The sequence below is a fragment of the Gymnoscopelus braueri genome (genome assembly GCF_963280865.1).
Source record: "Gymnoscopelus braueri genome assembly, chromosome: 1".
In the NCBI taxonomy this organism is placed as follows: domain Eukaryota; kingdom Metazoa; phylum Chordata; class Actinopteri; order Myctophiformes; family Myctophidae; genus Gymnoscopelus; species Gymnoscopelus braueri.
Window position 1 is genome coordinate 21,036,822 of NC_137603.1, and position 67,661 is coordinate 21,104,482.

Sequence of the window (67,661 nt, forward strand, 5' to 3'; positions counted from 1 at the left end):
GACTGAATGTATACTAGCTTGCTCCACAAGCTGGTAAAAAGCATCTTAGCTAGCATCTTGTGTCTGTCCTTCTCTCCTCTGTCTCCCCTCTGTCTTTGCTGTTGGACTTTGTCCTCTGACACACTGACAGAGACTGTTGGAGGCTCTCCTCTGATCACTTCACACTGTCAGAGACTGTTGAACTCTGTCCTCTGATCACTTCCCACTGACAGAGACTTGTGTCTCCCACAACATTCTGCCCATTAGGCAGCTACTATATGCTGGGACCCGCTGTCTGCTTTGTGATAAGGCACACACGCACGCACGCACGCACGCACGCACGCGCATCCCTGTGTGGATTACATGAGCTGGTTGTGCACCATACTCCTGTCATTGACTGGGGGATACAAGCTGCATCTCTGCGTCTCATAGTATTATTTTTTTTGTCTTGAGAAGATGCACAGTGTGAATGGAGTGTGAACGCGCATGGAGACACACTTGCATACTAGGGACACACAATCCTACATTCAGTACTCCATGGCACGCACGCTCACACTCAGGCACGCACACACACAGGCACGCACACATACACACACACACACACACACACACACATACACACACACACACACACACAGTCACTCACTCAAACCTACCAACACACACTAAAGCAATACGCCACAAGAGGCCGTTGTTTACCGTGGATATTAGAACAGCTAGCCGTTCCAAAATCACTTTAAAATCAAGTAAACCACATCTGTATTGCTTTTCTAAAAACAGTTACCAAATGTAAACATGAATCAATTTCAACAAGAAAACCTGCCTACACAAAGAAGGAAGTTGCAATGCAAAGGCATGGAAGGTACTGAATACGTGTTGCAATATCTGCCTTGTTTTAAAGTGGTTTGTAAAATATTGCACACGCACATGACCAGTGGAGGACAAAGTACTCAACCCCTGTACTTTTTGTTTTGCCTACTTGAGTCAGAGTTTAGATAATCCTGGTCAAATTACTAAACTACAAGTGAAAGTTCTCTTTTTAATATCAGTGCATGGCTGTATTGAAATGTAGACATTTTCCCCAAAATGTATAAAAGTATATAGGCCTAATAGTGAAAATGGCAGATCTACAAGCTCACAACTCGCTCAGAACATGTCGTGATGTGAAGTGTTGGAGCTTGTCGATCTGCTATTTCCGCAACATTTGAAGTAGGGCTTAAGTGGTCAATAATGTACCTTTTCCTTTCCTAGAAATGTATTGTGGTCAAAAGTGCAATATTTGTCTTTGAAATGAAAGTCAGTGAAAGTCATAAGTGTCCTATACAAATACTCAAGTACAGATGCTCAAAAAACATACAGTACTTAACTACAGTAGGCCGTCTCAAGTAAATGTACTGTTTGTTACTGTCCACTACTGCACAGCACTCTTCTTATACCCTGCTATAGAAAAAACTGAATTGTGAATAGCTTCTCAATGGAACGGTGAAATATTACAAACAAGATGTTGCTTGAGGTGTGTTTATCAAGTATTTTACAACAGGACTCAGCCAATCACAATCAAGGACTGGAACTGTTTGGAATGGAATGGAATTAGGACTACAAAGTAAATCATCCATGCAAATTTAACTCTGGACCCAAAGAGACAATTTGGTTCCATTTTGACACTTTAAATGAGCACATGGTATTTTAATGTGTGCTGGAGACTCCAGTAGTAATGTTTATTTGTCCCATATAACAACACTTTCTTTTAAAGACCTGGTGAAATGGCCTTTTGGTCATTTTATTTTGAAGTTTCAGTCTGAAACGGCGTCTCAACCAGATGGCATTTTCATGTTCCTGTTATAAAATAGTTGCCTTTTTGTTTTTGAGCAATGTGAAGCCAACAGGGAGAAGTGCAGTAGCAGATGTAGAAGTAGCCTACTTGATTTTTAAGCAAGCCGTCTCAACCAATCAGAAGGTCGACCGTGCCCTCAGGCTATGGAACGCTGCAGTGTTTGTGTAGCCTGTCGCTCATGCAGCCCAAGGGAGAGAGAGAGAGGCCAGTGTGAACATAGATATATATAAAGGCTAGATGACTCACCCGCGCTGCTGGCCAATGGAGTACAACGTTGCCACATGGCGGCCATCTTGGGACGGTCATTCATAACATTATGTCTATGGGGCATATACTTTGAAATAACCATAGCGTGCTCAATTTTCATCCAATTTTCAAACGGTTTGGTGTTTTGTAAACACCAAAGATGTAGTTATGACACTGCATACTTATAATTAAGTATGTAGTATCAAAACTACATCTTTGGTGTTTACAAAACACCAAACCGTTTGAAAATCGGATGAAAATTGAGCACGCTATGGTTATTTCAAAGTATATGCCCCATAGACATAATGTTATGAATGACCGTCGCAAGATGGCCGCGGTTGAGCTACGCTTGCAACGCCCCCTTGAGCCATCTAGCCTTTATATATATCTATGAGTGTGAAGCATGTTTGTTACTACGTTGCTTATTTCTAACCTAAAATGTTTTCTGATACATATTTTGGTGTGCTGATTAAGTTTAAAATTAGTCGTACAACGTATGGACGTCATCTTGAATGAGATTCAAAACGGAGTAGCTCTTTAATTAAAATCACACAGGTGAAATCAAGTTACATTTTATTCATAAGGGTCTGCCATATCATTATGCAGTATGTTTTAGTTTGATAGGAAGTAGTTTAGACTTTTATGGACTTTTGATAATAAAGAATACACAATATGATTAAAAAAATTATATTGACATCTATTATAGGTATATCCATATTATGACCACGGGTATATGCTCTAAAAGTGCTATAAAGACGAATTGCGCAACTTAATTTTCTTGGTGTGAGTATATAGCTACATTTCCACTCTGAAACGGATTCAATTTTATTGTCTCCAAAACTTGACATTGATTAATGAGTTGCATGGTATGCCCTATGATGAAACACATTAATCAAGGTACTTTTTTTTCCTTCTTTTTTTTTGTGAGAAGAAATCACGGTTTTACTGGAAGTATCAGTACAAAAAGGCTTCCTTTGCGCTGTACCTCATTTTAGCTGTCAGGAAGGCCTATCTCCCACTGCAGGAGTGCTGATAGGGCTCAGGGTGTGTTAGGGTTATTCTGAAGAGCCTCTGTGCTCAATAGCATGATGAGAGCTGATGATAAAACCAAGAGAACCATATCTCACCCTCATTTTGCTGTGCTCCTCTGTCCAGAAGCTGACACCATGGGCTCAGATAGAATAGGCATACTGCGGTGGGAGCCTGTCAGGGCTTCCAAACCTGCCACATAAAAAAGGATTTATCATTGTCAGAGCCACCAAAGACGGGTCATTTCTCACTGGGGATGTTTCCTGGCTGGCAGTTCATAAAATGAAATGTCAGTTTCGGCATGACATTTACTTAAAAGTCAAGAGTATTTGGGGAAAGGGGACATATCAGTCTTCTCATCACAGGCAAACAAAAAGATAGTGGAGACATGCCATTTCCAAGAGTGCTTGGTTTAAAAATTTGCTAATCCTCTTTTTCAGCACCTCCTCCTTTACACTCTTGGTGCTGTATATTTTTTGGTTAAAACAAACATTTTTGTTTTTGTATTCTAAAAATGTAATTGATTGATTGATTGAATACTTTATTAGTCAAAACAGCTATCTAATCTATCTACTTTGGGATGCTTCACACGAAAAGACACTGTTCCATTGTCTTCACAATGCTGCTTTCATATGGATTAGAACTTATCATACTGGCTCAGGTCCAAGCGTTGCCAGCTAGTGTAGGCTAATGTTGCAGCTCTGCTCCTACAGTGTCCTTATACTGCAGGTTAAATGCTTGTGGGAAACAGGATTTTAGTCTTTATACCATAGTAGGTTGTAGCCATAGATATTATTGTATGACACAGAAACACATCTTCACACGATACAGTTTTTGACATCCAAAACATTTTACGTCTCATCCCGAGGTACAGAATTGTATATATACAAGTGACAAGTGTGTGTGTGTGTGTGTGTATGTGTGTGTGTGTGTGTGTGTATATATATATATATATATATATATATATATACTAGTGGTTCGGCCCTCACATCTAGAGCTCGCACCACCGATCCGACTGATATGCCCAAATTGCCCATATATGGAGATCTCTGTATCTGTCAGTCCATGTCCCTTTTATGGCCACATATGGAGATCCCTGATGTCATCAGTATATGCACATATATGGGCATGCTGATATGCCCATATATGGAGATCGCTGTATCTGTCAGTCCGTGTCCCTTTTATTCCCATATGGAGATCCCTGATGTCACCATATATGAGAGAGAGAGAGAGAGAGAGAGAGAGAGAGAGAGAGAGAGAGAGAGAGAGAGAGAGAGAGAGAGAGAGAGAGAGAGAGAGAGAGAGAGAGAGAGAGAGAGAGAGAGAGAGAGAGAGATGTCTATCCCTCTCCACAGTGAGAGTTAGCAGCACGGTTTTAATTTCCAGGGGGGAGGGGAGGTCTCGCCCTGATAACCAGGGCTTTCCCTTCGGCTAGACTGTAAAAGGTCATGGCTTGACTCAATGCTTTACATGCCCACGTAAATCCACCCTGGAGCACAACGCCAGCTAGCCCACTAATTAATCCGGTCTGCCTTGCAACTACCAGCAGAGCACTTTAACAGCACAGGTCAGTGGCTGTGGTGGAAGGTTCAGTGCATCTCAAATGGTCTGGGTGCTGAAGCATGAACGCACAGCGACACAAGCAAAGGAAGTGAGTTTACAGAGGTGTGTGCTGGCTGTAGTCTTGTGCATACTGAGCTTGCTGTTCAATTGCAAGTGCAGATCAAACTTCCTGATTCATTTCACTACAGTCAATGTGGTTTATACTGTACCAATGTTTATTTCTCAGAATTCAGAGATAACTGTTTTCCTGTTAAGTTCTGATTAGTCCACTGGCAGCAGGTGTATGATAAAAGAAAAAGGAAAAAAAGAAAACATTGCATTCTTATTAGTTTTTCACAATGCTCGTAAAGCTAAAAAGAATATGGAAATATAGTGCACAATGCGATTAATATATAGCCACATACATCCAATAGATTCCTACAGAATCAAACGCACCAAGGCATGCTTTGGGAAATGTTTTGCAGTAATGTTAAGTAGCCTGAGTTAATGAGCAAATAATGCCAGGCTGCTGGTCCTTTAAGTCTTTCTAAAATGTATATGACTTACAATGTAAGTCCTATAACTACTACTACTATAAACATACATGTAAATAGGGTTAATCTTTTGATGATACATGTTGAGCCCTATTTACATGAAGTGTCTTTATTAATGCAGCGTCATGTTCAATTACTGATCATCACATCTACCTAGGCCATATGCTGTGTCTTAGCTAGAGAAAATCAATTAAGTATAAAGCAAGAGCCAATTGCTCAGGGCTTAAATGTTCAGAGAGTTGATGGTGTCATTGATTAGAATGTGGAAACAACACAAGTCTATTTAGTTATTATATTACACAAGGTACTGGGTTATGCAGTCACATATCTTCATGTCATATCTTTGTTGAAACGGGTAATGTTGAATTAGTCTGAATGTAAATAAATGTTTTAGCTCAGGTCGGGCATAAAGTGCTTCTGTGTGAGAAATACACGGGGTGACTCATAAATTCAGGTGAAATATTTCTCCCAGGTGTGAGTTGCTGTGAAGGACTATTAGTATCACAGGAGGCCGCCTCGAAAACCTTGTCATAATAAGGATAGGCTATGCTGTTACACCAACCATGGCGTGCTGCAGGTGGTACATTTGTGTGTCAAATTTTCTAGACCTTATCGATTGCTCTCTCACTCTAACACCTGGGGTAGCTCTATAAGAGGACATAAAAAGTGTTTGGGAAAGAAAATGTGTCCTCCAAGAGTAATTATCGTTACAATTTTGGTTCTTTAAACTCTTTCTGAGAACCCCTGCATCACTTAATTTCCGTCTTTTCACAGTTTCCAGCAAGGGTTACAAAGCCAGTGGTTCTCAAAGTGGGATCCGGAGACCCCTTGCGGTTGCGGTCCTCGAGGGGGTTCCAGGGGGTCCCCAGCAAAATGTGTTAATACTAGAGGCACCAACCTACTCAGGAACGATGCAAGTAGAAAATACATGCCCAACCGGTTATGCCTGTTGTACAAAAGGCTCAACCATTAACTCAGAGGTCAGAGTGACCTCCTTAAGAGTCACTCACCAACGAGCACCAGGTGCGTTTAATTGACTGATTAGATGTCAGCACAGGTGTAGTGTAATTTGTTTGTGAGCTCAGTACAGCTCAGGTCTACAAAGAGTGTGCGTCTCTGACCACGTCACGTGTGAGTAGTGTTTCATGGTGTTATTATGTTTGGTTGAATTATGTTCCACTACAGTTGAGTTATGTTATATTATTGATGACCAAATGCTGTATTGATAATGATTCTGTATGTTTTGTTATTTCTTATGTAGAACCACACACTGAACAACCTGTAACTGTGCCTGTGCATTTCATCAGTAAAAGAACCTAAAAGGAACTTTATGCCTCCCGTGTTGTAAATGACATTCCATATTGTTGGCTACATAGCCCGAATCAAACCTTCACTACAACTGTTGTACCCATTGTCAGAGTACCCATTGTACCTGTCTGTCTGTTTGTGTCCCTTTTATACCCATATATTAGAGTTCCATGTCAGCTTTGCTCAGATATGGAGTCCAGGCCAGTCTACAAACGCACGCACGCACACAAGCACGCATCATTTACCCATCCATCCATCCATCCATTGACCTAAACCTAATACAGTTTTTATCTCTTCAACCTTGTCTCTCTTGTAGCTTGTAGATCGGCTACAGTATTTTAAGGAACATTTTGAAAGAGAATTGAAAGTCTGATGTCCAAGTCTGATGACCAATGAAAAGTATTAACAAGCGCATATGACAACTAAACTGGATCCTTTGGAACACAGATTAGTTTTTCTCCCATTTCCTGAAAAGAAAACAGCTTTGGTCATAAGGTTTCTACCACACAGTGACGATGTGTTTCTCATGTGTCTATGTCGTGTACAGGAATGTGTTTCTGTACATGTGTGTCTATGTGTACAGGTATTTGTTTCTATACGTGTGTGTCATCTATCTACGACATTATACAGCCCTGGGTGCCTGGCCTTCAATGTGAAAGCATTATGGTGAGTTCCAGCCTCCTGCTGAATGCAGGTGGGATACAGGACCTACTTATTACAGGCCAGATGCACCTGTAATCCATCACTGTCTCTCCCTGCCCTCACTGCACTGTGGCGGATGTCTGGAGCCCAGCCCATCAGGGTGCATTTTGTCGCTGTCGGGCAGAAACCTCATATCTAGATATTTTTTACTTTTTATGTTCTTTTCGTAAAATAACGCCCTACTTCACGTCATTCAAGAATATCACGCAAAAGTAGTGAAAATAGCCGATCTACATGCTCATTCTTAAAGTGAAATTTTAAGTGGCTAAGTCTGTCTGTGGATTTTATACATATTGAACCAATGAAAAGTATAAAGAAGAGCTTATGACTTAATAAGTAAGTAGCTACATTGGAGCCATTGAGACGCAGATTCGTTTTTCCTCCCATTTCCTGAAAAGTAACAGCTTTGGACATGCAAGGTTTCCACCCCACAGTGACGATGCTATTAGTCAAAAGCTATTGCTAATGGATAGCATAATGATACTACATTTCTACTGTTACTGTCATGAAATAATAACCTCATATCTGCCGGAAATGTGGAACCTTTGTGTTTGATTCTCAAGTGTATGCCTGAGGTAGTGCTATTTTGAGTCCCCCCACTCAATAAACTGCAGCATTACAGTAAATATGGATCGATCACACCATTATTTAATTTTTAAGTGTATATTACATGCTCAAAGGTTTATAATGAGGGTGTGATTTGTAAAAAAGAAAAGAGGAATACAGAGGGGGAGTAAGCTAAGTTTTATTCATAAGAATAAAGGCATACAAACCTGTAATGGTCTGTAGGAGGACTGAAAACTGTTGAATGAATGAACTGCTTCAGCAGCTTTGATCACTGTTATTCAGAGATAGGATAGCACGCATTATTAGAATACGAGCAGATCAAACGTTTCGTCAGCTCTAAATCATCCCTTTGAAGTCTGCGACACATAAAACATTCGCCAACATACCCTGCAGTTTGCTTTATATTCATTCCGACTGACTGAGGCTGTCAAGCCAAGTGTTTGATTCTTCCCACTCATGCCTGTATTTTTGCATGCGTTTTTCTCTTCAATTGTGGACACTAGACCCGTGCCCGTAGGGCACCGGCCTACTCGGGAATGATGCAAGTGAAACGATGCAAATAGGGAATACATGCCCCACCCTCTTATGCAATACACATTATACCCGTCAAGAGTACCCGCTGTAACCGTCTGTCTGTGTCCTTTTATGCCCATAATATATGGAGATCTCTGTATATGTCTGTCTGTGTCCTTTTAAGTCCATATATGGAGATCTCTATATCTGTCTGTCCGTGTCCCTTTAGTGCGCATATAGGCTATGGAGATCCCTGATGTTCTCAGTTATATGACCATATATGGGCATATGGGGGGGATCGCGGTTCTGGAAAGTCCTTGTACAGTGGGTAAACGTCTGGAGAATGTGTGGAGAATGTCTGAAGAGTGCAAACTGACAGTGGAAAGTGGGCTGACTAAGTAATCAAATGGCAGGTGTGGGGAATTGGACAGGTGTAGGGGATTTGCCAAATTAAGCTTAGGCTGCAGGGAATCAGCCATGACCATGACCATGGCAATCAATTGGCTCATTTGGGCCACAGCCAGAGCCTTTTTTGGCGGATCTGGACAACCACCTATCCGGTAGACTCGACACCAGGCACTGCACTCCCTCGGGTCTTCTGTGACATGTGTGGCGGATTTGAAGTCGGGCGGTTGAACGTTCTCGAGATACGTGGATTACAGACATACATATAGAGATTTGGTGCATTTATAGTGAAAATATGTTGTGTTAGTATTGGGGCTAGACATTTTAAAATGGACGAAAACGCACTGGCATCTTTGACTAGGGGAAATCTGTTGCAGTATAGAACAGGCACAGACAGGATTTAGTGTGTGTGTGTGGGTGTGTCTTTTATTTATGCCCAAATATGGAAGTATGAATTTCGACACAGATTTTGATTGGTCAACCCATCCCATTGGCTTTTCGGCTTGGCCAAGCGACCATATATAGGTGGTAGCGTGCAATTGTACTCTACCTTTTGTCACTCTAGACAATTAGTCTGATAAGACACACATTTCTGACGTCCTGCAGAAGGTCAAAGTGAAGATGACTGACCAGGGCAACAACAACCAGAATATCACGTGCAATCCCTTTGCTGCCCTTTTCAGCTCACCTCCTGACACCACACAGTTTGCATCAGGTCAGAATCCACAACACCTGTCTCCTGAACCGCCATTGGAGGACACTGGGGAGAGCCAGTCAAAGTCAGAGAATTCAATGTTCGACAGCATTGATGACAATGGTGCCACCATGGCCGATATCAGCCGGTCGTTGCGCTCCCGTCAGGAGTTTTGTGAACTGCTCAATATCAACCACATGATCCAGAGGATATTCCTCATCACACTGGACAACAGTGACCCTAGTCTAAGAGCTGGTAATGGGATGCCTCCTCGCTGCGTCTACTTGGAGGAAATGGCAGTAGACCTGAACGGACAGGACTGGCTGGACATGGACAACATAGAACAGGCTCTGTTCAACCGTCTGCTGTTACAAGAGCCAGGAAACCACCTAATTCACATGACCTCCTCCTGCAGTGAGGTCAACCTTTCTATTGACCTCGATGCCGGAGAGCAGTGTGTCATCCCCTACCTGTATGCATGCTACCAGAGGGCTAAGGAGGAGGTGACAAAAGTACCAGAGAAGCTGTTGTCCTATGCTGTGCGCTGTAAGAACCTGACCGTGTCTAACACCCGGACAGTACTGCTCATCCCAGAGATCTACATAAGCCAGAATGTCTACGAACAGCTTCTGGATCTTCTGTTGGAGGGTGTCCATGGAGCACAACGGGAGAACCTGGTAGAGTTTGTGGAAGAGGTCATCACTAGCCTGCTTGCTGACCAGGAAGTGGGCACTTTCAGGGAGGTCATTATACCAGTCCTGGATCATTTTCAGGCACGCATTAAAGACTTGGACCTGTACCAGCTTCTCATCTACTCATACCTAGATGTCCTCATCTACTTCAGCAGACAGAAAGACATCGTTAAGGTGTTGGTAGAGCACATCCAGCCCAAACACCCAACTAAAGGCTTGCAGTTCCAGAATAATCTACTGGGGGTGGTGCTGAGTATCTCCTGCCTGCCAAATACTTCAGGGTTGGTTGAGAGCCATGGGTACTTTCCAAACCCTACTCACTATAGTACCCAAGAAAAAAAGGTTCAGGATGCCAACATACACCAGTTAATGGGCCAGTTACATGACAAACTGCACCAGATCCTGAAAAATTTGCTTCAGCATTCTAGTGAGACGCGCCACCAGCTTCTCTCTTGGTTGGGTGGCTGTCTGCAGGCTAATGCCGGACGAAACAAGATATGGGCCAATCAGATGCCAGAGATCTTTCAGACTTATGCCTCTGACGCCTTCTTCCTAAACTTGGGTGCGGCACTGTTGAAGCTGTGTCAACCCTTCTGCCTGCCGCTTTCGCCCAAGCTTCTCACCTTCAATCCCTCCTACTGTGCCCTCAAAGAGCTCAGTCAAGAAGAGAGGTGCAATCGCAACGTGCATGCTAGAGGTCTAGACAAGGAGACCTGTCTGATACCTGTACCTCCTCAACAGCCTGTGGATTACATCCAGTCTTACAGTCTGCTGACGGAAAATCTCATCTTCACACAACTCACTCTGCGCCTTGGCTTTCACAGACTCCATGAGCAGATGCTGAAGATGAAAAAGTCTATTCACAAGCTCAAGAGTACATGGCAGGAGGCTCAGCAAACAGGCAGCTCAATGTCCGAGCATCTTTTTGGCGAATTAGACCGCCTGATGACTATCTACCTGTCGACTAAGGCCGCTGTAACAGAGCCTGCCATGCTGCAGTGCTGCATGAACCTGCAAGCCTCCTCTGCCGCTCTTATGGTTCAGCTGGGAATGGGGAACCAGGGGCATGAACATTTACCACTGAATTTCCCACTGCTGCCCCTACAGAATAGCATGCTCTGCTATGTGCCAGAGTTCTTCGTGGAGAACATTGGAGATTTCATCATCTTCTTGCGTCGATTCGCTGAGGATGTTCTGGAGTCTTCTGCTGAAAATATAGAACAGATCCTCAACTTCGTTACTGTCTTCATGGGCAATGCGGACAGGATGAAGAACCCCCATTTGCGGGCAAAGCTGGCTGAAGTTCTGGAGGCGGTGATGCCTTACATTGAACCTGTGGCTCACGGTGCTGCTCAGCCAATTACATTCCAGCGAGAAAGAGTCTTCTGCTCCTACCGCCATGCATCCTCCCTGGCCGAGGCCCTAATCACTGTGTTTGTAGATATCGAGTTCACTGGTGACCCACACCAGTTTGAGCAGAAATTTAACTACAGAAGGCCCATGTATGCTATCCTCAAATATATGTGGGGGAAAGACAGCTACAGAGAGAGCATCAAGCATCTGGCTGACTATGCATTTGAGAATCTGGAGGCCACAAACCCTCCGCTCTTCCTGCGATACCTCAACTTGCTAATGAATGATGCCGTCTTCCTACTGGATGAGGCCATTCAGTACTTGAGCAAGATCAAGCTTCTACAACTGGAACGCGATCAAGGGGAGTGGGAGGACTTGGACCCAGATGCCCGCAGAGAGAAGGAGTCCAGCCTGCATCATTTTGGACAGCTTGGACGCTTCCACAATATAATATCTAATGAGACCATCAGCACACTGGCCTTCCTTACCTCAGACATTAAAGACATTTTTGTGCACCCGTTTCTTGCTGAGAGGATCGTCTCCATGCTCAATTACTTCCTGCAGCACCTGGTGGGGCCTAAGATGGGTGCCCTGAAAGTCAAGGACTTCAGTGAATTTGACTTCAAGCCCCAGCAGCTGGTCTCTGACATCTGCACCATCTACCTGAATCTGGGTGATGAGGAGAATTTCTGTGCCATGGTCCCCAAAGACGGACGCTCTTACTCTCCCACCCTCTTCTCTCAGACGGTTAGGGTCCTTAAGAAGATCAACAAGCCTGGAGACATGATTGTGTCCTTTGGGGTCCTTACTGACAAAATCAAGTCCCATGCAGACAGGCAGCAGCAGGAGGAGGAGACCTACTCAGATGCCCCGGATGAGTTTTTGGACCCCATCATGTCCACCCTGATGTTGGACCCAGTTCTGCTCCCCTCCTCCAACGTCACAGTTGAACGCTCAACCATAGCAAGACATCTGCTCAGTGACCAGACTGACCCTTTCAACCGCTGTTCTCTTACCATGGATCAGATAAGGCCAAATGAGGAACTCAAACAGGAGATCTTACAATGGCTGGCTAAGCGTAAGCAAGAGATGTCGCATATGGGACCTAGCAGCTAACCGTAGAAACCTTCTCTGGGAACAATAAATGTTTCCTTTCTTTGCTACTTTTTTTTGCGAATCCATGAGGCGCTTAACTCCGACTCTTCCATATGGCACTAGCCTTTCATGTAGTCCAGGCAAGGGTAGCCTGTAACCCACAGTGTAGTGACAATTTAAAAACCTATGCATCCTCACTCCTCTGCTCCCATGGTGACCAGTCACCAGTGGTAAACAGTGGGGTCATCCGGTCTCTGGCTGGTCTCTCCCTGCAAGCTGTCCTCAATGATCACACTCAGAGCTCTATAGCCAGGACATTGCCAAGCCAACACAACTTTGACCACTGTACTCTGTTAACAGTCAGTGTCCATTCTGCCATTTCTACTGAAAAGTATTTTGAGGACTTGCCACTGAGAAGACGGCAGAACATAAAATATCTTTGATTTGATTTGTCCAAATCAATACAGAATTCACTATGAAACCTAGATGCAGTAGACAACTCTTATAAGAATTCAAACAAACCACATCCAATAATTTAACCTAGTATAGCATTTTGAACTAAAATTATAGTATGTGATGCAAGCATAATGCCTATGTATAAACTTGTGGGCAAACAGTTCTTGATGGAATCTGTGCCTAAAACCAAAAGCCTTGCCAATGGATGATGATCAGGGTTATTTCATAATGTAGGTTATTAAAATAAAATGAATGAGTGTTAAAAATCTCTATGTTCTGATAGCAAGCATTGGTATAGAGTAACAGTTCAGTAACATGGCTCTTTACAGCTCTTTAGTAAACTGAAAATGCGTTTTCAGGTCGGGATACAATTTTTTCGGGAGAAACACACCAGATAAAGCATAAACAAATTGGAAGTGATGACACAAAGAAATAAGAAGACAAGAACAAAAACTAAACAAAACTGGAACACTATACAATTGAAGCTGATAAATGGATAGTCCTCATTGCAAAAAAAATATTTTCTGTTTATTAAAGAGATGGATAAATGGGGAGGTTCTTAGCAATGATTACTATCTGATAGAGCGTTAACCTTTTAACCAAATAATATCACTTACACTACCTTTAAGTTATTATAACTCATTTGTGGCATATGAAAAACTATTGGTAGAATATAATAGGTTGTGAAATCAGAAGGAAAGAGTGCTTTTATGGTTCCTTTGTGCTTAAAATCTATTTAAGTAACATTTTAGATTATATTTAGGATATAGGATTTTAAAATGCAAGAAAGTCATGTGATTGTTGTATAAATGTGCAAAATGTGAAGGAAAGAATGTATTTGGTAGCATGCATTCATAGGATGTATTCCGTTCTTTCCCAATTGCTGTTAGGGGAGGGGAAGTGGCTTCTTTCGCTCTCTGAACTTCCTCAATACAATGATAAGGGAAAGGTATTCGGCAAGGTAACCGGAAGAGTGGGCACAAAAGAAGAGTGGGCACCTAAATGTTAAAATTGCCTATTTTTTCCAAAAAATATTTGAGCTTTGCACAGATCTACCCGAAATTGTGTACCAAAGCCAGTGGTTCTCCAGGGACCCTCAGGGTTCCTTGAGGGGGTTCCAAATGTCTGTAACTCTGAAAGTGTGGTGGGGGTTCTTGAAATTAAAACATGTTTGAGAACCACTGACCTCAGCAAAAACCTCCACATGGAGAGTTTATTCCGGGTCACAGTTACTAGTGTTTGTCAGCAAGCCCTGAGGGAGCTCCTGAAGAGAGGGGTTGATGTCAACCTGCAGTCTTGGGTCATCTATCCCCACGTTCTAACCACTCTGACCTTCAAGACCTTCATGAAAGAGCTGCCTGAACCTCTGTTCGCACACAGAAGATATATGTGCACTGCCCATCTCAGGATAGAGGACATGACTGTTCAATTAGCTGGTCAACAAGACAGCTGTCCCAAACAAGGAGCGCCAGTATTGGCCTTGCAGTTGCTCTTCCTGCTGTTGCCCCAGACCAGTGGTTCTCAAACCTTTTTGTGTCATGCACCCCCAAATTAATATGTATTTGGCTCTGGATCGGAAAATATTTTGTGCCATGGACCCCCCCCCATACAAGATTTGTATTGTTAAAATGATTTTTGTTATTTTTAATGATTTGTACTATTTATTTGAAAATAGCAGATCTGTAAGCTCACAACTCATCACGATGTGACGCGTTGTGAGCTTTGGGCCAATCCATAGATACGCACCTGACCATGACTTGTGCTTCACTCACTCACTCACTCACTCACTCACTCACTCACTCACTCACTCACTCTCAGTCAATTACCCAGGAAACGGAAAGAGAGTGCTGGGAGGAGGCAGGTACCTGGGAGGGAATTCATAAGAATCGTGCACTTGGTGACTACTTTTAGATTTTTGGCATGGTGTTAGGTATGGGCATAAGGTTTTAAAAAACCATCGCAAGCAAGTTGAGATCGCCCCCTAGTGGTCTGTTTGCAATTAATCCAATATTAGATAGGTATGGTTGAAACCCCAAATAATTGATGGAAGAGATTTGTCAATGGATTCTGTTACTATTGGGTATGCTAAATAACATACAGAAAAATTAGGAAAATCGAACTTCTAGAAACGCATAATTTTCAAGTTGGCGTCCACGATGGCTGGCAGGAGCTTAACATGCTTATAAGCGGGGAGGGAATATGTAAAAAATCATAACAATCGTGCACTTGGTGACAAATTTTTGATTTTTGGCATGCTGTTAAGTATGGGCATAAGGTTTTCAAAAACCATCGCAAGCAAGTTGGGATCGCCCCCTAGTGGTTTGTTTGCAATGAATCCAATGTATATTTATTCTATTTATTTCCGTAATTAAAATGGTACCTACTTATCCGACCAATCGCTTACTCTTATACCATTGCCAATTCTGTAACAACGGTATGAAAAGTTTCTGCATCACTAGTCTCATAGCCAGACGATCAGAGATCTATGCATACTGATATGTCTGGTGTTTTGGAGATTAAACCCCCCCACCCCAAAAGACAAAACATAGCATTGCCAAACCAATGAAAAGGGTGATGCTTCATATTGTGATGTCATATGTTTTGTTTTAAAAGCAGTGGGCGTAGGTTTGTTAGCAGCCGTTCTTGCCGATGATCTCTGGTCATCTGGCTATGTGAGACTTCTGTTGCACAGACTAGCCTACCTATAATGCATAGTGGGATCACTTCAGTGTGTTTTTGAACGACGTCTTTGCAATGTCTGGCCAATTTGCTGTACTGAATCAGCACATGTACACTGCAATACACATAGAGGTTCACGGAAATTCAAACACCTACAAAAACAGACAAGGCACACGGTGCATGGTATAAAATGTAAGATGGAACAAATGTTTTTGTAGCACTGAACGATCATTACCGTATGCTCAGGATGAGCCGGTCTCTCCATTGAAGCTGACATGAAAGCTCCCAAACGTCAGGAGGGAAATTGAGGCATAATTGCAGAGTGGAGGAAAAAAGACTCCCTGAATCATTAGTATGGACTCTTTCCCCTCCTCCGTCATGTTCACCTCCTCCGTTTTTGCTTGTCCCGCTGCGCCGGGCGTTTTCAAAGCTGTTAAGACTCGTTTCTGTCAGCTCACCTCCTCTGTGAGCGAGTCAGGAAGCTCTAAACTCTCCCACACCCCCAGCTCCTTTGTAAACTATCCCTAGGGCCTGGCGGTTCAAGAGGAGAACAAAATGCCACACGCACGCACGCATGTATGCAGACAGACACGTGCGTGTGTGTGTGTGTGTCGTGCGTGTGCGTGCGTGCGTGCGCGCGTGCGTGCGTGCGTGTAACCAGAGGTGTGGTTCTGAGGCACAGTGGCTGTTTGATCCCCATCGCTGCTTCAAAGACATGGACCTTTCCACTGGAGGTTAGAAGTGACCACGCAATCACACACACACACACACACACACACACACACACACACACACACACACACACACACACACAGACTTAGTAGATACGGCATATTCACTCCTACTGTCAATCTGTCACTCCATCCACTGTCACTCTGTCACTTCATCCACTGTTACTCTGTCACTCCATCCACTTTCACTCTGTCACTCCATCCACTGTAACTCTGTCACTCCATCCACTTTCACTCTGTCACTCCATCCACTGTCACTCTGTCACTAGCCTCGGAAACCCAGGCTTTTTTTTTTTTTACAAAAGAAAAAAAGCCTGGGGGAGCCATGCAGGAACGATGGTCTTGGACCTTGTTATCTCCTAACCAATCAGAGTGCAGAGGGGCGTCGCTCTAAATTTGGTGACGTCAGCGTGCTCCGTGCACAGGCCGAGGGGGGGAGGGGAGGGGAGGCGGGGACATAGATTGGTGAAGCAATAGGAAGCCACGCACAAATCCGGGCGGCTGTGTTTGGGTCCGCCCTTCAAGACCATGGATTGAGCTCGTAGCCTCAGGCTACTCTGTCACTCAGTCACTCTGCCACTCTGCCACTTCATCCACTGCCACTTTGCCCCTTCATCCACTGTCACTCTGTCACCACTTCATCACACTGTCACCAAAATCACTCTGTCAACACGTCAACTTCATTGTAACAGGTTTACAGGTAAAAAAAAATAAAATGGGTGAACAGTTTTTTTGTACAAGTTCCCATAAATTGTTGTTTTCAGGAAAGGGAAGATTATAGAGACATTATGGAAAGAACAAGCAAACAGGCCAGAACAAAGAAACAGGCCATCACATCACCCAATATAAACACCCTGTCACCCCGTCATCACACCGTGTCACCCAATGTAAACACTCGTCATGAGGAAGTGTTGACAGAGTGTTGGAGTGGTATGTTATTCTGATGAAGTGTTCACCACACTGTCACCCAACTCAAACAGTGTCACACCTATGTCAACTCCCCCTTTCGTCCTCCAACACAGAGGAACACAGTGTTGTGTACCATCTCTCTCTATCCCAGGGTTTCTCAAAGTGGATGCCATGGCACCTATTGTGCCGTGATGGCAGTTCAGGGTTGCCGCGGAACACTGTGATAACAATCACTTATCACTTATAACATTATTTTGTATACGTTTATGTTATTTTCAATCACCTCTAAGCTAAATGAATATGCTCAAGTCCAAAGACGCTGTATATTTTAAGAGATTCAAATCAGAAAATGAAAGCAAGAGTGAACATAATTATTTAAACTGTGTGCGTTCATTAGAATGTTGTGGTCAAAGTCATCCTCTTATAAGAATAAGAATAAGAATAAGAATAAGAAGAATAAGAATAAGAATAAGAAAATACTTATTATAATAAGAATAGTCATTACAATGATACAGGTTAGTTAGTAATTTACATGCTTGCACATGAAAACGAAAATTAGTTTAAGAGAGAGAGAGAGAGAGAGAGAGAGAGAGAGAGAGAGAGAGAGAGAGAAAGAGAGAGAAAGAGAGAGGCTGATGGAGGTGGAGATATGATGGCCTTTAATATAATTTAACACACACCATCCATAAAGTCCTGTCACACTGCAGGGCCTGCTCATTTAGGCTCACACACGCACGCACGCACGCACGCACGCACGCACGCACGCACGCACTCACACAAACTAATGCAAACGCCAATACAAAGACAGGCGTATGCACATACAGACTAATGCAGACACCAATACAAAGACACACACACATGCACACACACTAAATCAGGTGGCATGCTCATTTAAGCCGCTGTTTATTACCATTATCTGGAGATGAGAGGAGATGAGCACAGCATGTCATTGTGTCATCCTGGTCGCAGGTGTTTATCAGCCTGTCGCTTCACAGGACGGCTACCAGGGGGCCTCTCTGTCTCCCCCTCTCTCTCTCTCTCTCTCTCTCGCTCTCTCTCACTTCCTCTCTCTCTCACCCACTCTGCCTCACTATGTCTACAATATCGGTCTCTTTATGTTTATCCCCATTTGATCTAGTCCCACATTCTCCATCTTCTCGTGTTGCTGCCGCAGCGACTACATAACATCCTCAGTTGTGTTTACAGATGGCCATCGCATTATTTTTTCAGATTAGCAACAACGCCATTATTGTTGTTTATTACACGGTTGAATGCTTGATTCTGATTGGTCAATCACTGAATTCAGCGGTGTGTTATTTCTGAATAATGACCACTGACCTCAATAACAGACCTCTGTCTAATGAAAGACTCAGAGCACCTGCTGCGCTGCTTGATTTTGTACCGTATCCAACATGGCAGCCATGTAGACAAATGCACAATGTCATTTACAATTAAACATTGCTCTCAAGATATATATATTTTTTAAATTGAAGCGAGACATAGACAATGCAGTAACCGAAAATGTATCCCATTTGATCAAAACTTCCTGTTGTTTTCCAAGGTGACACGTTGCACTGGACGCACCGTGACCTGGCATAAATTGACTACTTTCATTACCGTAAGCAATTAAATCCTTTGTTTTGTTACTTTTGGGTCAATTTATTGTAATAAGCTTTGCGTCGGATCTAATCATCCTGTCGGGGTTTATTTCTCAACAATGACCTGCTCACCGTAAATGATCCCTTGCTTATTACACAGCTTGGTTGAATGCTTGATTCTGATTGGTCAATTGCTGTCTAATCAAAGGCTCTGAGCACCTGCTCATATCAACCTGCGGGTCAATTTATTAATTTATTTATTAAGTAGCCGTGTAATAAGCGGTGATTAGGCACCCGTCAATTATCCCTTGCTTAATGATCTCAGGGTTACAGTAATCACCCTAATGGTGTGTTTCTAGTACTCAGGCAAAGCATTCTGAGCCTCATTTGAGTCTTTGTGCTTATCAAAATTCAATCACTGCACTCCATTTCACTGAATGGGTTTCCATCATAACTTGTCACAAATATTAACCACATTCTTTAGAAAATTGGCAAAATAAAATGCACTATTTCTCCAGTCAAGTGAGACGTGGATTATTATTGTCTCCGCCAGGCCGAAAGGCATGGCGAGAGAGTATGTTTTCGCCCCTGTCCGTCCGTCCGTCCGTGTGTCCTGTCTGTGTGTTACCAGCTAATCTCTGGCACCGTTGGCCCGGTCGCTCCGAAACTGTGCACACACACTCCCTGGATGCCAATTCAGAACCTCTGCCCCAATTTTTTCACATGGGCCTGTTATAGCGCCACCAGGAGGCCGATTTGTGCAAAACCCTTTTTTTTTTACATTACTCCTACAGATTTTATCCAAACGTCATGCAAATCGGTACACAGTATCTCTATAGTCATGTGTTCAACACAAATCTGTCCGATTTCACATATTCCATCCTCATTGCCTATGGTTGGCTTCCAAAGTTTGCAGGATTGGTCCGTTTTGAACAAAAAGCCTCAAACTATGCACGCAGCTTGCGATTTCCGTGAATTTTCACACGCACATTCCCACTAGGCCGAGGAAGAAATGCCACCCTTTTCACATTGGCCTGTTATAGCGCCACCAGCAGGTCTAATTTAGCAAAACACATTTTTGGAACAAAATGCCTCAAATCATGAATGCAGTGTCTGATTGCCGTGAAAGACCTAAGAATAAATGGCACCCTTTTCACATTGGCCTTTTATAGCGCCACCAGGAGGCCACAATAACGTACCTGACCTGGCGGAGACCTGTGCTCCGAGGAGCACTTTTTCTAGTTAGACATTCATTCTTATTTGACGCCTGCCCCCCCCGATTGTAGATCTGCTCTTTTTCTGTGAGAGAGATTTGGTGTAGAGCCAAAGGAGGGGGCCAGCCAGTATAGACCCCTGGGAGACTACGGTCAACAAACTCTATACAGGCCCGTAGCCCTGGCGTAGCGGTCCAGGCACCTAGGCTCCAAAGTAGCCTGACAGCACGTTGCAGGTTCGAGTCCTGATCTCAACGGCCTTTACTGCATGTCACTCCCCATCTCTCTCCCCATTTCCTGTTAACCTACTATCCTATCGATAAAGTCAGCAATGAGCATTGCTACGTTGGGTCATATGTGGTATACAGTGCAATGTATGCAACCGATGTGGATCTGGATTTAAGTGCAGACTTAAGTAGCTTTAAGTCTGACACTTAAAGCTACACTATGTAACTTTCCTCTTCTACCCCTATTTGAACCCGGTTTCCTGCACAAGTCCTGACGTTTTTACTATCGAGCTAATAGAGCCTGCCTGCTTGCTCAGGGGATACATTGTATCTTGACCATCGGGTCAGACCTTCAGGGTCTGTCACATTGTTGTCTGGATTATCATGCCTGGTGCTGATGTCTGTGGTCTACAAACTAATGTTTTATTCATTAGAATGTGTGGGTGTTCAAAATAAAATACATGTTTTTCTTCACTTTTTTCTCTGATTAATGGATAATATCATGCAAAGTCACCGTAACGCTAATGAAACAGTGCTGAGGAAAAGGCTCCAAGGTGAACAGATTCCCCACTGGTATAAAGGAATGCTGAAGTGAGGCCCCTCCGCTCTCTTTACAGGGTTTTTAAACTTATTTAATGAGATGTTTTAAGTTTGGGAGCGTAACTGAATATCCTCTGGGGTTTGACATTGACTAAATTAGTGAAAAAACTAAATGAGACTGTGCTGGAATGTAACAGCCCCATGGATGAGAGATGAAAAATATTATTAAACTGTCAGAAATAAAGAACACACATTGTTATTGTTTTAAAGGTGTGAATGGAATGGAGGAGACCAGCACATTGTTATTGTTTTGAAGGTGTGAATGGAGAGTACCAGTACATTGTTAATGTTTTAAATGTGAATGGAGGGGACCAGTACATTGTTAATGTTTTAAAGGTGTGAATGGAGGGGACCAGCACATTGTTATTGTTTTAAAGGTGTGAATGGAGGGGACCAGTACATTGTTATTGTTTTAAAGGTGTGAATGGAGGGGACCCGTACATTGTTATTGTTTTAAAGGTGTAAATGGAGGTGACCAGTACATTATTAATGTTTTAAAGGTGTGAATGGAGCTGCTGCTGTTTTCAGCATACAGCACATCCTTTTACAGTAATTTCCCTGTTAGCCACTCCTTTTTATTCAGTGTTCAAATGGAACATGACATAGAGAGAATAGTGTTCCAACTGAGTCTCTCTGGTCGGTGTGTTGTGTTATCAAAGTGCTCCGTTTCTTTCTCAGTAATTCTACTTCTGCCTTCATTGTACACTATCCTGCTAAATGCATGGATACTCATGAACAAAATCTATAATTTGACATTGTGAGAGAGAGAGGGGAGTTATGCAAGACACGACAGGGGTCAGATTTGAACTCAGACCCTTTTGACACTCAAGGAGGAGCAGTGAATTATTAACTCCTATTATTAACTAGTGAGCATGACAGCCAAAAAAGAAAATAATTGGTAGGAGTTAAAATGTTTCAGTTGAACATGATGTTTGTCGAGTGACACAGTTGTGCAACAAAGTATTAATAAGCCTTAACACCCCAGTCTCCCTGAGCAACTCTTCACTTGAGAGGAAGTTTTTGAGAGTGCCAAAGATAAATTGATGCAAATTATAATATATAAATACAATTTATAGCTTGAATGAATCATTCAAATATGACAGCATGTGTTTTTACTGCTAATTGTAATACTGTTCAAGAGTACAAAATAGTCATAGAAATCTTTGCAGAATTTGAGGAAATGTGTAAAGTGTAAATAATCAACATCGCTGAGGGATGACCAGGGTCCCTGAGACCCTACAATCATGTATCCCTAAAGTAGACCTACGCTCCCTTACATCCAACTATATTGACTTTGCTGGTTGCTATTTGATGTGAAGTTTGCATCCAGCCATGACCTCTGCTGTACTGGTTGCTATTTGACCAGCACTCACCAGCACCACTTATAGTAGTAAGTAACTATGAATGTGAATGATGTCTGTCTTAGGCTGACGCACCACCAGTTCAAAAAGATCCTGTTCACATGGTGAGGTGGGTGCAATTTCATCGTGATACAGCAAGGTTTTTTTTTTTATCACATCACATTCAATCCTGTACGGTTATCTGCTCCCTCCATGTGTGGTAATCCTGCCCGGAAACTTGATTTTCGTGGATGGCCTTATCTGTTCTCCTTTGAGGATCTCTGTCTGTGATTCCAGTTATTTTGTTGTAAATATTTATTTTGCAGTATTTTCTTCTTCATCAGACGCACACTGATGATTTGTTTGTGGTGCAGAAAATAAAAATCACTTTTAAATTGGCCATGCCCAAGATTCTCCATTAATATTTCAAAGCTCTTCCTCCCGTTACCAGATGGGCTCCCTCTCCCTAATAAACACAGCTGAATTACATTTAACAGTTTGCAGCTGCAGGTGAGACTCCAGACTCATTGGTGCTCTCTACACATCTGGCACAAGAAGGCTGATCACGTGGGATCACAAACGTTCCCCAGAATATCAGTCTGCACTTCAGCCAATAGGAGACCAGTAATAGTGGGCGGGAGTACTTACCTTGACCGACAAACTGCTTCAGGCAATCACTGTTACAAAACATCTGACGGCATCATTGGTGCGCTTTCCAAATCCAGTCAGAAGGAACAGCGTAAACATCTTTTCTGCTGAGAAACTCTGCAGGCTCTTGTCCTAATTATTATGATTGCGTCTATTCTACAAAGACTGCACTTATAGCTGTATTTATTCTTTCATGCGTTAACGTTACCACTTGTTGTTTTGCAAGCTTCTGTATTCACATCACCAACTGCATTGACCAATCAGGGGCTGCTCTCCACTGTGGTGCAGAACAGCAGTTACAACACTGTTCCTGATCGGCCAGTCATTTTGTGATTTCTCATGAGCCGAAGGCTAAAAGAACATGTGAAAAGTAATTTAAACACCTGCTGACGAGTACTGCATCTTTCCAATGCTGAGACAAAGCTGTTAGTTGACCAATGAAGTCTGTCACACCACACTGACACTGTGCTGTTAGGCTCCCAATGAGAATACTCTCATTCACGTGTGCAGTCACGCACAAACGCACGCATGCACACACACACACACACACACTCACGCACGCGCGCACGCACGCACGCACACGCACACACACACACACACACACACACACACACACACACACACACACACACACACACACACTGTACACAGATATCCCATCATGCTGAGCTTCCCTTGTAAAAAAATCCTGTCAAAGCTTCCCTTATAAAAAAGGCAAAACTAGAAAAAGTGCTCCTCGGAGCACAGGTCTCCGCCAGGTCAGGTAGGTTATTGTGGCCTCCGGGTGGCGCTATAATCGGCCAATGTGAAAAGGGTGCCATTTCTTCTTAGGCCTTTCATGGCAATTGGACACTGCATTCATGATTTGAGGCATTTTGTTCCAGAAATGTGTTTTGCTAAAATAGACCTGCTGGTGGCGCTATAACTGGCCAATGTGAAAAGGGTGGCATTTCTTCCTCGGCCTAGTGGGAATATGCGTGCAGAATGTCACTGAAATTGCATGCTGCGTTCATGATGTGAGGCATTTTGTTGAAAACGAATCAATCCTGCAAACTTTGGAAGGCAATCTTAGGCAATCAGGATGGAATATAGGACATCTGACAAATCCATGTTGATCGAATGACTATAGAGATACTCTGTACCGATTTGTGTGATGTTTGGACAAAATCTGTAGGAGTAGTATAAAAAAATGGGTTTTGCACAAATTGGCCTCCTGGTGGCGCTATAACAGGCCAATCTGAAAAATTCGGGCCAGAGGTTCTGAATTGGCATCCAGGGAGTGTGTGTGTGCGACCGGGCCAACGGTGCCTGAGATTAGCTGCTCACAGACAGATGGACACACGGACACACGGACGGACACTAGGGCTGCAACTAACGATTAATTTCATAATCGATTAATCGGTCGATTATCTTAACGATTAACCGATTAATCGGATTATCGCACTTATTTAGCAATTACCTAATAATTTTTATTTTAGGTTGTTTTAGGCATGTTCTATCTAACAATAAAGAGAATACAGATGAATAATTTATTAAAAAGTACATGTTATACAATACATAAAATGCATAAATACATATCAAAATAAATAAAAGACACCTTATGGTAGCTTTTCTCTTTTTCTGACTGCTTGATTTGATTAAAAAAACACATTTTAGGCTAAAGGGTAACAATACTCTTTTAAATGGATACAGGATAGCTGGGAACTAGGGACATCTGGGCACCTTGATGTAACATACAGTAATTGTAGAAATATTAGACCTTGATTGTCAAATGTTTAAGCATGTTCTAATCCAGGGGTCTGGGACCCCTAGGGGGTCCTCAGAATAACTAAAGGGGGGCAGTCAAATGTTCGTGATAGGATTTATTTATTTTCTGCATTAACCACTTGAACCCTAGCATTCCTATTCTGAGGAGAACTTTAACCAAATATAGCCAATCTGCAGTGAGCTTGTAGATCGGCTATTTTCGGGAAAGAGGTTTGGTGCGAAAAAAGAAAAGACCAAGTACAGAGTGAAAGGTCAGGTTTACTAAGTATTGACAGTTTAAAATACATATTAACATTAATTCAACATCAAAGTGCAACATCTATGAAATCTATGAAAAAGTTTAACCTGCAACACAATTTTATGCAATATGTAGTGGGGGTCCCTGCTTCATCTCTCTCTCAACTAGGGGGTCCTTGGCCTCGAAAACGTTGAAGACCCCTGTTCTAATCATGTATACTTTAAAAACATTTCCAAATATTAAACCTTTTTACATTTTGGAACAAAATAGCCAATTTTACATCGAGGTGCCCAGATGTCCCTAGTGCCCACCTTTCCTGTTACCTTGCAGACCCAGACCCTACAGTAGTTTAATGGGTGTCTATTTACCGACGTCGGCGCGATGGGGACTGGGGACGGGAGCTTTATGATCCTCAGTGCTCGGATCCGGTGTACATATTAACATTAATTCAACATCAAAGTGCAACATCTATGAAATCTATGAAAACGTTTAACCTGCAACACAATTTTATGCAATATGTAGTGGGGGTCCCTGCTTCATCTCTCTCTCAACTAGGGGGTCCTTGGCCTCGAAAACGTTGAAGACCCCTGTTCTAATCATGTATACTTTAAAAACATTTCCAAATATTAAACCTTTTTACATTTTGGAACAAAATAGCCAATTTTACATCGAGGTGCCCAGATGTCCCTAGTGCCCACCTTTCCTGTTACCTTGCAGACCCAGACCCTACAGTAGTTTAATGGGTGTCTATTTACCGACGTCGGCGCGGTGGGGACTGGGGACGGGAGCTTTATGATCCTCAGTGCTCGGATCCGGTGTACAGCCCGCCTACTATCCTTTCATCACGTTTCCACTTCCGGCCTGGCGGCTAGCGAGCTAACAAGCTAACGAGGCCACAACGAGGTGATCTATGCATAATGCAACATGCCTGCTCTTGAAATGCTCCCGCATTACATTGTGGACTTAATCCCATGCCAAGCAAGTGCACAGTAATACTTTTCTATAAGACGTTGTGGGTGAAACAATCTCTGTAAATTGCACCGGGCCGCCGCTTATTTTTTAACTCTATGGGCCACCGTCGTTGTTTTCATTTTGCTTCGCGGTCGTTATTGCGCATGCGTCCATTCATTCCATAGCTTTAGCAGGTTCATTCCATAGCTTTAGCTACGGCTAGCGCTTTACAAAACAGTATATTAAACTGGAAAAATAGCCGCAATTGTAAAAAAATAAACGGCAAAATGCTGCAAATCATGAACACAGCATCCGATTGCGGTGAAACTTTGCATGCACATTCACACTACATTGAGGAAGAAATGTCACCTCCCTTTTAACATTGCCCTATCATAGAGCCACCAGGAGGCCTGATTTTTTTTACATTACTCCAACAAATATTGTCCAAACATCATGCAAATCGGTACACATTATCTCTATAGTCAAGTGATCAAGACGGATCTGTCAGATTTTTCATACTCCATCCTGATTGGCGAATTCTGAACATTGCTGGCCTACAATAACCTACCTGACCTGGCAGAGACCTGTGCTCCGAAGAGCACTTTTTCTAGTTTTCACCTCTTGTCTACAGTACCTCTCTCTCGATGTAGACAAGACCATGGAGCTGAAGAGAGGATAGCAGGGGTCATCAATGTGTCCGTACACGGACAGACGTGTCCGTGGCAAGACTTGTCCATGTCCGCGGCAAATCTAGAGCCAGTATACAGTGGCTGACTTGCCAGTCTCCAGGTTTTCTACAGAATAGGTAGGACACTGATTTAATTAATGCAGAAATACCAGTAGTACACTGGTATACTTCTATACTTTACTTGAGTTTATAGCCTACTCATCACAACTTCAATACATTTAAAACAAGAACTTTTTTTAAATTTATTTTTAATTCTACATTGGACACCTCTTTACTCAAATAAAATCAGAATATAATTGCAAGTCACTCATCATCTTGATATTGAATTATCCACACTGTTCATATTCACAACAGGCACTCTCATCAAGATGCCTGCTGTCCATTGTTGTATGCTGATGTGTAAAATAGGTTTAAAGTGGTTAAACATATTTTGATGCTATTAAGCAATTTTGCCCTTTTTTCCCAAATGCCCTTTGACATTAACACTCTAATAAAGACACTGCCAGACAGGTATTCAAACCTTGTTAAACCAGGTTTAAGAAGGTTTGAATAGGCGGACACGTGCCTAATGACTGGGCCTGGAAAAATCTGTCTGAGACCGAGCTTTTTAAGCTTATGAGTAATGACCGGTGGATGATGTCAATATGACAATTCTTCTCACGTCTCTTGTCTTTAATGCTTTGAAAAGTTCAAAGCCATCACTTCGATTTAGAAAGTGAAGAAAGTGAAGAAGAAAGTAGACAAAGGTGCAGAGTTGGCCATGGAAATAATAACAAGAATACACTTGACATTTAAAGCAATTTTTGAAATGGGTTACAAATTGCTCCATCTACGCCTTATACCTCTCAGCTTTCCTACTTACTATCTTAATAAAATAAAATAAAGTTAAAAGGGATGTGGACTAACCACTCTCCCTCTTTAAAAACACATCATGTGTTCTCCTGGAGCATGTGTATACTCGACTAGTATGCATTAGTACATTTTTTTATTTTTTTATTTATGGTAATATTATTGACCACTCATTTTGTATGTCCTTGGTAAAAATATAGTTTGAGGAAAATGTCCATCACAAGCCCAGGGGTTGATGACCCCTGGAGGATAGAGGCTGAACACGATTGCCATCAACAGGCAGGGCCGGACTGGGACAAAAATTCAGCCCTGGCATTTTGGTCCGAACCAGCCCACCACTCCTCGCACCGTTTTGTCACCGTTTTGCCACTGCTGTAAAGTTTCCCAGCCCAAACATTAACGTAACTAATATATATATATATTTTTTTGGTGGCCCACTGGCCCAGCGGCCCACCGGGCCCGGTATGCAAAATGGCCAGTCCGCCCCTGTCAACAGGTCTACTGTAGAGAGATTCAGCAGCTTAAAGTTCTTCACCTGGGATCTGGGATGAGCGCACTAGACATTTGGTGAAAACACTGCGACACCTCTTTCACCTCAGGTGGCGGAAGAAGTTTGGCATGGAGCCCAAGATACTACAGAGAGCATTCTGATTGAATGCATCACCACCTGGCATGGGAACTGCATTGCCCTCATCCGCAAAAGCGCTACAGAGGGTTGTATGGACAGCCCAGAGCATCAGTGGATGTGAGCTTCCCTCCTTCCCTCATTGAGCTGGGGACGAGGGGCCATTTTTAGAATGTTGTGTTTACAAACTGAAACTGACAAATCTGTTATAGCATTTAATTTTAAATTGTTGTTTTGACTAATGTTCAGAAATAACAGCTACAAAAAGAACCTCAAAATATAGCTGCAAGCAGCGATAAGCGGGGCCAGGGAAAAGAGAGAGAGAGAGAGAGAGAGAGAGAGAGAGAGAGAGAGAGAGAGACGGAATAGATTGAAGAGAGAGACGGAATAGATTGAACAGAGAGAGAGAGAGAGAGACGGAATAGATTGAAGAGAAAGAGAAAGAGAGAGAAACGGAATAGATTGAAGAGAAAGAGAGAGAGAGAGAGAGAAACGGAATAGATTGAAGAGAAAGAGAGAGAGAGAGAGAAACGGAATAGATTGAAGAGAAAGAGAGAGAGAGAGAGAAACGGAATAGATTGAAGAGAAAGAGAGAGAGAGAGAGAAACGGAATAGATTGAAGAGAAAGAGAGAGAGAGAGAGAGAAACAGAATAGATTGAAGAGAAAGAGAGAGAGAGAGAGAGAGAATCGGAATAGATTGAAGAGAAATAGAGAGAGAGAGAGAATCGGAATAGATTGAAGAGAGAGAGAGAGAGAGAGAGAGAGAGAGACTTGGAAACGGAATAGATTGAAGAGAGAGAGAGAGCGAGAGAGACATGGAAACGGAATAGATTGAAGAGAGAGAGAGAGAGCGAGAGAGACATGGAAACGGAATAGATTGAAGAGAGAGAGAGACATGGAAACGGAATAGATTGAAGAGAGAGAGAGAGAGAGACATGGAAACATAATAGACTGAAGAGAGAGAGAGATGGAAGCAGAACGGATTGAATGGACATCTCAGCCTATTGCCATTAACAGGAATCGAACCCTCAACCTTCGGATTGACAGGCTGCAACACTACCTATAGTGCTATAGCTTTGTCTAGGCTGAGGTTGTCTGTTGAAGATAAAATTGAACCAGTGAAAGCAGCCGATCTACAAGCTCAGAAACACGTTGCTATCTGAAAAGTTTTGAGATTGTAGATCGGCTATTTTCAGAATGAAGTATGTCATACATTGAAAAGACATACTCTCAAATAAGCATTTCAGGTTATCTTTAACAATTGCACTTGCATTAATTGACACAAGTAAGACGCGCGAACGCTGGAAGCGAACGCAGATTGACTGAGGCTGCTATATTTTAACCACACTGTAGTAGTGCACTCTGCCGCACTCTGCCGGCTGTATACAGGCAGTGCAGCTGCTGGCATTTCAGCACGGAGTTTCGAGTCACATGGGGGCGCGAGCCAATGAGAGCGTGAACACACGCTGTATACAGGCAGTGCAGCTGCTGGAATTTCAGCACGGAGTTTCGAGTCACATGGGGGCGCGAGCCAATGAGAGCGTGAACACACACGGAAAGACCATAAATAAGGGACAGACACACACACACACAACCCAAGCACGTGATATAGTAAGCTCCACTTGGTCGGAGGCCTCCTTCCGCTTTCGCAACAATCATGTTGTGTGCAATGCAACTTAAATGAAGTCTGCATCAAGTGAGGCTTGAACTGGCAACCTTGAGGTTTTAAGGCACACACTTAAGCGAGAAGCCAGAGAGAGAGAGAGAGAGAGAGAGAGAGAGAGAGAGAGAGAGAGAGAGAGAGAGAGAGAGAGAGAGAGAGAGAGAGAGAGAGAGAGAGAGAGAGAGAGAGAGAGAGAGAGAGAGAGAGAGAGAGAGAGAGAGAGAGAGACGGAATAGATTGAAGAGAGACACGGAATAGATTGAAGAGAGAGAGACACGGAAACGGAATAGATTGAAGAGAGAGAGAGAGACACGGAAACGGAATAGATTGAAGAGAGAGAGAGAGACACGGAAACGGAATAGATTGAAGAGAGAGAGAGATGGAAGCAGAATGGATTGATTGGACATCTCAACCTATTGCCATTAACAAGAATCGAACCATCAACCTTCGAATTGACAGGCTGCAACACTACCTATAGTGCTATAGCTTTGTCCAGGATGAGGTTGTCTGTTGAAGATAAAAGTGAACCAGTGAAAGCAGCCGATCTACAAGCTCAGAAAGAACGTTGCTATCTGAAAGGTTTTGAGATTGTAGATCGGCTATTTTCAGAATGAAGTATGTCATACATACTTCATACCCTCTCAAATAAGCATTTCAGGTTATCTTTATCAATTGCATATGTATTAATTGACACAATTACTGGTAGTGTCTGTTGATATTTATAAGTATTTCCGTCCATTATGAACCAAGCCTCTGTGTCCCGAACTACTCTAGATCACTGGTTCACAAACCATTTACCAATAAAGGCATTTTTGTGTCTCCTCGGAACGAAAACTAGTGAAAGTAGCCGATCTACAAGCTCACAAAACGTTGCTATCTGAAAAGTTGTGAGATTGTAGATCGGCTATTTTCACAATGAAGTTTGTCATACATTGCAAAAACATACTCTCTCCAAGAAGCATTTCATGTTACCTTTAACAGTTGCACATGCATTAATTGAGAGAGAGAGACATGGAAACATAATAGATTGAAGAGAGAGAGAGATGGAAGCAGAATGGATTGATTGGACATCTCAACCTATTGCCATTAACAGGACTCAAACCCTCAACCTTCGGATTGACATGCTGCAACACTACCTATAGTGCTATAGCTTTGACCAGGCTGAGGTTGTCTGTTGAAGATAAAACTGAACCAGTGAAAGCAGCCGATCTACAAGCTCAGAAACACGTTGCTATCTGAAAGGTTTTGAGATTGTAGATCAGCTATTTTCAGAATGAAGTATGTCATACATTGCAAAAACATACCTTCTCAGATAAGCATTTCATGTTATCTTTATCAATTGCATATGTATTCATTAATACAGTCTTGTTGTTTGCAATGCACTTTAAATGAAGTCTCTACCAAGTGAGGCTTGAACCGGCAACCTTGATGTTATGAAACATTCACTTAAGCGGGAAGCCATTAGACCAACAGACCTGATCCAGTGAAAACGGAGGTCAGACAGATGATACCATTTCACGCAAATAACCGAAAAATCCTGGGTTTAAGTGTTTTTCAAACTGCTCAAAATTGCGGACAATCTAAGGGCGGAGAGAGAGACATGGAAACGGAATAGATTGAAGAGAGAGAGACATGGAAACAATAGATTGAAGAGAGAGAAAGATGGAAGCAGAATGGATTGATTGGACGTGTCAACCTATTGCCATTAACCCATTAAGACCTGAGGCGATTCTTTAAAAAAATCTAAATCCTAACAGTTTTTTGAAGAAAATATAAAAAAAAATAATTCACGATTTTTTCAAAAATAGCAGATCTACAAGCTCGTAGCGCGGCACTCGGTGCCGCGCTATGAGCTTGTATATCTGCTATTTTTGAATAGCCAAAGGCATCTAAAGTGACACAGAAGCGCTCCAGGTATCAATGGGTTAACAGGAATCGAACCCTCAACCTTCGGATTGACAGGCTGCAACACTACCTATAGTGCTATAGCTTTGACCAGGCTGAGGTTGTCTGTTGAAGATAAAACTGAACCAGTGAAAGCAGCCGATCTACAAGCTCAGAAACACGTTGCTATCTGAAAAGTTTTGAGATTGTAGATCGGCTATTTTCAGAATGAAGCATTTCATACATTGCAAAAACAGACCTTCTCAGATAAGCATTTCATGTTATCTTTATCAATTGCATATGTATTCATTAATACAGTCTTGTTGTTTGCAATGCACTTTAAATGAAGTCTCCACCAAGTGAGGCTTGAACCGGCAACCTTGATGTTGTGAAACATTCACTTAAGCGGGAAGCCATTGGACCAACAGACCTGATACAGTGAAAACGGAGGTCAGACAGATGATACCATTTCACGCAAATAACTGAAAAATCCTGGGTTTAAGTGTTTTTCAAACTGCTCAAAATTGCGGACAATCTAAGGGCGGAGAGAGAGACATGGAAACGGAATAGATTGAAGAGAGAGAGACATGGAAACAATAGATCGAAGAGAGAGAAGGATGGAAGCAGAATGGATTGATTGGACGTGTCAATCTATTGCCATTAACAGGAATCGAACCCTCGACCTTCGGATTGACGGGCTGCAACATTACCTATAGTGCTATTGTGGTATCTGACCACAGACTTAAAGGTTTCTATTGCTTTTATAGTTGTCAACAACGCCATATTGCAGTTAAGTTTGTTGTCCCAGAGATGAGAATGAATGGTTGTAGAATGAAGGAGTCATCACTAGTTAGTGAGGTTTCGTTGCTTCCAGTTTATTCAGACAGTACAGACAGTATAGAACAGCCAACCATCTCCACAGCCCAACGGCCTGGAGTGGCACACACTACAAGCTTACATTTTAGTATGGTATATATAGCAGTGGTCACATTTTGAATAAGGGGGTGGGGGTCAGCCTCCAAAAGTGAGACCCACCCAGACAAACAATAGATCCCCCTCTGAGTTCCCTGATTCAATTTGCACCTGTATGAAGCAGGGAAGGGGATGGAGACAGACCTCCTGTCTCTCAGGTAGAACAAAAGGCAATGCTGATTGTAACCCCCACTCAGGGCCAACAGCCACCTCTTTGAATACGCTCCCCTGTCTGTAGGCTACCTGTGAAGCAACCATATGGAAATATACAGCAGACCCCCCATGGGAGACTTCAAACGTCTTCCACAAACACGTATATTTCAAAAGAAACACAAAGAATCCGCCCCCCATGAAAAGCGATCGGAACACCAACCAGGAAAAAAAGTTAACATTCAGGAAAACTAAAACAGCAAACAACATCACACAGAACAATGCACATACAAAAACCAAGATTACATAGTACAGCGACACGGTGAATTACATCAAATAGACACCCCCAAAACTAATTAGCGTGCAGGATCCCTCTGTTAGCCTATTAAACTCCACGATAAAACATCACACAGCCCCCACCCAGTGGAAGCCGACAGCCCACAGTCGAATCACGCCCACCAAGCGATAGCACCACCCCCCAAGATCAATGTCCCCCTCGCCCAGTCACCAAAATATACTCAAAGATAGCCTAATTCTTATCCCTAAGTTTTACACCGTACCATCAAGCATATATGACAACTACCACGAAAGTGCCCACACGGAAAAAAGAAGGCAGCGTACCCCCCAATGAAACAATAATCCACAAAGTAAACTCACATTAAACACAGGAGACCAGAAAGTAAAAAAATACCCTCGCACCACTTCCCATGGCAGCCATAGCCCCATAGTTTAACCCACGCTCATCACAAAAACATAACCCCAGGTCCCATATGCGCAGTGTCCCGCTCGATAATGTCTCTCTTGCAGTCTCCCTCAACGTCATCTTCTCACCCAGCCGTGCTCCAGCGCCGTACCCAGATTGTCAACAGATAGCTGCATTTTAACAACAGAGCGCTCCACTTGCGATCGCTGAAGATGTGTTACCACACTCTCCACGAAGAACCCCTTCATCGCAAGTCCTCCACTCTGCCGGCACCCGCTGTCCTCTCCCCACAACATACCCGCCACGAAGAAATTCGACACACCAATTTCTCCGCTCTGCCGTCTGCACCGCAGCGCGCCCTTCTAGCGATCGCAGAAGATATGTTGAGCAGCCAGATGAGTCGTGCAGCCGTCCTAGATCTGGTCATGAAGTCCCCTCCTTGTAGATCTTCGAAAAGTTGTCGTCATGTCGTCCCGATGTCCCGCCGCACGTTCTTTCGACGCCTGGCTCAGTATCCCTGGAGACTTGCGCCTCCAAAAAAACAAACCAACGCTACTGCCGACTTGACGCCATAATGTGGTATCTGACCACAGACTTAAAGGTTTCTATTGCTTTTATAGTTGTCAACAACGCCATATTGCAGTTAAGTTTGTTGTCCCAGAGATGAGAATGAATGGTTGTAGAATGAAGGAGTCATCACTAGTTAGTGAGGTTTCGTTGCTTCCAGTTTATTCAGACAGTACAGACAGTATAGAACAGCCAACCATCTCCACAGCCCAACGGCCTGGAGTGGCACACACTACAAGCTTACATTTTAGTATGGTATATATAGCAGTGGTCACATTTTGAATAAGGGGGTGGGGGTCAGCCTCCAAAAGTGAGACCCACCCAGACAAACAATAGATCCCCCTCTGAGTTCCCTGATTCAATTTGCACCTGTATGAAGCAGGGAAGGGGATGGAGACAGACCTCCTGTCTCTCAGGTAGAACAAAAGGCAATGCTGATTGTAACCCCCACTCAGGGCCAACAGCCACCTCTTTGAATACGCTCCCCTGTCTGTAGGCTACCTGTGAAGCAACCATATGGAAATATACAGCACTATAGCTTTGTCCAGGCTGAGGTTGTCTGTTGAAGATAAAAGTGAACAAGTGAAAGCAGCCGATCTACAAGCTCAGAAACACGTTGCTATCTGAAAAGTTTTGAGATTGTAGATCGGCTATTTTCAGAATGAAGTATGTCATACATTGCAAAAACATACCCTCTCAAATAAGTATTTCAGGTTACGTTTAACAATTGCACATGTATTAATTGACACAATCATGTTGTGTGCAATGCAACTTTAATGAAGTCCACATCAAGTGGGGCTTGAACTGGTAACCTTCAGGTTGTGAGGCACACGTTTAAGGGAGAAGCCATTGGACCAACAGACAAGAACCTGTGAAAAAGGAGATCACACAGATGATACAGTTTCACGCAAATAGCTGAAAAATCCTGGGTTTAAGTGTTTTTCAAACTGCTCAAAATTGCGGACAATCTAAGGGCGGAGCTTACTGGTCAACGTGATACATGTGTTCCTCATGAGTCAAGGCACATGCAGAAGGAGCGAGTGCATTCTCCGGCAGCGGCAACAGCCGCGGAACGTCCGCGGAACTTCCGGTGGAGGAGCGGCAGCTCCCGGCAGTGACTGCCGGCGGTGGAGCATCAGCTGCCGGCGGAGCAGCGGAACTGCCGCGGAAACTGCCGGTGGAGGAGCGGCAGTCGCGGAACTGCCGGTGGAGGAGCGGCAGTCAACTTCTTTTTCCGCCGATAAAGTATAGTTTTGGACCATGACGGAGCCGCGCCGAATCAGCAGACCTTGAGGCCAAGGAGTCGCGCCCGAGCGCCTCCAGGCGCGAGTGCCCGCGACGACCGGCCGATGGTCTGCTATTCGACTAAGCGGCGTCCGAGTTATGTACCGATAGGCACAGAATCGTAAATAATATTAGTGGGGACTGCGTTACACAAACGCAGCACACTCCCAAAGCTGACGCCACCGGCGAAAAAGATTTTCACTTATGGAAAATCTTTTGTATAATTTTTTTGGCATAGGTCCAAAGTTCATGTGTAAAACGTTTCGTGCAGATTACTCAAAAATCCCAGGAGGAGATAGGTTTTAACTGTTTTTCATATAATTCAAAATGGTGGGAGATCTAAAGGTCAGAGGTCAAAAGTCAGAGGGTTAAAGTTGTTCATCATGAGTAGACGTATATGTGTATTGAAGTTTCATGGCTGTAGGTCAAACAGGGCATGAGTTGTACCTGTTCAAAGTTGGCATTTTGCTATAGCGCCACCTTTTGACGAAAGATTGTGAGATTTATTTCTTGATAGTTTTTCATGACCATCTACCATATGGCCGAGTTTCGTAAAAAGCGACAGCACGGTTCAGCCAGAACTGCGAAAAGTGGCAGAAACAGAATACCTACAATAATAAGACAGGTCCAGAGCTGAGCTCTGGTCCCGTAAATACCCATCAGTATATGGGGGGGGGCGCTGTTGAGCGCTGCAGACAGAGGGATTTATGAGGCAGACGTGGGCTGTAGAGCCACTTTATGAGCTGGAAGCAGCCTCTTGTGGGCAGGCAGGCCGCCATGTTTTACTACCAACACTCTCTCTCCTGTTCTAACACATTCTCTGTCTGTCTCCTGAGGGGAACGCTCCACCTGTCATTCAAAGATGACACACTCGCACACACAAACGCACACACAAATTATTTTTCTGAAAAGCACTAAAACTAAATAGACCTCTGTTCAGCTGACAAATTTAAATTGCGGCCACTAATTTAAACCTGTGACCAGTTAGGACAATTACCCTTCTTTATGCTATCATGGCTACATTTTATTCTGTAGCCTGAGGCAGTGAATGAACAACAGTCATAACATATTTTTTACTCCATTTGGTTGGTAGTGTCTCAGTTTTCACCACATGAATATGTTTCCAAACATTATGTCAGAGAGTGTAGTGAAGTGTGACAGAGATGACAGGAGAGAGACCAAAACAGAGGGAAGAGATGTTGCAGTGGTCTATTCAAAACCATGACATACTGTATAATATGACCTCTTTTACATGTAACAGCGATTCTCTGTTAATGTTTTTTTTGTCCGTGGCCAAATATACAGTTTATGAATTTGGAGCTACTGCTCTATTAGATGTAACAATGGTCCTCTTCAAAACCATGACATACTGTAAATAATATGACATGTAACAGTGATCTTCTTGTCAAAACCATGCTGTACTACATGATATATATAAGTCTGCTGAGCTGTCACAATTATTATTATTTATTATCACTGCAAGCTCTCTCCCTGCCGTGACCTGTGCGAGGAAGCACTTGCCAACAGGGTTGTTTCTGTCAAAGTATTTCTCTAAAATCTTTTGTATTTCCATTGTCTATTCTGTTTGGTGGCCGCAATGTTTTTTTGTCTGTATGTCCCCTGAGCTTGTAGATCAGCTATTTTCGGAGTGTGTTGGAGGAGGTGCAAACAGAGATGCTTCTTGAGTGGATTTTCCCCCTTCTTTTTGTTGGCTCATGAACTTTAAAAACAAGGAGGTCCCATCATTCTTCTTTCTTCATTAGACGTGATTATTGCAGGTCCCTGCACTCAGGGGTTGTTATGATATATATTGATATATATTATATATTATGATACAGTATATGGATTGACATTCTCTGACCAGTAAATATGCTGAATCACTCTCATCTACGCATGCAAATATACTGATACACCTGTGACGCCATGGCCATGGTTACTGCGTTATTATCAGGACATTGATGTCTATGCACAATGAGGCTACCAGATGCATCTGTTGTTTTCTAATTATTTTGTTCTTTCCTATGACTCATATCTCCTGGTCACGTAATGTGACCAGTGCTACATGTGTTTAATAAACTTTAGAACTTGTCGTGTGATACTGCCTGATCTTGTTCTCCGAACTCACCACTCCACTGAATCATCACTCACCAGTCACCACCATTAACTAGAGGAAAACTCTTAGGACCACATTGGCACTCAACCTACTAAATTCACAACACTGGTTCAATCATGTTTCCGCAGTGGCTCGTGAAATGCACTGAGATGGTCATGGACAAAATAAAAACTATTATAACAACTATTCTAATAGAACAATAGGGTGCTCTTCATAACATTTTGGAGCCTGAAGTCATGGTCAACATGCAGGTCCCAGTGCAAAGTAATTGGAAACCAATGTTATAGTAGTCTGCTTGGGTCACAAGCCATGGAGGCCCAAAGACACTCCATTACAACTTCTCTCGGGTAATCCATGCATGGGTGTGTTTGTCAAATGAGAGCCATTGTCTTTCTCTAGAGGTGTGTTGTGTTAAGTAGTAAACGTGTGTTCTGTCAGGTGTCGTTAAGGAGCAGAGGGAGTCTGAGGAGAGCTGTCAGGTTCTGGAGTAATGGACGTCTTCTCCACTGATTGCTAACAGGGATGGAGTCAGCACAAACAGAAAATTGGAAGCGACATCTTGATGGAGGTGAACAGGCAGGCACAGCTGGTCACACAAGTGAGAGGGAGGTCTGTGTGCCTCGCATCATGAACGCCGCATGCAATTTCAGTGACATTTTGCACGCATATTCCCACTAGGCCGAGGAAGAAATGCCACCCTTTTCACATTGGCCAGTTACAGCGCCACCAGGAGGTCTAATTTAGCGAAACACATTTTTGAAACAAAATGCCTCAAATCATGAATGCAGTGTCCAATTGCCATGAAAGGCCTAAGAAGAAATGGCACCCTTTTCACATTGGCCTATTAAAGCGCCACCCGGAGGCCACAATAACCTACCTGACCTGGCGGAGACCTGTGCTCCACTTTTTCTAGTTTTACCTTTTTTTACAAGGGAAGCTCAGCAGGATGGGATATCTGTGTACAGTGTGTGTGTGTGTGTGTGTGTGTGTGTGTGTGCGTGTGCGTGTGCGTGTGCGTGTGCGTGTGTGCGTGCGTGCGTGCGTGCGTGTGTGTGTGTGTGAGTGTGTGTGTGAGTGTTTGTGAGTGTGTGGAGGGGGGGTGTCAAAGCAAAACAAGAGGAAAAATAGGGGGAGACTAAATGGAGAGAAAGAGCGTTCCGAGCACAGGTAAAATATGGAGCAATCTTTCTGAAATGTGAACAATGGTATAGTATATATTTGTGATATACTATAGATTATATTATGTGATTAACATAATTCTGATTAAAATAGCAAAGTTATGAGAGGATGGGACAATATAACCACGCACTGAAAAAGGAATCCCATGATGTCCCTCCACCTGCCTTTATCTCCTCACAAACAACCGTGTCAAATATTTGTTGTTTCATCGCTGACAGCGTTATGTCACGTCACAGAGCATCAACACATCCACAGCAAACCTTTCGTAGCCATGGCAAGAACAGCAGCATCAAGGGAATCACTCAGCATCACAACAAGCCACGCAGAGGAATGGCATACACCCAAGCTGACATCAAGAAATGGTTTAGATTTTGAGACCAATTAAAAATGAATTGCTTGAAATGAGCGCTGACCCTCGCCGAATTGGATGCCAGTGATCTCATTAAGCTGGTTTCTTACAGTGGGCCAGCAGGCACCTAGAGAGCGAGCCTCCCTGACACACCGTCAGCGTGGGAGAAAGCCCATGGGGCTGCTGCCCGCAATAGGCTGAGAATTATAGCTCCTTAATATTATGCTGTGATTGTGTGTGTGCGTGTGCGTGTGCGTGTGTGTGTGTGTGTGCGTGTGTGTGCGTGCGTGCGTGTGTATGCGCGCGCGCGTGTGTGTGATGACAGTCGTAGTCAGAGAATATGGAGAGAAAATTCTCGTGTGGACATGGAGAGTTGCGGTTCGGTGCTTTAACCCTTTAAGACCTGAGGCGATTCTTTAAAAAAAATCTAAATCTTAACAGTTTTTGGAAAAAAATCTAAACATTTTTTTTTCACGATTTTTCAAAAATAGCAGATCTACAAGTTCATAGCGCGGCACTCGGTGCCGCGCTATGAGCTTGTATATCTGCTATTTTTGAATAGCCAAAGACATCTAAAGTGACACAGATGCGTTCCAGGTATTAATGGGTTAATAGAAGCCTCAATCAATATCCCTCCTATATTTCCTCTAGATCTCTTCCTTTCTCTCTAACCTCTAACCTCTCTCTCTCTCTCTCTCTCTCTCTCTCTCTCTCTCATACACTCCCAATTCTGTCCATTTCTCTGCCTCTCGTCTTCTCTCTCTGTCTCCAGTGTAGTGTAACTGAACACATCTTAACAAGACTGGTTATTTCCTGGACACATCATAAGATGTGCACACACCTGCTTTGTTTGAGGCACATCAATCCTTAAGCCTACTGTTTTTCATTCTGTACCTTGTCTCCCATCTCCATCATTAAGCCTACTATAATTCATACAGTAACTTGTCAAGCAACTTGTCTCACTCGCCTGAACAATGTGACACATACGTTTGTCTTTTCCTCCCATCAGTGACCTGGGGGAGACCGCTCCACCTCCATCACTGTACCACTGCTGGCGAAACAACTAGCTGCCACACAGTGGTTGGCCTAACGACAAAGTAGCCAATCAAAAACCTCCAGGCTATGAGATGTCAACCCTCTAGGCCAGTGGTAACCAACCTTTTCAAACCTTTTTGATGCCAATTAAACGTATTTCCGTGTGTCCAGAACATTTATGTTGTTCTGGACACCTAAAAAAAAACTTTTACAATTACTTTGATGTGAAATGCTAGTTTGCTAGACTATCTGGTAATAACATCCTGTAGTTCTGTTACATAGGTTCAAACATGGCAAAAAATATATTTTTAAATATTTTCTCTGAATTCCTCTCCTCAAAATATATTTGAAAGTCAATTGAAATCTCAGACGAATGGAAATTGGACTCAACATCATTTTATTATGGCTTTGCGAAAACATATAAATGACCATTTACCAGATCTGTAGAGGGCGCAGTGGAGTAAATAAAATGATTTACATCTCGCGGACATATTTTATTTTCTGCCCAAAAGATGTATTTTACAGAGAAGGTGGGGTGCTGACTGAGAGGCTTCCCACCTCCGAGAATAGACTCAACAACACAAAACAGCCTTTGTTTCGGTGAGTAGAGAAGTGGTTTTGTTTATTTTTACTACAGTTGGAGCCCTCGCAGGGCAGTGGAATTCCTTGACTTTGAGCAGAGCCGAGAGCCTGGCAGGGCGTTAGAGAGAACTCACTAACGCTCTGGACCAGGGCTAGGTGCAACCCTTGGTTCCAGTTGGCCTGATGATCTGCAGTATTAAATGGCACGAACAAACCTCTGAAGTGGAGGGTCATGTCTAGTGTTTCATTAATTAAAATCCCTCCAGTGTTTTCTACATGGTCTAGCCATATACTGTACTACTGTAGGTTTTGACCTAGTCTTGTTTTCTTTAACTCGTTATTTAAATGGTGTTAAAAGAGGATGTCTCACAAGATGGAATGAGCACAATGTTTTTACAACCCTTCAACATGCATTGTCATGATCTGTCTCTTTCTGTTTCTCTATTCCCTCTGGCCACACCCATAGTCTAATCTAGTCACCATTACCTGCACACCTGTTTCAACTTCCTCGTTTAGTCCATTGAATTTATTTCACCCCATTCCCCCTCTATAGTCCAGTGTTTCCCAACCTTTTTTTCTGCCAGGGCCAAAAGATCCCAGGGCACACATATACGGTGTATACATGTATATTTTTTACACCATATATATATATGAACATTACAAAATAGCACATTTGGCCTACAAATATATAGACTTGGGTCAGTGCAATGCATGGAGAAGTCTGATTCACCACTTCTTTGGTACTAAACCATGGGTGGCAGAGCGACGTCTACACAGATGGATTTCCGTCACAATTAATGACTTGCCACTTGATTTTTGAATAGTTTTATTATTATTCTTAAAATTTAAATAGTAATGTAAAGTATACATGATGTGAACATGCATGGTACAGCATTATCATTATCAATTTTATCCTACAACTTCTTGTTTATGTCAAAAAATTACTGGATATACAGGTTTTGTAGCAACTTGTAGAAATATTAGACCTTAATTGTCGAATGTTTAAGTATGTTCTAATCATGTACATACTTTACTTTATTTAAAACATTTTCCAAATATGAATCTTTTAACATTTTGAAAAAAATTACAATTTAACACAGAGGTGCAAAAAAAATAAATAAATAAAATAAATAAGTATATGCAGAATATCTATGGCATATTCAGGTTCATATGTGCATATATAGGAAATATTTGTCTCATATATAGCTTATATATGTCCACATGTATGCCACATATATGGATATATATGTACATAATATGTACATATCCATATATGTACATTGTCCGGGTAGCTCAGTCGGTAGAGCTCTCGCCTTCAGACCACAAGGTCATGGGTTCGATCCCGGGCACCGCCAACTCAGCGCATGAGTAGCACGGCTTGGGTGCGGTAAGTCGTGCGGTAAGTACTGGGAGCTGAGGATAGGTGTGGTGCTCCACCTCAGCAATCCATCTCCCAGGGGTCTAGCGCATAGTAACGGGGACAGACTCCCGCGTGTTACTCGGCTGATACCGACAATAAGCCATCTCCCGACCTACTTACTTATACATGTATTATATGTAAAGACATATATGCAGGCGGCCAATTTCGAATACGTCACATATATGATAAACATATTTGTTGCATATATAAAAACATATGTTCATATATTTCCTTTGTCCCCCCTGCTGGAAAAGGCACAAATCGCCTATGGATCAAAGAATGAGGAAAGTGTGAACTATATGCTGTAATGATGGAAGAATGATGGTTGTTGACTAATGGATCATTTAACTCCAGTCATCGGTCCTCATATGCCCCCATACTGTGATCTCTGCTTCTCCATATCATGGATCCATCCCTCCTTTATTAATGGACACAGCAGTCCAGAGAAATCCATTGCTTAAAGGAATCACATTTGAATCACATTTGAAACCACCTCTGAATGTGTCTCAAGTTGGATTTGTAAAAATCGGATTCCATGTGACTTTTTTCTGTTCAGACTTCATAAAACAAATCGAATTCCAATGTGGATATGGCAAAAATTAGATTTTTGGCTGCCAGTCTAAACAGGGCCTAAGACATAGAGTGCCAACAGGCCCTGACAGCATCACTAGTCCAACAGAACTTGCATGAGACTGTCCAGGTCCGCTGGATGAGTGAGGGCCATTAAAATGGATGAAGGGTATATGTTCCACTATCATTCAGAGAGAGAGACAGAGAGAGAGAGAGAGAGAGAGAGAGAGAGAGAGAGAGAGAGAGAGAGAGAGAGAGAGAGATTCTAAATGACCGTACACCCCGGGATTTCCGCGCCTGGTGCAGAGTATGAAAACATATGAAAATGAAAATAAACATGAAAACAACAGAACCAACAATTCAAATACTTTTTCACACCCCCTCCAAGAATCCCCAACAAATGTATATCTCTTTAAAAATAATTTGCCCAGGGACGGCAGAGAGTTGTCCCACGGTCCGGTCATGGACCGCGGTCCGCCTGTTGAGTACCCCTGACCTATACACTCTCTCTTTCGTGAAGAATATAGACTATCAGCATAAAGACGGCTGTTGTTAACAGTGAAGATTTGCTGGCACTTGAGGAGTGTGGAAGAAAAGTTGTTCTACTCAGCATAAAGACGACTGTTGTTAACAGTGAAGATTTACTGGCACTTAAAGAGTGTCGAAGAAAGGTTGTTCTACTCAGCAGGCGACCAACAGAACGCTACTTGAGAACTGCCCCTGTCATTCAAAGGTCTGTTCCCATCATCTGATGTGCAACGGCAATAGGATTGTATGTGTACAGTATGTGTTTTCATCAACTTTACAGGGCTCTTTGATCGAGTGTTTTAGGCTGTTTCTATTATTTTCACATACTTGAAAAATTTTCACATACTTGAAAAAGACCGAAAGGGTCGAAACGTCGTATCAGCTGTTTGTTGTGAAATAAAACCTGGAGCATCAAAGTGAGTTGCGAGCCATACCTTTGTTCTATTTATTTTCAGCCATCACCTATCTTCCCCTCTCTCTATCTCTTTCTGTCTAGGAGCTCACAACAATTAGTATGCCATATTTAGCTCATAAAGTTCTAAAATAAGAAATTACATCTTGTATGGCTGTATTGGAACATTAAGATTGCCTATGGCATATGCATTTTAGTTAATAAACTTATTTGATTAGAAATAAAACGTGTTTGTCTTCTGTATTGCTGGATGATTTATGACCCTGCCTCAGCCAAGAATTTAAAACCCTTCAGAGTTTATGAGACTGATCTGTATCAAAAACAGGTAAGCTGGTGATATATAATTTCATTGATATTCATAACATTTAATGATGATTAATCACTAAATTACCCCTATCCGCACTACATTGGCAACCCATCTGAAAATGTGTTTTCTGTTAATTAAAGAGCTGGAGAAAGGGAGAGACTGCTGTTACAGAACAAACACTTTGTAGCAATGATTATCTGAAAATAGAACTTTAATTTAAAACAAATAATAGTAATAATACAAAATCCCTTACTTCCATTTGTTTATTGTGGGTTATACTTCAGGGAAAAAAATCCTCCTAAAACTTAGTAAACCTGTCTGTCAGACCGGGTTTTCCTCCTCGCTGCGTTCACCACAACATCTGAACTTGCACAGGGGCAATGATCATTATCATGTGCAGACAACGTGCAACATATTTTTCACCTTTTCCCAAATTCAAGCTGTTTAATAGCCTTTTTCCGAAATTCAGTTGAACTCTATTCAGAGTTTGGCCTATGGGAGCCATGGTTATAGCACCCCAAGCTATGGGATGAATGATCAAACTGCGTATGGCCACTGTTAGAGAGAGAACGCTGCAAACTTATAAAGGACTTTCATTTACCCCATGTCCTTACACATTGTGTTTCATGAGAGGGAGGACGCTTTGGATATCATCTTCATGCCACAAGCACGCAGATTCACTTGCGCAATGTTCGAATCCAGGTGTGACGGGTCCGGCCGTGTGTGTGTGTGTGTGTGTGTGTGTGTGTGTTTTCTGTGGGTTGTGTGTGTGTGTGTGTGTGTGTGTGTGTGTGTGTGTGTGTGTGTGTGTGTGTGTGTGTGTGTGTGTGTGTGTGTTTGTGTGTGTGTGTGTGTGTGTGTGTGTGTGTGTGTGTGTGTGTGTGTGTGTGTGTGTGTGTTGGAACTGTTTATGAGCGGGTGTGTGTTCGTTGTGGGTCCACAACGCGACGAGACGCGAGGTCGCGAGCACGTGGGGGTCCGGCCGCGTGTGTGTGTGTCTGTGTGTGTGTTCGCTGTGGGTTTGCATCGTCATGCCACAAGCACACAGATAGCTCGCAATGTTCGAATCCAGGTGCGACGGGTCCGGCTGTGTGTGTGTGTGTGTGTGTGTGTGTGTGTGTGTGCGTGTGTGTGTGTGTTTGCTGTGGGTTGTGTGTGTGTGTGTGTGTGTGTGTGTGTGTGTGTGTGTGTGTGTGTGTGTGTGTGTGTGTGTGTGTGTGTGTGTGTGTTTGTGTGTGTGTGTGTGTGTGTGTGTGTGTGTGTGTGTGTGTGTGTGTTAGCTGTGGGTTGTGTGTGTTTGTGTGTGTGTGTGTGTGTGTGTGTGTGTGTGTGTGTGTGTGTGTGTGTGTGTGTGTGTGTGTGTGTGTGTGTGTGTGTGTGTGTGTGTGTTGGAACTGTTTATGAGCGGGTGTGTGTTCGCCGTGTGCGTGCGGAAGGGTATTGTCTAGTAATAATAATTGCAGATTATTGGACTATCTACATTTCAGTCATTTTCAGTAACACACAGTGTGTCTGTGTTTGTGTTTGTGTGTGTGTGTGTGTGTGTGTGTGTGTGTGTGTGTGTGTGTGTGTGTGTGTGTGTGTGTGTGTGTGTGTGTGTGTGTGTGTGTGTGTGTGTATGTGTGTGTGTGTGTATGTGTGTGTGTGCGTGCGTGCGTGCGTGTGTGTGTGTGTGTGTATGCATACACATGCACATGCACATGCACATGCACATGCACATGCACATGCACATGCACATGCACATGCACATGCACATGCACATGCACATGCACATGCACATGCACATGCACATGCACATGAACTCGCATGCACTGCATACGCACACATGCACTGTCCAACAGCTGGACCCAGTTAAAGAGATAGGAGGAAGAATTATGTTTGTGTGTTTATTTCTTCACATTGCACGTGTATGTGTGTGCGCAATGCACACTGATGACCTTGGATAGGAGACAAGGTTAGCTGAGCATTATAGTCCAGAATGGTATGAAACGACCATGGTACTGTATGAACCACCGTTGTTAATCTTTGCGATAACCATGAGTTGAAGCTGCCAGTTTGTTACCTTGATGTGTCAAAACACTTGTCTTTTAATCTCTTTTATGTGTATCAGAAAACATGTGGATGGTATGCTCTCAATTTCATGTTACAGTAGGTCAGCACCCTGAGTTGTTCAGTTATAGGTACTTGCGGCGCATGTTCAGATGTTCAGATTTCAGTCCATAGACTGTTAAAAATATGGACAAAGGGAACGGTGACGTCACACATTGGTTTCTACAGACCAGTTTTGAAGCCACCTTTTCAGCCAATTCAAATCCGCCATCTTGGAGCCTTCGGTCCCAAAGACCGCTATTGGCTTCAACCGCAGCGATGGCAGAACCAGTAGAAGCCCTAGGAGCATATCCTACTTTATGATTAATTTAAAGATGAATGGGACCATAATTTAGTTCTAAACACTTATCATGATGATTGAAAAAATACTTTAAACTGGGGTCGCCACAGCGGATCATCTGTTTCCATCATGCTTCTGTTCTCTGCATCTACCTCTGTCACTCCAGCCACCTCCAGGTCCTCTCTCACTGCATCCATAAGCCTCCTCTTTGGCCTTCCTCTTCTCCTCTTGCCTGGCAGCTCCATCTTCAGCATCCTTTTCCCAATGCACTCTTCATTTCTCCTCTGCACATGCCCAAACCATCTCAACCTCGCCTCTCTTGTTTTATCCCCAAACCTTCTAAACTGGGCCGATCCGCTAATGTAGTAATTTCTGATCCTGTCAATCCTTGTCACCCCTAAAGAGAATCAATGCCACGGTTTCCAAGCCGTACAGCATGGCTGGTCTCACTACTGTCTTATACATCTTCTCTCTAACTCTTGCTGGTACCCTTCTGTCGCAAATCAACTCCTGACACTTTCCTCCATCCGTTCTACCCTGCCTGCACTCTCTTCTTCACCTCTCTTCCACACTCCCCATGCATTACTTTGGATAGTTGACCCTAGGTATTTCAACTCCTTCACCTTCTTCACCTCTACTCCTTGCATCCTCACTGTTCCACTGTCCTTTCTCTCGTTCAGACACACACATATTCGTCTTACTCCTGCTGACTTTCACGCCTCTTCTCTCGAGTTTAGTGCATGCCTGCACCTTTCCAGACTCTTCAACCTGTTCCCTCGTCTCACTACATATCACGATGTCGTCTGCGGACATCATAGTCCACGTGCCTCCTTTCTGACTTCATCTGTCAACCTGTCCATTACCGATGCAAACAAGAAAGGGCTCAGAGACGATCCTTGTTGTGGGCCTAACCCCACCTCTAAACCATCCGTCAATCCTACCTTTCCTCACTACTGTTACGCTATCCTCATACATGTCCTGCACCATTTTGACGTACTTCTTTTGCCACTCCTGACTTCCTCATGCAATACCATACAGTGCTTTCTCTCTTGGCACCCTATCATATGTCTAGGTCCACAAAGACACAGTGTAACTCCTTCTGTCCTTCTCTAATACTTCTCCATCAGCACTATCCGGGCGAACAGTGCATCTGTGGTGCTCTTCCTTGGCATAGACCCATACTGCTGCTCGCTAATTGTCACCTCTCTTCTTAGCCCAGCTTCATGAAAATGTTTGCTAAGGTGATAAAATCAAGTGTAAAGTCCGGCCAAAACCTTATTCAGTTGAATGTGTAAATGAGTGTAAATGCTTCTGCAGCCAGCAGGAGGTGAAATAGCGATATCTGCTGGGCCATTGACTCTTTGACTGCCAATGACGATGTTTCTCTTCATATTTTGCTAGGGCTCAGACTGCCAATGACGCTAGATGGCGCTGTTCGCTAACCTATGAGTCACCATTTGACTCCCAGTGACGCAAAGAAGCAGAAAATCATGTGATCGTAAAAAAACCCAGCCACATTCACTTCCATGCACATTCCCTGCCAGAGTTTTTTTTTTTTATTCCCACCCAGTGCCAGCATCTTTTAAGATTTGTTTACCTTTTTAAACAACAAAATATTTTCTGTGATCACCATCCTCACGGTGATCCCCTCATTACACACACAGGAGTCTCGTAGAATCGTGGAAAAAAAATAATGCACCACACAGGATCAGCTGTCAGCTGTCAGATTCTCTCAGAAAGCACTGCAGTCTGCACTAGCATTGTATATTTGACTTACCAATATGATTAGCACTTTCTCCTACCTTTTATTTTAAGTCTTTTATAAGGTGGAAAAAAATCCACATCATCAATTGATGTAACGTGATGTAATGTGATATTCAATGGACAAGGTAGATGGTTCTGTTGTCTGTTTGCAAAATGATTTCCCCACTACTGAGACAGGGGAGCGATGCATTATATTCTTGAGAGCAATGTCAACGTTGGAAAATGCACATGCTGTCTCTCTTTCCGTAGTAGGATATGAGTAGCTCTCGTATTTACATTTTATGAGGAAACGTATGTGACATCTTTGCTCTGTTTTCACAAGAAAATGTTGGTACTTGCTTGTTGTCTCCGCCAGGCCGAAAGGCATGGCGAGAGAGTATGTTTTGCACCCTGTCCGTCCGTCCGTGTGTCCATGTGTCCTTCTGTCTGTGGACAGCTAATCTCCGGTGCCGTTTGCTTGATTGCAGTGAAACTGTGCACACACACACTCCTTGGATGCCAATTCAGAACCTCTGCCCCAAATTTTTCACATGGGCCTGTTATAGCACCACCAGGAGGCCGCTTTTTACAAAACACATTTTTTGACAGTACTCCTACAATTTTTTCCCAAACATTACGCAAATTGATACACAGTATCTCTATAGTCATTAAACCACACGTGTCTTTCAGATTTTTCATATTCTATCTTGATTGGCTAAGAATGTTTTCCAAAGTTTGCAGGAGTGATCCTTTTCAAACAAAATGCCTCAAATCATGAACGCAGCTCAACTCACTAGGCAGAGGAAGAAATGCCACTTGAATTTTTTCAATCAGCCTCATGGTGGCGCTATAACAGGCCGATTCCTGTTTTTACCTATAACTGTACCGATCTGAGTAAAACTTTGTATGTGCACTTCCTAGAGGCCAAGGAAAAACCTTTGCCCTGCATTTTTCACATCTGCCTTTTATAGCGCCACCAGGAGGCCGACTTATGTAAAACACATTTTTGGATAATACTCCTTCAGATTTTATCCAAACATCACGCAAATCGGTACGTAATATCTCTTTAGTCAAGTCATCAAGACGGATCCGTCCAATCCGCATCACATTCCAGCCTGATTGGCGAATTCCGAATATTGCTGGCCCACACTAACCTACCTGACCTGGCGGAGACCTGTGCTCCGAGGAGCACAGGTCTCTGAATTGCTGCTCTACATCATGCTGCTACATGCATGTCCTGCCGCTTGTTTACGTGACTGTTAGCGTCATGTGTGTCACATCACGATGATTTGATCACTTTAAAGATCAAATCATGTGACTGGATAACACAGCTATTTTTTAATTAAAATGAGCCTGTTTTTAACATATTTATACACAATTAAGTGTCTATTCTTGGCTTGATATATTTTGAAATACCGACATTTTGTCAACAAGCATTTGTTTGTAACCACTATTCAGGGGGCCCTCCAACGCTAACACCCAATATTTCAATAATACTCTGTTGACTCCTTATGTGCCCTATACTGTATTTTGTAATAGGAAGGGGGGGGGCAGACAAAGATATAAGATTACTTATCTTACACTCTTAGGTACTCTCACAAGTATGTTTTTTCCCCATAATTTACCTTTATGTATTAATATGATTGCAAATAAATAGATGTCTGGGTTCTGTAGCCTCTAAAATATAACAGAGTCTCTCAGGAAAAAAAAATGAAAAAAAAGTCAGATAGGTTTACTTCCTCATTCCACTGACTGGTTCTTAGCTCAGTTTTGAAAAGAGTGTTGACGTTGCTCCCAGGAAGTTCCTCAATAATGAAATGTGCATTTGCTTCCTTCTGAGTCAATGCAAAGAGACAAGATGCTCATTTAATGGGAGTGGTTTGAGCAGGAGTCTATAAAATCCTGCAGGTAAGCAAAAGATGTAGTGGACGTGTGAGTTGCGGTAGCGGCAAGGGCCCCAAAATGGCTAGCTGGGTTATCAACCATGGACTTGAAACTCTCATAGTGGTATGTACATTTTTACATGCCTAAATTGTACCAAAAACAAAACTTGTTGTAAACATTCAAGTGTGAAATGTCGAAGTTATTTACTGGCAGAATGAATCAATAGGCTTTTGCTATTTAATAAACAATATTTGTGAAGTTAACATTTTATCCTGACTGGACTTGCAGGTTGCCTTTTTTGGCATGAACGTGTACGTATTCATTCAGGTCTACATGCGCTTTGAATTTGGGCATCAGTTTTTCTACACACGTCACCTTCTAGGGGTAGGTTACCCATTGTGTTTCAGCTGCATGAGTCAAAAATTATTATCCAGTGAAATCATTTATTCATGAAGAACTTATCTCAGTTTTAGTCGTGTAAGTGATGGTGGCACATATTTTCAGCTGTCACTGAACACACAGTTATAACTGATGACCCAGAATATAATCCAGTGTGAGGCCACATGTTAATATTCAGTTGTTGTTTTTGTTTTGCTGTCCAGGCTGCACTGCCCATAGCCAGGGGCGCTGCAGGAACCCTCAACTTTAACTGCATGCTGATCCTCTTACCAGTGTGCCGAAACTCGCTGTCTGTGGTCCGCGGCTCCATGCTCCGTGTAAGATGCCTAGTTCTGTCACAATTATTACAATATAGCCTAATCGCAATTATTTGAGATAATCATAATTATTTTTGCATAAGCTTGATAATCATGGTAATAATTTTAATGTTGAAAAATCTTCATACATTTTCAAATATTTTCCAAGAACAGCTGAGAGGTAGGGTAAATGATATTTTGGTAGCACTTTACAATAATGAACATTGAAACATTTATAAAAGTTTATAATCTGTTTATAGATTAACACATCATGAACAGCCTGTTTGTTGACATTCATAAATGATTACTAAAACATTTATAACTATGGTAAAACAAAAAATCATTTATAAGGTATTAGTAAACAGTAAACTATTCATGAATAAGCCAATTGTATACATCTGTAAATTATTATTAAATCACTTGTAACTGAAGATGTATAAGCTATTTGTAGATCTAATCATAGACAAACTATTTCTATACGTTGGTAAATTATTATGAAATAATGTATAATAACATTGTGCAACATTTAAGAATCATTGAAACATTTAAAACACATTAACCCATTATTTATACTCGATTTGTTTCATCATTAAATAATGTAATTTAATGTGTAAGAAATCATTTGGAAATGATTTTCATAGTGGTATATATTGAGTTTTTTCGTGGTTTATATGACATCTCTTAAACATGTATTAAGACTTCATAAATCATTTGTTAAATCTTTGTTGTTATGATTACATATTTTCTAAATGTACAAATTAAATATTTAAAAATTATCTGCAGATTTGGGAAATGTATACCTCCATGTTTTTCATGGTTAACATACAGTATGCTTTGTAAAACATTCCTAAAATATCTATAAATCCTTAGTAGATGTTATTATGTGCCCTAATCTAAAGTGAAGACAGTTCATTATTTACAACTGTCTGCTAATGTGGACTTTCAACTTACCTGTTGCAAACTACCTGGCTTTCATGAGTGCAGACACCAACCAATTACTAGAATTATCTTTCACCAGGCCATACCCCGGCCCCCCAGAGTCAAATTCAGCAGCAGAGGGCGCTGTTTTTTGTTCCTTTTTTTTGACTATGGGTTCCCAGATTGAACATGAACAAAAATTGAGGTATACTTTTCCCAAATGATGTACAAGTAATATTTACTGTGAAATTGTCTATGATTAGTTCTGTATCTACAAATAGCTTATAAATATTATTTAACATCAGTTACAAATGATTTAATAATCATATACAGATGCATACAAATGGCTTGTTCATGAATAGTTTACTACTTACAAATACCTTATAAATAATTTTTAACCATGTCAACAAACTGTTGTTCATGATTTGTTAATAGTCTGAAAACTGCTTATAAACGTTTATAAATGTTTTATAACGGTCATTATTGTAAAGTGCTACCGATATTTTTGGTTAAAATACAAGTTAAATAGCTCTATATTCTGATAGCACTCATTGCTATGGAGTGTCTGTTCAGTAACAGGTGTCTCGTTGTCTTTCCAGCTCTTTGGTAAACAGAAAAGAACATTTCAGGTCTGGATACCAATTTTATCGGGAGACACAGGATACAGAATAATCAAGTGAAATTGGAGTTGATGACACAAAGAAAGGAGCAGACAAAATTGGAACTGTAACACAATAAAGTGTAACCTGATAAATGGGTACTCTTTCCTGATTGGCTGAAAATGTGCGACCTACCTGAAAATATATTTTCCATTTATTAAAACGTTTTGTTATCATTTTCCTTTTTCTGCACCGGTGCCATATGAGACTCCAGCTGGAGAGACAGGGAGACCCCCTGTTACTGAACAAACCCTCTATAGCAATGATTACTATTTGGTGAAACGTTTTGTTTTTATCAAAACATATCACTTACCCTACTTGAAGTGGCAGAGCTACAAGCAAGCGAACGTCGTGTCAGTTCGGATTTTCCATCTGGAGCGAAGATACTGAGGCGGCGGATGTCTTCGTTTGCGTTGTCCGTTCGCCTCGTTCTTGCTGCTCGATGCAGCGTAGCGCCAAGTACCGTCTTTGCATTGACTTTGTACAGCTCGAACAAATATTTTCTCTCTCTGTGGGAACGCACCGTAAGGGAAATTATTCCTATGGGAGACAAATAAAATGAACCTTGACTTTGAAAATTGTAATTGAAAACAAAAAGTTAATAAATATGTAAAATATATAGAACCAGCACACACACACACACACACACACACACACACACACACACACACACACACACACACACACACACACACACACACACACACACACACACACACACACACACACACACACAAATTGATGTATTTCATTATATGTTTTACATTGCTTGTCTCAAACCTTCTGGACCCTTTCAGTATTGTGGCCGATACCGAAGATTGAGGGAACAACTGGACAATAATATCACTTTTCACAAGCTGGTTGCCTATACGATTATATTCTGGACACGTGAGTGTGAACACAAAATGTTACTATACCGGTAGTGTCATAACAGTACATCATAACGATGCTTATAAGAGACATGGTTAGTCTGTTAGTTCTATAAACTGTTCATAGAACTGTTGTTGTCAACAAAATGCTTCAGAGATGAGATTGAGATTTGCTGTAAAAGGCTATTGAATGCATACTGGTGGAGAGAGAGAAATCGCGCGTGCATGTGTGTGTGTGTGTGTGTGTGTGTGTGTGTGTGTGTGTGTGTGTGTGTGTGTGTGTGTGTGTGTTATGCAGACAATTTTTTAAATTTTGTATCTGCAAAATTATTATATTGACAAGGGTGAAGAAGGCAAAGTTTTGTAAAGAAATTATATATTGTACACCTAGAGAACATTTGCCTTACAACTAAACTTGCAAAGAGGCGGCTTTTTAATTTTGATAGAATTTTTGTGAAGGAGGCCGATGCACACCTCAAAGGTTGGCGACAGGTGCGTAAGTCAAAAATTCACAATTTAGGAGGAGATCTCTGATGGTTAAATCAAAGAAGAGGACCCGCTCACTGTCAAAAACGTGTTTTTTCTTTTTACAACGTTGTCGCGCTACAAGTATAGCCTAACATAAGAATACAACTATGGTATCTAATGAAAGAACTGTCTTTATAAAACCTTCTTATTGAGGCTCGACTAATGGTATGTTTCTTTAAGTATGTTTGAAGTTGAATTGGAATGATCAAGTTGAACTCAAATACATTAACCAATATTATTATGTCTCCTCTGTTCTCTGATAGTTGTGCACATAGTTGCCCATTTGTTCAATATAGAGTTCTACAACAACAGCAGACGAGGGGAGGGAGATGAGCTAGCTCTAGCCCTGTCCGCTCTGGAGGACAGCCACAACACCAGCTACATCAACCCGTTCCGCTCCACAACTGGTGTGAGTCAGCAGTTCTTAAACCTTTTCATGTCAACCCCCAAATTAGTATGTGTTTCGCCGCAGACCCCCGTTTGAAAATACTAGAAGTTTGGGCCGCTGCGCGGCCCTCACATCTAGCATGACGTGTCGTCCACTTCGCATCGCAGATCCACCTTACAGCCACCTCACAGTGTGAGAGAGAGTATTTTGTGAAAGTAGTAGCTTATAATTTTCGGACATGGCAACACTGTGGTGAAAAGTAAGCCAAATCGCTTATAAGCAGAGGACATGGCAACGCTGAGCGTTCCGTACAGGCTTGTTTGTTTCTCTCGCTCTCTATCTCTCCGTCTCTCTCTCCCTTCCCCTCTCTGTCTCTGTCCTCCTTTCTCTCTGTCGCGCTCCCCTCTTTCTCTGTCCCCGTGTCTCTCTCCCCTGTCTGTCGAATAAGGTTAGGATTTGGCACCGTTTTAGTGAGGTTACGTTAGCAGGTGAATACCGGCGGATTTGGCCTCCGGGGTGACTGTATTTTGGGGCGAGTGTTTTGATCTGCCTTGTGTTGAGAACAGCCTGATCTCCAGAGATTACCGTAACATTGCACGGAACGAGTGCACTTCATTCCGTGGATAGCCGCCTCGGAACTCCCGAATTGCGTGCATATGTACGGCGAGTCCCACGGTGGGCGTAACCAGTCGCAACCCGGAAAAACCCGGAAGCAGAGCAGTCCCCACAAAAAAAATTACGATTCTGTGCCTATCGGTACATAACTCAAACGGCGCTGAGTAGGCACAGGCGAACGTCCCACCGTTCAGGACGGCAACTCGGTCGCCTTAGCTCCCTCGGTGGTCCTTCACGGGGTGACAGTTCGCCTGTGACTGCGCGCCTCCGAAATGGTTTTGTCACAAAGGGAGCGCCGTACATATGCACGCAATTCGGGAGTTCCGAGGCGGCTATCCACGGAATGAAGTGCACTCGTTCCGTACAATGTTACGGTAATCTCTGGAGATCGGGTTGGTTGAGAAAGACATTATGTCGAGGCGCGAGCCACGCACATGCACGCACACACACATACACACAGCGCGGAGAAGTTATAAAGAGTTCTGATATATAGTGATGATGTGTAGTGAAAGGAATCTACTGTACCTTCACACCATAAATATAAGGTCTAAATAAATCAGAAATAACCAAGGTGCATGGTTCAGGATTCTGTTGAATGAGGAGGAGTTAATACCCTTGAATAAGACTTACTAAACAGGTGATTTACAATTGTTTGAATCAAATTATTTTATTACCCTTTAATCTAAGTTTACAATTATTATGAACCTAAGAAATAATCAGAATGAATTATCAAACAAGCAGGATGATACATTACCAATCATTATGTACATCGCTCTGTGGTTGCGTTATCTTTCCCTGACACATGTGTACCAGTGGAAGGGCGAGACGTCTGCACACCGTTCTCTCCCTGCAGAACATTTTATATTTTTTACACATTATAATATCAAAAGTTATCAGAAGGAGTCGCTAATCGATCCATCGTAGGGGACGGGCTGATGGCCCCCTCCCTCTTGCTGACAGTCTCACGGGCTGTGGTGACCTTGGCTTTCATGCATCGAATCCAGGGCCTATGTATATGGGGGTTAAAAGTGATTAACTCATCTTGACACTATATTAACTAATTTAGCTGGTGACTCAAGGTTCCCTGGGGGTCCCTGGACCCAACTTTGAGAAAGTTATCGTGAAGCTGTCTAGATATTTCTGGACCTGTACCCTCTAAAACTGTTAATATTAATTTTTTTCCTTGCTTCCATCAAGGATGAGTTAGTGTGTGAACCAGCAAACAACAGGCACAATGTTATTCACATCATCTGTTACTCTGCCTTTTTGGCCAGGTTGTTGTGAATGACACAATTGAACTGAAGAGGTTCCCAACCTTTTATGGATCAGGGCCTCCTTGCAAATCTTGAGTGGAATCTCAAGTGTCCGTGGCCCACCCATCTGACCACTTTTACGTGTTAAGTGGTCAGATGAGTCGGCCGTGTGCATTTTCAGAGCATGTTTATTTTAATGATCAAGCAATTGATCGTGTTCCAGATGGATCAATGGAATTAACCTATACTTTAAGTACATTACATTAATGTTCTGTTATCAAAAAAATCTTAGTGTTTTACCAATTATTTGGGGGCCCACTTGCAATATCCTCATGGCCCACCAGGGGCCCCCAGGCCCAGGTTGGAAATTGCTGAGCTATTGACTTGTAACCCTGTTCGACTCCTTGTGGCACAGGATCCACAGCAGGCCCCAACAATTTTTGGCTTCACATCCCTCCCGGGTATCACCGGCATTATCGCCACACTGATACTCGTCCTCGTATTTTCGTCCTCCACCCCGTTCATGAGGCGCACGTACTTCGAAGTGTTCTGGTACACACACCATCTCTTTGTTGTCTTCTTCATCGCCGTCATCCTTCACGGAGTAGGGTAAGGATGAAGGCAGGGATCCATGTTCTGTAGGACATTATATTTTTGTTCTTTGGGGGGATGTCCCCTCATGTGGCTCAATGTATCCCATCCATAGGCGCGTCGTGCGGGCTCAAGCGATGACAGATCCGCCACACAATCACACGATATGCAAGGATCGGATTGAAGACTGGGGACGGGTCCCTGAGTGCCCCATTCCTCAGTTTGCTGGGGGGCAACTCGAGGTGAGTGTTTTGGACATTAAAAAACACTCACCAGTTAAGTTCAGTCAAGTTAAGTCAGAGTTAAAGTAGAACGCCTGATTTTATGTTGTGGCTACTCAACTGAGAATTCTTTCATTATGACATGTTTGTTTGCATAGAATTTGTCACAGAACATGCTTTACTCAACAAACAATTATTTAGATGTAGACGTAAGTCAAATAACCATAACCCATTATGTCCCCCTAATTCATAGACATGGGAGTGGGTGGTCTTTCCCTTGTTTCTTTATTTCTGTGAGCGTCTGATGCGTTTCATCCGCTTCATGCAGCCGGTTCAATACAGGAAGGTACGTTTGTGTAATCACTCATCTGTTGGCCTTCAGGTATAATTTCCGGTTGTGGTAGCATGATCCATGTGCTCTGTGTCTGTCATGCACTCCATCACCAGATCGTGCTGCATCAGTTCAGGTTGCTGGAGTTGCAGATGGTGAAAGATGGCTTCAAGATGCAGGTGGGACAGTACGTCTTCCTCAATTGCCCAGCCATTTCCCAGCTGGAGTGGCACCCATTCACGATGACCTCTGCGCCGGAGGATGACTATTTCAGTGTCCATATGCGTTCCATGGGGGACTGGACTGAGAAACTTATATGTATGATGGAGGAGCTTCCAGAGGGAACTCAGGGACCGAAGTGAGCCCTTTCTCAAGTAGATATTTTTGTTGACCTAATCTGCATGTAGAATTTTCTGTCCAAACTTGGTGCTGTCCATAATGCTGACATTTATTTTTACTATAGTCCAGCTTAGAACTTTACCCATTTGATTCGGTGATATGAATCTTGACTCCACCCAAATGACGCATTTTTGGCATGTAAAATTATTGATACAATGGTTAAAAAAAACAGGCATTGTTTGCAGTTCCTTGTCCATGAACTATGATGTATCCTTCCTTAGAATACGTGTTGATGGTCCATTTGGCACAGCCAGTGAGGATGTGTTTGACTTTGAAGTCTGCATGCTGGTAGGCGCTGGCATCGGAGTAACTCCCTTTGCCTCCATTCTGAGGTCCATCTGGAAAAAATTTCAGATCTCTGACCCCAAGCTGCGCACCAGAAAGGTAACCTACCAGTCTAGCCTGTCTGCCTTTGTCCTTTCATTAAACCTGCACATCCTTTGTTCTGCTTTGACAGATGCTATTCCAGGTCTCATGAATATTCTCAGATTTTTTACACAATTATTTTTGTTATGAAGCAGTGATGTGGAATGCTCTTGCAAGAGTTTGTTGGAAATGCTCACATTTATTTCCTGGTTGCAGATCTTTTTCTACTGGCTGTGCCGGGACACAAATACCTTTGAGTGGTTTTGTGATCTCCTGCATGCCCTGGAGAAGGATATGGAGGCCAGAGGAATGGCAGATTTCCTGACGTACAAACTCCACCTCACTAACTGGGACCAGAGCGTTGTATGTGTCTATATTAACCATTTAAAATATCTAGACATGGTTAACTGGATTCAGTGGCGGAGCGTCGGGGGAGGCCAGGGAGGCGGCCGCCTCCGGGCCCGCGACCCAGGAGGGCCCGGGCCGTCAGATAATAAATCGGTAAAATCAGGAAAAAATAAGAATTAAACAACATAACCCTAACCTAACCCTACCCTAACCCTAAAACCGAAATAAAGTGACAAAAAGCCCCCCAAAAAGTGACCGAATCCGCCGAAAACCCGCAAAATTCCGCACGCCAAATTTCGCACGCACGCACATGCAAGTGCGCAGGGGGGGCCTGATCACTGTGCTGTGCCTCCCGGCCCGGCTTTAAGTTGTTCCGCCACTGACTGGATTGGACCTGAATTGTCTCTGTACTTGGACAACTTTTTTCTGTCTACACACCAAATCTCTTTGCCAAAAATAGCCGATCTACAAGCTCAAAACACGTCATGGTTGCGATGTGTCATCAGCTGATAGATCAGATATTTTTGCTAATGTTCCCCTCAGAATAATGGATGCTGGGGTTCAAGTGTTTAATGCTACTTCTAATCTCATATTCAACCTACGGTGATTGAGATTGATTCTTCCTTACCTCAGTCAGGTTTTCTCCATTTGTCTTCATAGACTGCTCATGTGAGTGTCCATTTTGATGAAGCCACAGATGTGTTGACCGGTCTCAAGGCGAAAACCCATTATGGCAGGCCTAACTGGGACAAGGAGTTTGAACAAGTCAGCAAAGACAATCCTAAGTAAGAATAGTGTTGATCTTCCTCACTGCAGTTTTCATTGTATTTTTTCCTCCAATTAATCATTACAAGTAGATCTGATAACTGGGCTTAGAGAAATGGCTGTCTATCATTCACCTTCACCTAAACATCGACACTGAAATTGATGTGTAAATATGAAAATAAGCTCGGCTTATTTGGCTAAATTAGCCAAATGAATTCATTTCCAGTTATGTATTTTCTGCTAGCCAATTGCAAAAAAAAACTGTCTTCCATACTTTAGCGTATGTGTCTTCAACAGGGGTCCAGCTTCCCTAGGGGAGTTTGTGATGGAAGCCTTTTATTTATTCTAAGGTTTAGTTCCAAAACTATTAGAGTCATCTAAATATGCAACATCTAATTGTCTCCGCCAGGCTAAAGGAATGGATGTTTTGCAGCCTGTCCGTCCGTCCGTCCGTGTGTGTGTGTGTCCGTGTGTGTCCGTGTGTGTGTGTGTGTGTGTGTGTGTGTGTCCGGCCATCCAGTTAATCTCCGGCATCGTTGGCTTGATCGCAGCCAAACTGTGCACAACACTCCCTGGATGCCAGAGCAGAACCTCTGCCCCACATTTTTCACGTGGGCTTCTTATAGTGCCACCAGGAGGCTGATTTTTGCACCAAAAAAAAAGTTTTGTCAGTACTCATACAGATTTTGTCCAAACATCACGCAAATCGGTACACAGTATCTCTATAGTCATTACACGAAACAGGTCTTTCAGATTTTTCATATTCCATCCTGATTTGCTAAGATTGGCTTCCAAAGTTTGCAGGAGTGCTCCGTTTTGAACAAAATGCCTCAAATCATGAACACAGTGTGCGGTTTCTGTGAAATTTTGCACGCACATTCCCAGCCACTAGGCCGAGAAAGGAATGCCACTTGAAAATGTTCAAATCAGCCTCATGGTGGCACTATAACAGACCGATTTGTGTTTTTACCTATAACTGCACTGATCGGTGTAACATTTTGTATGCGCACTCCCTAGAGGCCGAAGGTTTTTACCTTTGCCCTGCATTTTTCACATCATTTTCCACAAGTCCACCAGACGGTCGGATTATGTAAAACAAATTCTCTGATATTACTCCTTAGGATTTTATCCAAATTTCACCCAATCGGTACACATGATCTCTATTGGTCATGTGATCAAGACGGATCTGTTTGATTTTTCATATTCCATCCTGATTGGCTAAGATTGAGATCTAAAGTTTGCAGGAGTTGCCCGATTTGAACAAAATGCCGCAAATCATCAACGCAGCATCTGATTGCGGTGAAACTTTGCACGCACATTCACACTACGTTGAGGAAAAAATGCCACCCTTTTAACATTGCCCTATTATAGCGCCACCAGGAGGCCGATTTTTGATAAACAATTTATTTTATATTACTCTTGCAAACTTTCCCCAAACATCACGCAAATCGGTACACATTATCTCTATAGTCAAGTGATCAAGTCGGATCGGTCGAATCTTTCATATTCTATCCTGATTGGCGAATTCTGAACATTGCTGGCCCACAATAACCTACCTGACCTGGTGGAGACCTTTTTCTAATTTTCATACAAATGCAAACATTCTGAATGTCCTGGTCAAGATTGGTCACAATTTATGTGCTTACACTGACAATGTGTTTTCTGCTACATTCAGGTCAGAGGTGGGGGTGTTCGTGTGTGGCCCTGAAGCCTTGGCAGATAAGTTGCAGATTAATTGTGTCAAATACTCAGAAATTGATTCTTTGAAGACCAAATTCTACTTCAATAAGGAGAACTTTTAAGCTGAAACGGAGATCTGTGTGTCTATTTTTGAAGGATGAGCTCACTGATTTTTCAAGACTGAATTGAAAAATAATTAGTTTTTTCTGTATAATCCCCACAACCATATGTATTTCTTCTGCTCTCTGTCCATGGTGGTGAGTGGTGCATATCAGAGAGACTATCAATTATATATGTACATATTGTGTTGCTTTTCATTAATTATCATCATAGCAGGTTGAGACTGCATTTGAAAGCTTAGCTTAGTTGTCTCAAGACATATGCACACCTAATGTTTTTAAAATTAAACATTGTGAATCTATATTTGAGATGTTAAAGTGAGTCATTTTAGTTCCATGCCATTGTTTGTTGTATTATTTTATTTTTCATATTTTAATAACTCACAAGAAGGTTCAGCCGCCACTGGATGTTTATAAAAGTGTCTTGGAGAATTCTAGTTGAAGATACTTAAATGATAATGGAGTTTGTCATGTAACTCTGTTGTGCCTTTTCTATCAATAGCCTACTGTATGTCTGGAAATGTTTCCTTGGCCAGGTAACCCTGCCACACCTTGGCTTTTGCTGAATTGACGCCACTTACATATATACAGTGCCAAACATAGTTCATTAAAGAACAAGCGTTCACTCTCCACGCTTGTGCAGGGTACAGAGAGAGGCTGTTCCTTGTTCCTCTTCCTTGTTGGTTTTCCAACATCTTCTTTCAGAAGGTTTTCTTTGTGTGAATAGTATGCACATCCTGGTAGGGCAACATCTGAAAAGTATGTGCACGTACGTGCACGCTGGGAGGATGTAGCAACGGGCCTCAGCGTGAGAGAGTGCGGTAGCCGTTCTGCAAGCTGACGGTAAGCTGCATAGGGGGGATGTTTTGGTGGGTTCTCTGCCTTTTTAGTTTCACTCTCTGAGGTCAGTTTAAGGAACTTGCCATGCTCCTCTGTGATTGACTCAAAAATGCGTCATCTAGGCATTATGCAAAATTACCAGAGAAAAATTGCAACAGAAACTCTTTCAACTGTTTTAAGCTCATAAATATTTCAAAAGTCAGTGGAATGTATTGAAATAAGCTGAAATATTATTATTATAATTAATATTTGAATTATAATTATTACCCTTATTATTATAAGTGGGACATTTTTTTTTAAATATCAGACCGTTTTTTTTGTATTACTATATCCCAAAATAGTGGTAAAAGTCAGATCGAGGTGAGTAAAATGCAAGCTGTGTCATGCTAGAATTATGAAGTTCCGCTTAACCACTTATTTAAACCATAGTTGATCAATTGATTGATTCATTAACACTTTATTAACAGTTTGCAAAAAAGGTACAGTGGAACAGATTTATACAAAAGGGTGCTAAAAGGATAACCCAAATAAGCCCATGCAGGGCTTGTTTACATTGAGGTACATACATAAGAATGTTTTTGAGTGGTGACACTACTCATATTTAATGTGGTCCACAGTACATTATACTTACAGTTAGAATCAAAGGGTCCTATTTTGGGCTAAAAATATACATGAAAACAGTGCATGAAAAAACATAAAATGCATAGCATACTGAAATGGCACTCAAATTTCCTTTTGCACAAGCACTGTACTTTATCAACTTTATGGTTGACTGTGGACAGTATTGAACATTTTTTTGTAGAACTTAGACAAGTAAACATGCACAAATAAGGTTTTTACATGGAGGGAGTCAATGGGAAATTGTGACACCTATTTCAACATTTTATAAGTAACATATTTATGAGACTAAAACAGTTGAAAGAGTTTCTGTTGCAATTTGTTCACCCCTTTTTCCCTACAGAATGCCTAGACTAAATATTATTTACATTTAATATCGGATATCGCATTCATATTAAAAAGAAAATGTACATTGTAATTTGTACTTTTTAATAACTAAGAATTTTCTTTAAAGTATGCACTTTTTCATACTTTTGTACAAATTTTACTGAGCGACGTATTTGAGTAATATTTGATCGGGAGTATCTACACTTTGACTCAAGTACTGTGGTTGAGTACTTTGTCCACCATAGGAGGGACAAAACAATTCAACAGGCAGAGGTCTGTCCATTGCTCCTGCCCATCCCTGGAGAAAGGACACCAGGAAATGAGTTTATCATCAAACGAATTTCATCATCTGACCTCTCCAAAATGCAAGTGTATTGTGTGTGTTTCACATAAGTCACCACATGTGACCCTGATGTATGGAGAACATGGTAAGGGGTTACCGGGGGTGAAACATATCTAGAAAGAAAGAAAGACTGCTATAGTATGCTCTCCTTGTTCATTACTGAGATCAATGATGACGTTTCTGTGTTGAACAACATAGTTGAATCCATAGAGTTATATATATCTAGAGGTAACCGGAAATCCAGCCCATTCACTTGTATGAAGTTGCTCACCCAGAGCATACTCCCTTTTTACCGCTTTCTTCCGGGTTGGGGAAGATGACGGACGGGGCCTATCTGGGGCCTCTGCACGTTGTCTCGCATGTGCGACCTCTGTGCGCAGCGCAACCCCGCGTGCAAGCCCGTGAGTCGAGCCCATTGGTCGAAACTGCTTTTGCTGTTCATGTGTCTGGCCCCAGCTGATGTAAGCTGCAGTACCAAAATCGGCCACCATGACTAAGGCGCTTGCTTCACTTCTCTCTCTCGGTTCTGGGGGCTTAGTTGAATCACGTACGGTCCACATCATATAGACATGTACTCTAGTGTAGGTTGTGTGCTGTTTGAGAATCAGAGCGGAAAAGCTGGACAGAACTATCTCATGCAAAAAATGTAAATATTACATGAAACCTCCTGGGCAGAGATGGTCACACAGTCTCAGCTCTTCTACAGTATCTAGTGGAAGATGACAGCATAGCTCAGAACCAGTGTTCTGAGAATAGAGGGAGGAGGTTAACAGTCACTTTCTTGACTTTGTCATAAATATTCACAGCACATGAATAACTATAACTAGTCAGTAAAGGATCAATTAACATATCAGTCAGGAGCCCAAGCGAGTCTTTCCCCAGACGGCGACCAGTGGTGTGAGGTGAAGGACAAAGCCCCCCCCCCCCTCTTCTGTTCCCTTCTTTTCCTCACAGTCTTCTCTGATGATCATGTGAAGATCTTAATTCCCTGGCCTGGCCTTGAGCTTGAACCATGGAGGTCATCTCGCCTTTCAATAATTTAAACACAGATTTCTGGTGCTCAGGTGGTACAGGGGACTTCCATACAAACACATGGGACTCCGACAGGTTTGTCACCGGTTAAGTGGGGTGTGGAACTATGGTAGGAGGAATAGCTTGTACCTCTGCATGCGTTACAGTGTGTGCTCATGATGTAACTCCTCACTGTCAGGTTAAAAGAAACGGTCTTGACACCATCGAAGGAGACCGTTGGATTGTCTGGTTGTCTGTGCTCTCCCAGTACTAACTGTAGGAGTAGCAGTGACAAGGGACTAGAATAGGTTGACTAAATTGGGAGAAAAATAAATAGGACATGAAATAATTGTACAACCCCCCTCCCCGATCTACATATTCATCAGTATTTATGGCTCAATGAGCAAGTTTGAGCAATGAGAAAGCTGTGTTATCAATATTCTCAGACAGACAGACAGACAGGCAGACAGGCAGGCAGGCAGGCAGGCAGGCAGGCAGGCAGGCAGGCAGGCAGGCAGGCAGACAGACAGACAGACAGACAGACAGACAGACAGACAGACAGACAGACAGACAGACAGACAGACAGACAGACAGACAGACAGACAGACAGACATTGGCTTACTCAAACAGGTGGGAAGTATAGTATTTGATTTGACAAAATGTTTTTTATTGAACTAGAAAGGTCTGCTCTTTGGAGCACAGGTCTCCACCTGGCCGGGTTGCCTACAGCCACTTGAAATGGGATCTGAAAAATCTAACTTATACATCTTGACCACATAACCCCAGAAATAATGTGTACCGGTTTGTGTGAGTTTTGGACAAAATCTGTAGTAGTAGCAAGGAATCCAGTGAAAAAAAAGATGTTGATTTTACGACCCATTGGTTCAATAGTTACAGGCCAAAACGTTAAGTGGGCTGTTGTAGCGCCACCATGAGGAGATTTGAAAAATAGGGGATGGAGTTTCTTCCTTGGCTTAGTGGGAATATGCGTGCAAAGTTTCCCAGCAATCGTGTGCTGCATTCATTGTGCAAAACGGGCCACACCCACAAACTTTGGAGGCCAATCATAGCCAATCGGAATGGAATATGAGAAATGTGACAGATACATCTTGAATACATGACTACAGCGGTAATGTAGTAATAATACCGATTTGCGTGAGGTTTGGAAAAAATCTGTAGGAGTAGTAACAACAAGTGTTTCGCAAAAATCTGTCTCATGATATAACTGGATGACGTGAGAGGTCATTGGAGGTTTGTACTTGACTTCTAAGGAGTATGCGTGCAAAGTTGCACGCCGATCAATCCAAGTAGACAAAAATGCAGGACAGAGACATACAAAATAATACAATCTATCTATAATAAATACATTCAGACAATTTCAATGCGATAGACAAGTCAGTCAGTCATACAGGAAGTACCCGCGACGACCACCTTATCGTGGTGGGGTGGTTTGCACGTCTCCATGACCCCTAGATCTATGTCGGCAGGAGTATTGTATTCCTGGCAGTGTCACCCACGCCGAACAGGTCGAAGGGTAGACACCAGACAAAGAGTGATCCCACTGGCCCTCCAGGTTGGGGGTTGGGCTGGCTGATAACCCACTCCCGGAAAAAAACACATTATTACAGAAACCGCAGAAGCAGAGCAACGTCACAAATGGATGAAGAAGAAAAGGAAGACCAAAGACCACCTGGAGGCGTACCGTTGAGAAAGAAAGAAAAGAAGCAGGATGGAAATCATGGTCTGAAGTGAGGACTGCAGCAGCTGACCGTGAAAAGTGGAAGCGCTCTGTGAAGGCCTTATGTGCCACAAGGCACGAAGTGGATAGGTAACATACAGGAAGTGGCAAGTCTGTCATTTAATAAGTCCGGAAGATAGATAGTTGGCTGAACAGCCAGTCAGTCATTTAGACTAGAGTGACAGTCTGTTAGGCAGAATGCCAGTCTGACACTCAGTCGCTTGTTAAGTGTCACATTCTGTCTGTCAGTCTGTCTCTCTATCACTCCATAAAGGTTCAGATTATGACAGCCTTGCCAAGCTATGTGGTGTCACGGCCCAGACTCATGGTGGACAGCATTGCTTTATTTTGCAAAACAAAAAACCTATTCATTTCATATTCGCAATAGCTAGTTTCGGGACATAGGCAGTAGGCTACAGTTCTAGGCTATGACTATGATAGCCTTATGAATAAAAAACCTTTACAAACACATTTGCCATCTTGCCCGTCGCTCGTTGTCGCTTGAATCAAGTCGCTGCTTATTCTAAGGAGAGAGATAAATTAGTTAAACATTTTGTATGAATAATACATTTTCTAATGTATAATGTTATTGTATTGTAATCTGTTTGACATTAGTCTGGCTTTTGTGGACAATGATTCATCAATCAAAAACGGACAGTTCCGATAAAAGCGATATATAAATGCACCATTTACCATTTACCTGTGTTTCCCTTATCATTTCAAGTTAAAAATGACTGCTGTTGAAAAAGTTTGTTCCAAACATGGAGGTATTAGCTTCTAAGAGAAGCAGAATGCAGTGTTCTGCAATTAACTGCAAACATTATCAGAGGGACTCTCTTTCTCTCTCTGTTTGTGTCAAACTATCCTGCTTCCTGTTCAGGGGCATCATTTGGGGTTCCAGGGGATGGCAATTGCCACCCTCTAGCTTTCATATTTAACCTAAAAATTCACGGCATAATTTACAGTCAAGTTCAGCAGCATTTAGAAGTCTCTCTCCCTGTGGCATCAGTGTTGCTGACCACTTAGTAGACAGAATGCAGGATGTCAAAACAAGATGTCACATTAATTTCCCCATAGTGTTGACGTGCTGAGCATGAGGAAACACTGGTCAATGGCTATGACTGTTCACACATTGCTTGTAGGTGTTGCTTGTAGAATTAAAAGCATTGCGATGACTCTTCTTACACAGTGTTAGTGCAGATACTAATACAGATACAGAGGAAATTAAATCCAAATCCAACTCCAAATCCAAATTAAAGCCAGAACACAATCGATTGATTGATCATTAAACTCATCTGATCATTGATCACATGAAAATGCACGTGGTGGTGGGTGGGCCGCAAATACTTTCGAGATTTTCAAGAGCATTGGTTTGGAGAAATAGTACCCTTTATACGATACCGTAATATTTGCTGTAATGTTATACTATTTACAGATTCCCGATATGAGTTATAATAGCTGGCACCAATGTGGCTTTAAAAAAAAAACATTTGAGGTCATTACTCCCTGCACAGAGATGGACGAATGTAAGTGACACTGTCAACCTAAGTCTCTTGTAATAATGACAATTAACAGCTTACATTACCAGTCTATTTCACACAGTCTCTCTTAAACCTCTGTTCCTTTCCTTGTGACAAGCCAGCATATCTGTTGCTCCCGGGCAAAGTTACAGCAGCATACAGTTTCCTCATGCTAGCTCACCAGCAAGGTAGGTGTGGGACGCCCTTGTGATGGATCCTGTGCGTTGATTCCCACAGCACAAGTTTGCTGTCTCAAAACACATGGTGTCTATGGCAGTGACTGGCCAGCCTCATTGTCCTGGCTGCTATCGTCTCACTCACCCTTGGTTATTTAGGTTTTGACAGCACAGTTACCAAGTTTTTATTTTGAAAGAGATACTGAGAGAGCCTATAATTTAGAAGCAGCTGGTGTCAATCAGAGATTCAGAAAGAGAGACAGAGACAGAGAAAAGTTTGTGAAAGTTTGAAAATCTGAAGTGTCGGAAGTAAAAAATAAAGAAGATTAGGAAACTAAACTATAATTGGAAATCCATGGAGGGCGCTAGTGCGCCGCACCACCATTCCCAACACCCCACCGACCTAGGGTGACCACCCGTCCCGAAATTCGCGGGCCAGTCCTGAAATTGGACCCTGTGTCCCGCGTCCCGCACAAGCAGAGCAATGTCCCGAAAATCAAAGATATGAAAAAAAATAAAATAAAGATAATAAATCGGTAAAATCAGGCAAAAATAAGAATTAAATAACATAACCC

General features: G+C 42.5%; 2 protein-coding genes across 2 annotated transcripts; both read left to right on the forward strand.

Moving 5' to 3' along the window:
• Nucleotides 1-9,300: 9,300 nt before the first annotated feature.
• LOC308087878 (ubiquitin conjugation factor E4 A-like) lies at nucleotides 9,301-12,534 on the forward strand (the record flags this gene model as incomplete). The annotated part of the gene is made up of 1 exon (XM_080432095.1): nucleotides 9,301-12,534. The coding sequence occupies one exon, from the start codon at nucleotides 9,301-9,303 to the stop codon at nucleotides 12,532-12,534; it is 3,234 nt and encodes a 1,077-aa protein (XP_080288221.1).
• Nucleotides 12,535-14,173: 1,639 nt separating this feature from the next.
• LOC308087886 (NADPH oxidase 2-like) lies at nucleotides 14,174-60,516 on the forward strand (the record flags this gene model as incomplete). Its single annotated transcript, XM_080432107.1, has 10 exons — nucleotides 14,174-14,483; nucleotides 53,734-53,846; nucleotides 56,109-56,302; nucleotides 56,400-56,526; nucleotides 56,759-56,851; nucleotides 56,953-57,194; nucleotides 57,457-57,619; nucleotides 57,818-57,964; nucleotides 58,610-58,734; nucleotides 60,390-60,516. 10 exons carry the CDS (start codon nucleotides 14,174-14,176, stop codon nucleotides 60,514-60,516), a joined length of 1,641 nt encoding a protein of 546 aa, XP_080288233.1.
• Between the last annotated feature and the right edge of the window lie 7,145 nt (nucleotides 60,517-67,661).